Raw genomic sequence first — 72,089 nt, forward strand, 5'->3', positions numbered from 1 at the left:
GTGACCAAAGTCTCTAGGATCTTCAAAAGCAAGTCACTGAGAACCAGGCTATCCACCAACACAAGATATTAGAAAAATGAAGAAAAAATCAGCAAAAAAGGGGGGGCCCATGGAGAAATACTTAGAAGCACCAGATTATGACCCAGAGAGATCTAGCACTTCTGAGGAAAGTATGAATTGGTCTCCATCCCAGAAAACTGCTTTGAAGAAGTCAGGAAGGAGTTTAAAAATCAATGGGAAAAGAAACTCAAAAAAAAATTAACACATTGCTAGAGAGAATAAACATCTTGGGCAGCTCAGTGGTGCAGTGGATAAAGCACCAGCCTTGGAGTCAGGAGTACCTGGGTTCAAATCCAGTCTCAGACACTTAATAATTACCTAGCTGTGTGGCCTTGGGCAAGCCACTTAACCCCATTTTCCTTACAAAAATCTAAAAATATTTAAGAAAATAAATCTCTCACAACAAGTAAACAAAACATTGGAAAATACAATTGAACAAATGCAAAAAGAAAATAATTCTCTCAAAACTTCCCTTGGGCAAATGGAAAATTTCTTCAAAAATAGAACTGACCAATTGGAAAAGGAGTTGCAAAAGGTAAATGAAGAAAATTCTTCTCTAAAAAAAGAATGGAATCTGTGGAAACTAATGATTTCATGAGACAACAAGATTCTGTTAAACAAAGCCAAAAGATTGAAAAAAATAGAAGAAAATGTGAAATACCTCATCAGCAAAACTACTGACCTTGAGAACTGATCAAGAAGGGGCAACCTGAGAATTATAGAACTTCATGAAAACATTGAAGAGGAAAAAAAGCCTGAACTTAATATTACAGAATTTAGTAATTGAAAACTTCCCTGATATCATGGAACCAGAGGGCAAAAAAGTTATTGAAAGACTACATCAATCCCCTCTGGAAAGAGATCCTAAAATGAAAATACCAAGGAATGTTGTCTCCAAATTCCAGAACTATCAGATAGAAGAGAAAATCCTGCAAGCAGCAAGAAATAAATGATTTAAAAACCAAATAAGTTTTATGTAGGACCTGGCTTCATCAACATTAAGGAATCAAAGGGTCTGGAAGAGCAAGGGAGCTTGGAATGCATCCAAGAATACACTATCCAGCAAAGCTGACACTTCCCTTCCAGGGGAAAAGATGGATATTTAATGAAATGGGAGACATCCAATATTTCCTGATGAAAAGACCAGAGCTAAATAGAAAATTTGGACATCAAAGAGGAGGCTCAAGAGACACATGAAAAGGTTAAAAAAGGGGTGAGGTTAAAGGAAAAAAACTGCTATCCAATAAGATGAAACTGGTTATATCCCCACTTGGGAGAAAGAGTCTCTTAACTCTTGAGAATTGTAAGTCTATTAGAGAGATGTTAAGCCAGAAGTGATGGACACTCATAACTTTTCTGTGACTAAGATAGAATTATTTAGAAACAATACCTCCTTAAAAAGGGGGACAGTAAGGAGACAGGAGGATGGAGGAGACTGAATGGGGTAAGTCACATTACAATGAGAGGTACAAAAGACCTATTGCAATAGAGGGGAAGAAAGGAGGTGGCTAGAACCATCTGATCTTTTTCTCATCAAACGTGGCTTAAAATTAACTTACAAACACTCAGTTAAGAAACTTATCTTTCAAATATTAAAAGGGGAAAAGGGGAGGGAGGATGGGAAGAGGGAGTAAAAGGGGAACTAAAAGAAGGAGGAAGGGGGGAAAAAGGGAAAGAAAGGAGAGGGAGGTTGATTAAAGAGGGCAAACACACTGAAGGTGGCAGTATTCAGAAACAAAAACACTGAGGAATATGGATAAAGGGAAGAAATACAGAGGGAAGATAGAATGGAGAACAATAAAGAGTAATTATAAATTTGAATGTGAATGGGATGAACTCTCCCTTAAAATCAAGTGAATACCAGAGTGAATTAAAAACCAGAATCCTACAATATGCTGCTTACAAGAAACTCATTTGAAGTAGGGAGATACACAGAGAACAAAAATAAAAGTTTGGAGTAAAATATATTTTGCTTCAGTTGAAGTGAAAAAAAGCAGGGGTAGAAATCTTTTTCTCAGACAAAGCAATTGCAAAAATAGATGTTGTTAAAAGACATATGGAAGGAAACTTTATCCTCCTAAAAGGTAAGATAGACAATAAAGCAATTTCAGTACTAAATATGTATGCACCCAATGGTATAGCATCCATATTCTTAGAGGAGAATATGAGAGAGCTACAGGAAGACATAGATTGCAAAACTCTAATAATGGGAGACCTCAAATTCCCACTTTCAGATGTAGATAAATCTAATCATAAAATAAATAAGAAGGAATTTAAGGAAGTAAATAGATTCTTAGACAATCTAGATATGATAGACTTATGGAGGAAATTGAATGGGGGATAGAAAAGTATATCCTTTTTTTTCCCTGTAGTACATGGCACTTACACAAAAATTGATCATGACTAGGGCATAAACCCTAATGATCAATTGCAGAAAGGCAGAAATAGTGAATACATCTTTCTCAGATCATAATGCAATAAAAATCATATGCAATATTGGGCCAGGGAGATATAGACCCAGAACTAATTGGAGGAAAGTAAGGAGATGGGAGGATGGAGGAATAACCTAATTTTAAAGAATGAGTGCATCAAACAACAAATTATTATAGAAAGAATTTCATCCTAGAAAATAACAATAATGAAATAACATACTAAAACCAATGGGATACATTCAAAGAGGTTGTCAGGGGATATATTATAGCTTTAAATGCTTACATGAATAAATTAGAGAAAGAGGAAATCAATGAACTAAATATACAACTAAAAGAGTTAGAGAAAGAACAAAATGAAAACCCCTAATTAAATACCAAATTATAAATTCTAAAAATTAAAGGAGAATTTAATAAAATTAAAAACAAGAAAACTATTGAACTTCTATATAAAACCAAGAGTTGGTTTAATGAAAAAAAAACCAAATAAAATTGATAAACCTCTGGTCAATTTGATTTTAAAAAAAAAGAAAGAAGAAAATCCAAATTGCTAGCATCATAAATGAAAAAAGGTGAACTCACCAGCAAAGAGGAAGAAAATAAAGTAACAATTTGGAATTATTTTGGCCAACTCTATGTCAATAAATTTGACAATCTAAGTGAAATGGCCAAATATTTACAAAAATATCAGTTGCCCAGATTAAATGAAGAGGAAATTAAATACCTAAACAACCCAATCTCAGAAAAAAAGAAATTCAACAAGCCATTATTGAACTCCCTAAGAAAAAATCTCCAGGGCCAGAGGGATTCACAAGTGCATTCTATTAAACACAAAAAAATTGGATCCAATTCTATGTAAACTCTTTGGAAAAATACGTGAAGAGAGAACTCTGCCAAACTCTTTTTATGACACTGATATGGTACTGATACCTAAACCAAGAAGAGTTAAAACAGAGAAAGAAAATGATATGCCTATTTCCCTGATGAATATAGATTCAAAACTCATTTTTAAAAACATTTTATTTATTTTGAGTTTCACAATTTTTCCCCTTATCTTACTTCCCTTCCCCCACCCCCCCACAGAAGGCAATTTGCCAGTCTTTACATTGTTTCCATGGCATACATTGATCCAAATTGAATGTGATGAGAGAGAAATCATATCCTTAAGGAAGAAGCACAAAGTATAAGAGATCACACAATAAGATCCTAGTTTTTTTTCCCCCTAAATTAAAGGTAATAGCCCTTGGTCTTAGTTTAAACTCTACAATTCTTTCTCTGGATACCGACGGTATTCTCCATCACGAACAGTCCCAAATTGTCCCTGCTTGTTCTAATGAAATGAGCAAGTTCATCAAGGTTGATCATCACCCCTATGTTGCTGTGAGGGTATACAGTGTTTTTCTGGTTCTGTTCATCTCACTCATAGATGCAAAAATCTTAAATAAAATTTTAGCAAAACAAATACAACAAGTTATCACTAGGATAATACAATATGATCAAGTAGGATTTATCCCAGTAATGCAGGGTTGGCTTAATATTAGGAAAACTGTTAGTATAACTAATTATATCATTAACAAACCTATCAGAAATCATATGATCATATCAATAGATGCTGAAAAGGCTTTTGACAAAATACAGCAAACATTCCTAATAAAAACACTAGAGAGTGAAGGAATAAATGGATGATCCTAAGAATAATAAGCAATATCTATCTGAAACCCTCAACAAGCATTATGTGCAACAGATATAGGCTAGAGGCATTCCCAATAAGATCAGGGGTGAAACAAGGATGTCCATTATCACCACTATTATTCAAAATTGTATTAGACATGCTAGCTTCAGCAATAAGAGAAGCAAAAGAAATTGAAGGAATTAGAATTGGGAAGGAAGAGACAAAACTTTCACTCTTTGCAGATGATATGATGTTATACCTAGAGAATCCCCAAAAATCATCTAAACAAACTACTAGAAATAATTAGAAACTTCAGTAAAGTCACAGGATATAAAATCAACTCTCATAAATCATCAACATTTCTATATATGACTAGCAAGAAAGAGCAGAAAGAGCTAGAAAGAGAAATCCCATTTAAAGTTACCTCAGAAAAATAAAATACCTGGGAGTCTATCTGCCAAGGTAGATGCAAAAACTTTTTGAAAACAATTACAAAATACTTCTCACACAAATAAAATCAGATTTAAATAACTGGACAAACATCAACTGCTCGTGGATAGGTCAAGCTAATATAAAAAATGACAATTCTACCAAAACTAAACTACCTATTTAGTGTCCTACCAATCAAAATTCCAAAAAAAAAACATTCCTTTAATGAGTAGGAAAAAGTTGTAAATAAATTCATATGGGGAACTAAAAAGTAAAGAATTTCCAGGGATTCAATTAAAAAAAAGTACAAAAGAAGGTAGATTAGCCTTACCAGATCTAAAATTATGTTATAAAGCATTAGTCATCAAAACTGGTAATGGCTAAGAAATATACTGGTAGATCTGTGGAATAGACTAGGTGCAATAGTAGGAAATGATTATAGTAATCTGCTGTTTGATAAATCTAAAGAGTCCAGCTATTGGGATAAAAACTCTCTCTTCGATAAAAACTGTTGGGAAAATTGGAAGTTAGTATGAACGAAATTCATATTAGACCAACACCTCACACCCTATACCAAGATAAGATCAAAATGGATACAGGATTTAGATATAAAATACAATATCAAAAGAAAACTAGAAGGTCAAGGAGTAGTTTATCTGTCAGATCTATGGAAAGAGAAGCAGTTTATGACCAAGGAAGAGATGGAGAACATCATTAAAAACAAAATAGATAATTTTGATTACATTAAATTAAAAAGGTTTTGCACAGACAAAACCACTGTAACCCAGATCAAAAGAAATGTAATAAATTGGGATACAATTTTTACAACTAGTATTTATGATAAAGGACTCATGTCTAAAATATACAGAGAATTGAGTCAAATTTTCAAAAAAAATTCATTCCCAATTGGCAAATTGTCTAAGGATATGCAAAGGCAATTTACAGCTGAGGAAATTGAAGTAATACATAGTCATATGAAAAATTGCTCTAAATCATTACTTATGAGAGAAATGCAAATTAAAGCATCTCTGAGGTACCACCTCACACTTCCCAGACTAGCCAATATGATCAGAAAGGACATGATCAATGTTGAAAGGAATATGAGAAATCTGAGAGAGAGAGAGAGAGAGAGAGAGAGAGAGAAGAAATACATAGACATACACATAAAATCTTTCTTCTCTACCAAAAATAAAGGTGGACCAAGTTGATATAGTCTGTGCAATCTAGGGACCATGCTCCATGGTGCAAACATCCCAGTGTTTTTTGTTACAAACAGCATTAAAGGGCAGAATATCAAGTGACAAAGTATAAATGGAAAATTTTATACAAGATTTTTGACCTGAAACTTAACCCTCTCATTGAATCTTTAAAACTTCTACACAGAAAGTCATAAAGTGAAAGGATCTAAGGTAAACCAATAATGACAGCAACAAGAACAGTAGCAACCAGCAAGAGTAATAATGATAATTAGTTTTTTTCTGAACATTAATGAGTACAAATAAGCAGTTACCATTGAATAGGGTACATAAAAATGAAGCTTTTAACAGTAGCTATTTTTTATGACTACATTTATTACTTTTAACTACTATTTTCTTCCATTTTTTATTTTATAATATACAATTTGTTCACATTTTTTTAAATTTTGAATTCCAAATTCTCCCTCTTTTTGGTCCCTATTACATTCCATGAGAAGGTAAGCAATTATTATAATTTATGAATTTGATGCCTATAGGAAATTCTTTAATACTCTCCCCCTTAATTTCTCAGGCATTCTCCATAATTTTTAACTCTCTGTTTTCATTTTCTCTGAATCTAATGATTTGGATCAATATTTTTCCTACTTTTAATAGCCTGAAAATTTTTTGAGAATGTTCATATCACTTGGCCACTTATTAGGGAGAGGTTTTTGGTGTTGTTTCTTTATTATTAGTTTTCTATATAACTTGAAAATGAGACACTTGTAAGAAATGCTTGATGAAAACTTATTTTCCCAATCATTTTATCTTAGTTTCATTGATTTTATTTATGTAAAAGTATTTTTAAAATATTTCAGAAAGTCAAAAAAACCCTATTTCATCATTCTTATCCCCTCTAGCTCTTGATAAACAAGAAACTCAATAGGAAAACCATGACTAAGAATATTATTTAGAAATTATAAAATGAAATGAAATTTTAAAAATTTCAAATAAAAATGAAAGAGCTAGTAGTTCTCAGAACACATGAATCACCTTTTAATAATCTGTTTTCTGTAGTTATAAGTAGTAAGCAAATAAAACCCTGGAGTGATAGTAAATCATATTGTAGAATCCATATGCAAAGAAATTTTGCAAGACTTCCATAAAGAAAGTTAGGATGTATTCATATTTATGAACTTGAATTTTTATGTAAACTGCAAAAGGAGATAACTTTATATGCACTCTAGAAAATTTTTATAAACACTAAGGCATAAAAATTGGAATTCACACTTGCTTGAATCAAAGCATTTCTATTTTAAATTAGCATGGCTCCTATGGAACTCATTAGACGCTGAGAGAGAATTTTCCCTGAGAGAATTAGATAACTAACTGAAAAATAAATCACCTAGAAAATTTAGACTATAACTCATGATAATGGGGAGGTGGATAAGCCCATTCTTCTCTGCCATCCATTACTGCTATTAGTAGCAAAAAAGAAGGGACTATGCAAAGGATTAAAACTCAAGTGTGCCAGATTTGCTAGTAGTTTGTGGTTATTGCTCTATTTTGCAGACCTATGAAATTCTTAAACTGCTTTCTATAGTTTTTCTGCCAGATATGTCCATGGAGGACTACACTTGCAGAAACCTAAATTTTCTGGAATAGTTCCAACAGTTAAAAAAAAAAACCTCTGTAGTTCAAAGGAATTGCAACATAATATCTATTAACCTGCAAATATGAAACTTGAAGGCCACCAAATATGTCCTAAATTCCAAATGCAATGGCCTTTCTTTCATTCATCATCCTTCATGACCTTTCCAAAGCATTTGAAATAGATACATATTCTCTTTTTTGCCTGGAAGTTGTGTGACCGCATGTCTAGAGTGGGGAGAAAATTGAGTCTTTGAGACTAATAAAGGGACTATTGAAATAATTCAGGCAAGAATAATGACAGTTTGAATTAGGGTACAGTCTATGTGGGTGGAGACATAAAGAGATATTGTAAAGGCAGAAACAGCAATGTTTTTCAACTGAATAGATAAATGGGGAGACAGAGTGAAAAATCAAGGTTAACAAATTTGGGGTGGCAAAGTATAGTGATGAATTCAACAGAAATCATCAAGTTTAGAAGAGTAGTGAGTTTTAGGGAAATAATGAATTCTTTGTTGGGCATATTTAGTTTAAGATGTTTGCAGGACTTTTAATTTGAAATATAAAAGAGTTAGGCTGCATATGTAGATCTGGGAGTTACCTAAAAAGAGATCATTGTCTTCAGTTTACAGCATTTCAGCCATGCAACCCACCATCACCTCAAATTTACTACATCTATTAGTTATCAGATAATATCACTATAAGACTGTTAGCTACCTAAGGGTAAGGACCACCACATCTTTTCTAAACTTTGTATCTTAATTATTTAGTTTCCTGGGTTAATCAGATTCTCAATTATTGCTTACAATTGCTTTATTTTTTGCTTATCTTGTTTCACTGATCTACTCTCCTATTTTTTAACTAACTCCAAAGAGTTTGGAAAATGCCATTTTATAATACAATTTGATGAGGAAGCAGAAGACAGTACAGAGGACTGTGCACACTGGCAGTTGAGAAGAGAGTCAGAGGTGGAATTCAGGTAAGGTATTCTGTTAAATTTTTAACAACTGACTCTGGATGGAGGTGGAGTGAGGAACATACAACTATATGAACCACAACTCTTTTAAGCTTAATCTGAATAACTAACATTTTCTTCATCACTTTCTACAGTTTAGACTCCAGTCTAGATCATCAATCAAATAATATAGTCTGAGATTGAGTAATATTATGGTTTCTCTATGCTTCCTGCTTTTATTATTTCCTTGGAAATTCTAGCTATTTCATTCCTCTAAATTATTTTTTTAAATTATCTTAATAAAACACTTTCCATGGCAGTCAAGTGATTTTAGTTTTAGTGCTCTACCTAAAAACAAGAAAACCTGAGATCAAATTCAGCCTCAGAAACTGACTGTGTGGGATCCTGAGCAAGTCACTTTACTTCTGTCTGCCTCAGCTTCCTCAGGGATGATGATAGCATTTACTTCACACAATTGATAGGAGCATTAATTGAGATAATATCAATATATTGTTTAATAATTGTTTCCTCCCCCTTTTCCATATTTCAGGCTAACTTTTCATGTCTTCTGCCCTTATCCTACTATTCTGAAGCACAATTCAAATTCCTTTAGAATTACAAATACCTAACTTCAAGTTATAGGTCTAAAGTTTCTTCCTCATTTGTTAGTGAAGGAAGATCTCCACTGAATACAAATCTCTCTTATATTCTTATATTCTTCTCTCTTTCTTGTAACCTTCATCCTGATTAAGGTCCCCATCATTTCTCACCTGGATTATTGAAACAACCTCTCAATTGATTTCCTTTACCTACAGTTTCCTTTGAAGTCCAACCTCTATGCAGCTGCCAGATTGCTATTCCTACTGTCACTTCATGACATTTCCATTTATATATTTTCTTCATTTATCAATGCCTTTTTCACTTATGCAGTGCCTTGCAAGAAAAGTAGACCTCAAATTATTTTAAATGGCAATTGACCTTAGAATAGAGATTCTTAAGATCTTTGAATCATGTGTATAGGCAGACCAGCAAAATCCATTGTCCTTTTGTCAAAATATTTTTAAATGAATAGAATCAGATACACAAGATTTTGAAGAAAATCAATTATAATGAAATATGGTTATACTAGCTAATACATGATAGTATGCATTAATATAGAACTTTAAAGTTTCCATATATATAATATGCATATTACAATTGCTTTATTTTTTGCTTATCTTGTTTCACTGATCTTGTATATATATATATATAAAACTCCAGTTTTTTCTCATACCAACTGCATTGTATAGATGAGGAAGAAAAAAAGGTTGCACAGATAGATGTGCAAATAAAATAATATCAATAGGTATATTTGCCCATGAAAAAATATCCTCTGAACATTGAATTTCTAGGGAAATATTAAGATTTAGAATATGTTGGGGAGAAGGGGAAAAAGAGACATATGGAGCATGACTACGCATATATTGAAAAAAGCCAGAGGAGAGTTTTAATTGCTATTCTCAAAAACACCGAATACTGACCAAGCATTCTCCACTTCCCTCTGATGGATGAATTGAAAAAAAAAACAGCAACAAAGGTATGAAGAAAACATAAAGATGATCTTCCTAACATATGAGGGATGGAACACTGATTTGGGTGATTAGGAATAATTTCATAGATTCTTATTTTAATAACCTATAAAAATAAATATTACTGAGAACCATCTGCTCTGGATGCCCCTGCTTCTTCCACAGTATATGACACATTTATATTCTTATATTCTCTCTTTCTTGTAACCTTCATCCTGATTAAGGTCCTCATCATTTCTCACCTGGATTATTGAAACAACCTCTCAATTGATTTCCTTTACCTACAATTTCCTTTGCAGTCCAACCTCTAGGCAGCTGCCAGATTGCTATTCCTAAAGCATAGAACTGACAATGATTCCCCTTTTCCAGAAACTCTAGTGACTTCATTTTTGCCTCTACTTGGGAGTTTGGTTTTTAAAATCCTTTACAATCTGGCTTTAGCCTTCTTCTCCAGACACTACACATTCAATGGTCTTCTTGTATTCTTTGTAGTTGCCAAACTGTCTTGCTTGTTCCTGTATGCCTCAAAGACACTCTCTTCTTACCTTATCATGGGAACCTGATTTTCTTCAAGACATAACTCCATAGGAAACCTATTTTAATTACTCCTGTCCTACCCAGGATTTCCTCCCCCCCAAATTACTTTGTATGTACTTTGCTTTTATTTTGCACTTCATATTTAATATAGAAATACTTGCCTTCCAATAGAATATAAACTTATAGAGAATAGGGACTTTTTTTCTTTGTTTTACCTAGAACTGGGCACAGTATAGCATAGATAATAAGTACTTGGTGATGATCAAATGAAAAAATAAATACTAAGCACCTATGACCAAAATATACAAAACACATGTGCTCTTTGTTTATTATTATCCTGTGTAGCTTATGTTCATTCATGTATCAATCAATTTGGATTTGCTTATTGCATATTTGTTATTTCTTGAGATCAAAAATTGCCCAACTTAGTAGGCAACTTACAAAAATAAGTTGTTGAATGACTTGCTGGAAAAGAGTTTAGAGATCACTCTGTGTAAAACTCTCATTTAATAGATTTTTGCTGTTATTGTTGTTCAGTCATTTCAGTTACATGCAACTGTTCATATCCCCATTTGGGATTTTCATGTAAGATACCGGTTTGTCATTTACTTCTCCAATGCATTTTACTGATGAAAAAAACTGAGGCAAACACTTAAATGATTTATTCAGGGTTACACAGCTAATAAATATCTGAGGACAGACTTGAATTCAGAACATGAGTCTTACTGACTCTAATTCCAATACTCTTTGCATGTATAGTAGCCCAATTTAATAGCATTACTGTCACTTCATGACATTTCCATTGATATCCATTATCTCTCTTTTCACCAAAGACCCAGGTTAATTTTTTTAAGTTTAATCATTCAACTCCCTAATAAATATTTATTAAGCACTTAATGTATACCAGGTCTTTTTCTAGGCATTGGAACACAAATGTAAAGAAAAAAATCACTAATCTCAAGGAAATTATATTCTATTGGAAGAGAAAAAATACATATACTAAAAATTTAGGGAATAAAATCTTAAAAACAATATAGGAAGTTAAGGTATTAGCATTGGGGAATCTGAAAAGGTTTTGTATAAAAGGTGGTACTGAGATTTGTCTTAAAGGAAGAAAGAAATTTAGTGAGTTAGAGAAGATACTGCATTATAAGAACAAGGAGTGGTGGGTAGGGAAGGTTTGATAATGAATGACCAGTAAACAAGTACAGAGATAAGAACAAAGATAATTTTAAAATTCAATATTTTATCATTTTATTTTATTGTAGAGGCAATAGGAAGCCATTGAAATTTATTGAATTAGGAATGACATAATTATATCTGAGTTTAAAGAAAATCATTTTGGTAGCCATGTGAATGATGAAATGATGAGACATAAGGTAGAGAGACTGATTCTTCGACCAGCATAATAGTAGAGCCAAATTATATTGAAGATATTTCTGCATGCTTCACTTGAGCCTTGCCCTCATATCCCATTTAAAATATACTTGGGTGAGTTATTTATAGCAGTTTTACTTGCAGTCTTACAGATCTGCAAAGATAACTCTCCCCAAAAGACAACATTTAATATTATGATATTTTAAATAATATATGCAAGAGAAGTGACACTAAATGGAAAAGATGAGATGATCAATCCACAAGTGTATGTTGATTTTTTTTCTTCTCCATGAAATAGTAGTTTAAACTTTGAGGGATATAAAAATGAATTAATATTATAAGCCTTTCCCACCAGGAGCTTATAGTCTAATTAAAGATATAAGATAAATAATAACCAACAGTAAAAGTCTATAATTAAATGCCAAAGGAGAGATAAAGTGACTGCCATAGAAATTCAAAGGAGGGAGAGCTTATGCTCAGCAGGGTGGATCAGGGAAAGTTTCAAGGAAGGAGGTATGTGTCAGGTCCTGGGAACCAGAAGGCACTGGGAGGGGGTTGGCAGCCACATAGCCCCACTAATGAAAAGGCTGTTTGACCAAAGAGCTCTGTCATTGGGCTATTCCCACCCTCAACCCCCTTTCTTTACCCTGGCCACCTGTCTCTTTGCTCAATTTTTGCCTTGGCTTTTCCTCAGGCGCCTGCTTTCTGGAAAGTGCTTCCCATTCACTCCCCCTTGGCTTTGTTGACTTGGTGTTCAGCCTGCTTTCCTGGACTCTTGAATTCTCTCCTGGCTTGTCCAAGATTACACTCCTACTTGCCCTCCTGCTTTGATGATTCTCCCTTCCTCTTCAGCCCCTCTCCCCAATAACTTGACTTTCCCAGGAGGATGGGTGTTTTTGTTATATGGACACCTCCCACTACTTCTGGCATTGCCCAGTTGGAAAAGTAAACTTCCCAGCAGCTCAGCCAGTCCTGTCACTGTCCTCTGATGACCCTGACTAGAGCCAGAGCCAGAGTTAACTCTGTGTGTCCTAGTCCCTTAGCTCAGATGGAAATAGTAAAATCTGAGCTAACCTTAAAGTATGGGAGGAATTCAGTTAATTGGAGATGGGATGGGAATACTTTGATGAAGGAACAAATGCATGGAAGAAGGAAAAGCTCTTCGTGTACAAGGTCCAGTAGGGGACCAGTTTGGATGGAATGGAGGAGCCACATAATAGGGAAACAGAAAATAAAATATAAAGATAAACTGACTATCGTGGGTATCTAAGATATCTCAGATACTCCAAGACCATGGAAATCATATTATACAATATTTACATGGGTCATATGAGCTATCTGTGGTATATTCTTTCCCCTGTTCAGTTTTAGGGGGGGGAAAGTAATATTAATTAGCAAGCTTAGGATATTGGAGAGATATCTTCTTAATCTCTTCTCTCTTAATCTCTTAGCATCTATTCACACTGATTCTTTACCCTTATCATGAATTTGGAACTTCTGCTGCACACACACACACACACACACACACACACATATATATATTATATATATATATATATATTTCTTTTTTTCTTTTGTAAGGCAAATGGAGTTAAGTGGCTTGCCCAAGGCCACACAGCTAGGCAATTATTAAGTGTCTGAGGCCAGATTTGAACTCAGGTACTCCTGACTCCAGGGCCAGTGCTCTATCCATTAAGTTTGAAACATTTGAAAGAAGTCTGGCCTCAAAGAATCTCCAAGATGTACTGTTTGTTATTAAGTTTTTGTTCCATTCCCTTATTGCCCAACCACATGGAACTGGCCATATTGCTTTTCAGCATAAAATGTGTTACTACATCACAATTAGAAGCATATGATTACATTTAAAATATTTTTATTCTCCAAAATCAGTTTTAAAAATACCCTTTGTCAGTAGACAGATTCCAAAGCAGGTTTTGTACTGTTTTAACCATGAGACATGATTTTGCTATTTAAATTTGTTTTAAGCCTGGCTTTACATAGGAAGTTTGAAAATTATATTTTATGTCCCATGATACTAATGGCAGTGATTTAGTAACTGAATAAAAAATGATATTTCAGATTTGGGTCCAAGACTAGTGACTCAGTTATGCAACTTCCCAGTAAGAATGTTTTTAATGAGGGAAAAAATAACATTCTTCTCTATGTGCATTCATCTTCATTGAATAGAATGGAATTAAAATTCAATAATTATTTATGAAATAATGAAAAAGTCCATGTCTTTGTCATTAAAACCTCTTTTTGTGGGTATAGTAGGAGACTATTATAAATGAGTTCATAATTACAGAGATTTCATTTTTTAATGAAAGATTTCATTCGTTAACCAATTTTAAAAAAGCCAAACAAAACAGAAAAATTAGATAATAACTCTTACTTTCCATTTTTATTCATTATTCTCCTTTGAGTTTTGTGGTGATGGTTGTAGTAGTTAGTTGTTAATTAAAATGTATATTGTTATTGCTTTGTCTACTTCTACAATTTTCTCCATAGTAGTATTTTGATCCTTTTGTCAATATCGCTTTAATCTAGCACTAAAATCTATGAATAATTTATTCACATTCAATTTAGTAATTTATTATATTTACATAGTCCAGTCACTGACTCCTAAATTCACTTTTTATTTCTTTGAGAAATATTTTATAATTGTGCCTACATTAATCTTGACAGTGTCTTGATGGAACAATTCGTAGATGTTTTATATGTTATGTGTCTCCCTCATTAGAATTTAGACCCTTAAAGCAGAACAGCACCTCCAGAATTCAGAAGAGTACAGACTACATTAATCAATGCTTTTTTCTTCATGGGCTATACTCATGGTGTAATATTTCCCTGAGATCCTTGCCTCTACTCTCCCTCCTAGCATGAATAATAGGGAAAGTCTTAAGAACTTTTATTCAGAGTTTTAATATAGGGTAAAAATACTGATTTCTCTTCTTTGCAAAGTAAGAGAATGTGGATTAGACAAAGGATTTCCTTCCCAATACAGATTGGCACATTCTGAGCAACTGATAATCTTAAAATGTTGTTTTAAATGCTGGGAGTTTATCCACAAAAGATATCAGAGGTGGGACTTATAAGGCTCTACAAGTTATTTTTGTAACTCCTGGGTCAATTTTCTATTAATTATGTAATAGTGCCTATCATTGAAAAGTTAGGAAATTTAAAATAATATTTTTTCACAATTTTTGTTTCTTAAATTATTTAGGAACATTCTATTGTGGTTAAATGCCTTCTTTGGAATGCATAGCAATCTCTATACTTCATCAAAATATTGCTTCATTTTCCTTTGTTTTGAAATATTTGGTCATCTAAGACTGTATTCCATTAGGTTATCTGAAAGCAATATCCCCTTCAGTTGATGTTATCTTTTTTGGTTGATTGACTATACTGCCATCCCAGTTCCTTAGTTATCTTGCTAAGTATTCTTATAGCACAGAGAGCTACCATGCCACAGATCCAGCAAGAGCTAGCTTCTGGTCACTTTTTTGGTATTCCATAGTGAAGAATTGAATGAGACAGAGTTGAGTACTCTTGCAAATGGATGGAGAGAAAATTTGCCAGAGTTTGATAGCTGATTGACAAGGGATTGGTGAGTCAGCAAATTTGAAAATAGGAATTATTTTCCTTATTATTTCATTGGATATTTATCCTATTAGTGTTCTAGGCATCTTAGACTATGGAGACCACTGACATTGCTTTATCTCTTGTATAGAAATATATTTTCAGAGGAGACTGACAAAATACAAAAGGAATAAAGTAGCTAATTCTCAAGTTTGATGATCACATGTCCTAAAAGTGTATAATGCATATAATTAATAAAATTCTAAAATTCTTGAGTCCCCAAGCAAGAGTTTTTATTCAATGATCATCAGTTTTCCCATATATATATATATATGCATATATATATATATATATAATTCAATAAGGAAAAGAAACTAACTTTTCACTAGAGTCATCATGAAAATAACCAATAAGCATAATTTAAAATAATAGACAAACAACCTGTTGTATGTAATAATAAAAGAGAAAAGAGAAACAGAGCAGAAGAAACCCACCATCATTCTACTGTTTTTCTCCAAGTAAGCATACTTTAGTAACTCTCTGGTTGTAAGTTGGGTGGCAAGTCAGTGAAAGGAAAAAAATTATTGCCTCTACAAATATTAGCCTGTCTTTTAAAAAACATCTTCCACTGGCAGTTATTATTTATTGCTACTGCTGTTGCAATGGTTACTCTTCTCTTTCCATCTCAACTCATTCTTTTAGGCTCACTTGGTGTCTTTTTCCAAAGAAATTTAAAAATTGGCACTGTTGCAAAAAAACTCTGCCCTCCAGTTTGTCTGGCTATAACTTCTTCCTTAGTTCACAAGGTCAGCTCTTAGGGTCTTCAGAACCTTGGACCCCCAGCAGAACAGCAAATCTAAACCTTCTGTGATTGATGGTTACATGTGCATATGTCTATATATCAATTCAATGTAGATAGCCAGGAATATAAGAAAACATAAGAATGAGTGCATATCATTACAAGTATACAGTTCCATAGCCTAGAAATACTAACTGAATACTGAAGTGAATGTCTTAATCATAGTGAGGTGGGGTTTATTCTGGTTAACTTCAAATGAATTGAAAACAAAGTTCAGAAGGGGAACAGGAACATGGTCTGGCAAAAAAGAAAGAAAAAGCATCTTTGGCACATAACAGAAAAAGGCATCTTTTTAGAAAGATTCATAATGAGGGGGAAAATAATGAAATCTCTCTGCTTTTAAATCTTCTCTCCAGAATTTATTTCAAAAATATTTAATTTCTCAAAATGATTTTCCCTGAGTCTAACAAAAGTATCCAGTCATTGCTAGACTATTTGGAAGTAAAATGAGAGTGACTGACATTTTCCTTGCTCATATGTTGTAAGGATTCCACAAATTAAAACTTCTTCCACTCTGGCTATCATAAAACATATTTTGGTGGCTGACACACTTTCAAATTTATGAGGAACAAATGTAGGCAGCTAACTACATGTCTGTGTGCTTGCGTGTGTGTGTGTGTGTGTGTGTGTGTGTGTGTGTGTGTGTGTGTGTGAATCTTTTTAACACTTGGAACTCACAGCCTGGTTCAGAGCTGTATTAATTAGTAGCCTTTCCCACTATTTCAAGTTGGCCTAAAACAATGCCATAATTCATGAGTACCCAGATGTCCACCCAGGCTGTCTTGTCATCTACCTTATTGTTGCATACATACCTCAAATTTTTTACCTTCTTTTCTGGGACTATGAAATCAACAATGCCATTGCTTTTGGAAAGGCAATGTCAATCTGCTATGCCACTATTAATGATCAACTCATCTTCATAGTAACTATTTAAACAAAAGCTTTACCTTTGACTGTACCACTCCTCCATATGGATTATTTCCCTTAATTGGAATAAAATCACTCTTTAAGTGTAAGAACTTCCTTATTTTTATATTTAAATTTCAATCACTTAGCACAGATCTGGAACTTGGTAAGAATTTGATAAATATTTATTCATTCACCATTCATTCAATGTTTTGATGCAGAGTTATGATTTCATCAATAAAGAGAATTTCCTATTTAAAAACTCCTTCCACTTATGTAACTAGTAGTGAGAGGTTTGGTAACTTACTCATAGTTGCATAGCCGTATGTATCAGAAATGAGACATGAAACAAGAACTTCCTGATTCTAATGCCAATTCCCTATGCACTCTGATTGATACTCTGTAAAAGAATTCTATTCCTTAAAATTGATCATCAGATCTCACTAACTTTTCTTTACCACCATTCAATTTCTAGGTAGGATTACATGTTCATAGAACAGTTCAATAACTTTGATCATTTATTTGAAACCTATCATTCAAAAAAGTTTTGTGATAAAATAAAAAAAAACTAATTGTGTCCTTCAAACTCAATTTCAAACCCTTTATTCTCCCACATGGAAGTTCTAGATTCACTATGTGAATAGTAAATAGTGCTGTGTCTCCTTTTGAATCCAATCATTAAAGCATCTTATAGATGTGCTTGAATTATTTCAGGTAGCGATGAGATTCTTGTTATGACGCAATAGTACTCTTTTAGCCAGTTCCTCTGGTGGCAATAGTCACGTGAAAATATGTAACTAGTTTGAATATTCACATTTCCATTGTCATAATTGTCACTGTTTTTTCTTAACCATAGCCACTGGTTTCTAGCACAATATAAACTCCTGCATTTGGAGAGATTTTTAAATGGTAATGTTTTTGTCCTTAATTTTTGAAGACTATGACATCAGGGAGGTGAAGCCATGACAAGCACATAAATTGAGTTTGAGTGAGCTGTGCCAAGTCACCAGCCTCATTTTCCCCTTCAGAGCCATCTGCGTCCAGTGGCAAGATGTGAATCAGGATGACTGGAGATGATCCTGGATGTGTGAGGCAATCAGGGTTAAGTGGCTTGCCCAAGGTCACACAGCTAGAAAGTGTCAAGTGTCTGAGGTAGGATTCAAACTCCCATCCTCCTGACTCCAAGGTCACTGTGTCACCAATGTTACATGCCTGATTACAATCTTAATAAGATCCATATTATTCAGTTCATACTGTTCAGATAAGTTGGGCCGGGCTTGAATCTGAAAAGTCATCATCATTCCTCTAATTCTGGTGCATTCTGTCAAGAGTAGCAACTAGAGGAGGGCAGCTCAGACTTTTTTCACAGTAATCGAATTTAGAGGGTATTAATAGCTCTTTCAATTTAGTGATGATAAACAAAACAAAACAAAATTGAACTCTATTTAACTATAGTTATATCCAGCTATTGAGCATGAGTGAGCTTCTACCCCTGGTAACTATCTTTACCCCATGTATATGATGAACTGTACCCTTACCCTTATCACCTGACAGGGTTTTTTTTAACTTTTACTATGGGAAAGGTTCCTAGTTATGAATCTGCTTACTAGATTTGGACTCTGGAGCAAGGAACCTCTCAAACTAGTAGTTGTACAGTCATAAATACCACCATATAACACAATGATAATATCAATACAGGCATAAGCATCTCCGTTCACCATATGGATGCTAGAATGAAGTTCCTACTATCACTTGTTCTTTTTCATATACATTCCATTCACTCCTACCACATTCTCTTTTACAACTACTGAAGTACCAGCCTTATCAGTGTTATACTTGCCCTCTCTCTCCATTAAATATCTCTTTTAATAAACCCTGTCAGAAATGTCACTGTAATAAATCTGTATCTATATAATGGAAATGACAAAAATGTAAATTCAAATGTAAATTGAAATCCAAACTTGCTATATATTATGTGACTATGGACAAATCACTTAACATTTATAGACCTCAGTTTCCTTTTCTGTGATATGTCTAGCATGGTCTAAAAGAATTTTGAGGTGGCATCATTATTTAAAATGTACAACTTAATCACTCAGTTGACCTCTCTCATTGAAGGTGTTTAAGTTGAAATTGAAAGACCAGTTTAGGGGAATATTTTAGAATTATTCATTTTCAGTCATAGCTTAAAATAGATTCTGAAATCTATTTAACTTCTAAGATTATCTAAATTTTTCTGATTTAACCTAATCAAAGGCAATAACTACTATAAACAAGGACCACACTATTTTTTCCTTTCTTTCTTTTTTATTTTATGTGCTAATTATTTTCCAATTATGTGTAAAATATTTTAAAAACAATTTTTCATAATTGTGAACTTCCAGCTGCCTCTCTCACTCTTCAGAAAGCAAATAATTTGATTAAAATTATACATGAAAATTAATAAAAAAATATTTTGTATTAGTCAAGTTGCAAAAGAAAACACATAAAAAAGGAAAGGAAAGGAAAAAGAAGCATGCTCAGATTTCATCTGTACTCTATAAATGGGGTTAGCATTTTTCATCTGGGTCCTTAGTTGCTGCTATTGTGAATTGTGTTGAGTCAATGTCTTGATCAAAGTAGTTAAGTCTTTCACAGTTGATCATTCTCATGATATTGATGTTCTTCTGTACATTTCATTTTTCAAAAGTTGTATAATAAGTCTTCTCAGATTTTTCTGAAACTCACTGGACAATAGTATACCATCACAATCTTATACTACAACTTGTTCCACCTAAATATTGGGTCATTCCTAAATATTGGTTATTCCCTCAGTTTCCAGTTTTTTGCCACCAAAAAAGGATCTATATTTATGTACAAATAGGTCTTTCCCCCTAATTTTTTTGTCTCTTTGATATATAAACCTAATAGTGGTATTGCTGAGTCAAATGTTATACATAGTTTAATCCCTTACATTCTTGACTTTTTGTTCTTTGAAATGAATTTTATCATAATTTTATCTAGTTCTATAAAATTATTTTGGTAGCTTGATTGCTATGGCATAGAATAAGTTAATTAATTTTAGCAGTCATTTTTATTGTATTGACTTGGCCTATCCATGAGCAATTAATATTTTCCTAATTCTTTAGACTTGTCTTCATTTGTATAAAAAGTGATTTATAATTATATTCATATAATCCCTGGGTTTGTCTTGACAGGCAAACTTCCAAGTATTTTATATTGTCTGCCATTATTTAATTTTATTTTAAAATCTTTTTTTGAGCATTACTATGTCATGTTGTACAAGTAATCATAACCCCCCCATACACACACACACACACACACACACACACACACACACACACACACACACGAGAAACTTCAAGAAAAATAAAGTGGAAAAAAAAAGTGTGTTTCCATCTGTATTCAAACAAAATCAATTTGGTCTTTGGAACGAATAGCATTCTTTATAATAAATCATTCAAAGTTCTCTTGGATCATAGCTTTGCTGAAAAAAGGTAAGTCATTTGGCTGATCATCTTGCAATATTGCTATTACTTTACGTAAGTACATTTCCCATTCCATCTGCTCATGTAAATTTTTTTTTTTTACTTAGAGCATCCTATTCATCATTTCCCATAACAGAACAGCATTTCATCTCAATTACATAGTGCAATTTGTTCAGTTATTTTTCAACCTCTGGGGATTCCCTCAATTTTCATCTTCCTGCCACCAGAGGAGAGCTGCTATAAATATCCCTATGCATATAGATTCTTTTCTTCCCATATTTCAGCACTTCTGGAATATAGACCTAGCAGTGTCACTACTATGTCAAAGGGTAGACATGGTTTTATAGCCCTTTGGGCATAGTTCCCAATTATTCTACAGAATTGTTTAATCATTTCACAATTTCTCAATTTCCCCATATCCCTTCCAACATTTGTCATTTTCTCCTTCTATCCTATTAGATAGTCCAATAGATATAAGGTAGCATGTCAGAATTGTTCCAACCCACATTACTCCTAACAATAATGAAGTAGGACATTAAGAAATTATTTAACTAGATTACATTAATCTGAAAACTATTCATATCTCTTGATCATTTATCAATTGGAAAATGGCTCCTATATTTTATAAATTTGACTTAATTCTCTCCGTTTGAGAATTGAGATCTTTATCGGAGAAACTTACTTCAATATATGTTACCACTATTTCCATTGCTAACTGTATTTCCCCTCCATCCTATTTCCCCCAACCCCATTTATTCTATTCTCTCTCTCTCTCCCCCTTTTCACTCTATTACTCCTTAAAAGTATGTTTCATCTGATTACTCTCACATGATCTTATCTTCCTTCTATAACCTACACCCCCTCTTCCCATCCTGTCTCCTTCCTCCCATTCCTTTCCTCTCTTATTTTCCTCTAGAGTAAGATAGATTTCTATACTCAGCTGAGTGTGTATGTTATTCCCTCTCTGAACCAATTCTGATGAGAATAAATCTCACTCACTCCTGCTCACTTTCTTCCTCCTGTTACACTCCACTGCAAAAGCTTTTTCCTGCCTCTTTCATGAAAAATAATTTACTCCATTATACCTCTCCTTGCACTTTATCCCTCATTAACTTCATCTATATTATACCTTCAAACTCAGCTCCCTCCTATGCTTTGTCTATATTTGTAACTTTTAACTTCCCAAATTAATGAGAGGGTTTATTTAAGTTACCAGTATCATCATTCTCTGCAGGAATACAAGTAGTTCATTAAGTCCCTCATGATTTGCCCTTCCCATTCAAGCTCTCTATGCTTCACTGAGTCCTAAAGTTGAAATCAAATGTTATGTTCAGCTCTGGTTGTTTCAATAGGAAAGTTTGAAATGCCCCTGTTTAATTGAAAGTCCATCATCTCCTCTGAAAGAGCATATTCAGCTTTTCTGGGTAATTGATTCTTAGTTTCAATGCAAGCTCTTTTGCCTTCCAGAATATTATATTCCAAATCCTGTGATCTCTTGATGAAGAAGCAGCTAAAGCTTGTACTATCCTGACTTAAATTCTATGATATTTGAATTCTTGCTTTCTGGCTGCTTGCTATGTTTTCCCCTTGATTTGGGAGTTCTGAAATTTGGTTATGATATTCTTGGTAGTTTTCACTTTGGGATCTCTTTCAGGAGGTGATTTGTGGATTCTTTCAGTTTCTAATTTTCCCTCTGTTTCTATGATATCGGGGCAGTTTTCCTGTCTTAATATTTTGAAAAATGATACTTAGGCTTTTATTTCAGTTCTGACTTTCAGATAGTAATTTTTAAATTATCTTTCTTGAAACTGTTTTCCAGATCAGTTATTTTTCCAATGAGATATTTCATAATAGATTTTTGTTCTTTTGGTTTTGTTTTATTGTTTCTTTATTTCTCACAAAGTCATAAGCTTTCCTTTCTACATTTTAAGGAATTATTTTCTTCAGAGAGCTTTTGTATCTCCTTTTTCATTTGATTAATTCTGCTTTTTAAGGAATTCTTCTCTTCATCAGTCTATTGGACTGTTTTTTTCATTTGACCCAAACTGGTTCATTTTTGTTCTTGTTTTTAAGGTTTATGCAAGGCAATGGGGTTAAATGACTTGCCCAAGTTCCCACAGCTATGTAATAATAAAGTGTCTGAGGCTAGATTTGAACTCAGGTCCTTCTGACTCCATGGTCAGTGCTCTATTCACTGCACCACCAGCTGCCCCTCAAAACTTGTTCTGTATCTCCTTCACCAAGCTACTCACTTGGTTTTCATGATTTTCCCTCATCACTCTTATTTCTCTTTCCAAGTTTTCCTCTACCTCCCTTACTTGATTTTTCAAAATATTTTTGAGCTCTTCCATAGCCAGAGACCAATTCATGTTTTTTGTTAGAGGTTTCACATACAGAAGTTTTGACTTTGTTATCTTCTGAGTGTGTATTTTGATACTCTATAGGAAAAAGAAATTGTGTATGGACAGATTTTTTTTTCTTCTGTTGTTTACCTATGACTTGATTTTTAACTCTTTGTTGAGTGGGTCTCTGCTTCCAGGGTAGAACTCACACTCCCAAGCTTTTGAGGGTTTTTGCAGCTATTTTCAAGGATACCCTCCAGGGACCTGCAAATTCTCAATTCCTCCACAGTATGAGCAAAGGCTATGACTACTCTCATGGGCTGTGCTCTAGTCTGTGGATGACCACATGGACTCCTTTATGCCCTAGAACTGTGAAGAGGGTCCCTGCTCTGCTGCAGGCAGAGAGATCTGTTGGGCTTCTGCTCCTTTTCCTAAAGCTGGAGTTTCAGATTGAGATCTGTATCTGAGTATGGGTGAAACAACAGTTCTTACCTCAGGAATAGCAAAAAGACTACTGTAGCCTCGCTTCTGACCCCCTTATTATCTGTGCACTGAGCACTCTGGAAGCAACTGCCTAGTGGCTCTCAGGTCTGCTCCTGGTACCCTGGGGTGGGGGTCTGTGTTGAGTCCTATGCTGGGCTAGGTTCTGCTCTCTCTCTCTCTCTCTCTCTCTCTCTCTCTCTCTCTCTCTCTCTTGGCAGAGTTGCCCTGATGACCTTATAAGTTGTCATTAGCAATCCCTAGACTGAGAGATCTGGAAATTGCCACTACTCCCATAGACCCAGACACCCCTGGTCTGGTCCTGGATGACTGGAAACTTTTCACTCTAGCATGGCCAAGACTGTGCTGCAGGTCTTTCTAAATCCAGTACAATAGATCCTTCCAGTGGATTTTCTAATTTATCTTGGACTGGAAAATTGTTTCACTCAGTCTTTTTGTGGGTTCTGCCACTCATTATTAATCATTATTTAATACATTTTTCTCTGCAGTGCATGGCAAGTTATACCAAAATTGACCCTGTGCTATGGCATAAAAACTTTATAATCTAATGCAGAAAGGCAGAATTAATAAATGCATACTTTTCAGATCATGATGCAATAAAGGGTCATAGAAAGATAAATCAGAAATTGATAGGAAACTAAATAAGTTGATCATAAAACAAACAATAGAAATAATAATAACACCCAAGAAAATGATAATAATGTGATATCATGTCAAAATCTATGGAATGCTTCCAAGGCAGTTTTTTAGCGGAAATTTTCTATCTCTAAATGTTTATGTGAATAAAATAGAGAAAGAGGAGATCAATGAATTGCACAACTAAAAAAAGGTTGAAAAAGAAGATACTGAATTAAATACCAAATTAGAAATTCTGAAAATTAAGGAAAAAATTAATAAAATTGAAAGCAAGAAAAAACATTGAACTAACAAAACTAAAAGTGAGTTTTATGGAAAAAAACAATAAAATAGATAAATCTTTGGTTAATCTGATTTTAAAAAAATAAGATAATTAATTTACCAGCATCAAATATGAAAAGAGTGGACTAACTACTAATGAGGAGGATATATTGCAGTATCATATGCCAATACATTTGCTAACTGTAGTGAAACAGATAAATATTTACAAAAATAGAAACTGCACAGATTGACAGAAAAGGAAATAAAATAATCCCATTTTAGAAAAAGAAATTGAAGAAACCATCCATAAGCTCCCTAAGAAAAAGTCTCCAGATCCAGATGAATTTACAAGTTAATACTTCCAAACATTTAAGGAACAATGAATTCTTATTCTACATAACCTATTTAAAAAACAAGTAAAAGAGTTCCGTTAAATTTCTTTTATGACACCAATATGGTACTAATAAGTAAACCAGGAAGAACCAAAATAGACAAAGAAAATTATAGTTCAATCTCCCTAATGAACATTGATGCAAAAATCTTAAATAAAATTTCAGCAAAAAGATTATAGCAAGTTATTAACAGGATAACAAACCACAATCAGGTGGGCAGGGATGTTTCAATATTAGGAAAACACTCAACATAATTGAACATACCACTAGCAAAAATCAACAGAAATCCTATGATTATTGTGATAGATACTGAAAAAGGTTTTGATAAAATACAGCATCTATTCTTATTAAAAACACTAGAAAATATAGGAATAAGTGAAGTTTTCCTTAAAATCAATGAACGTATCTAAAAACCATAAATTATATATATATACTGGGTATAAACTGGGGACATTTCCAATAATATTACGGATGAGACAAGGATGTCCATTATCACCATTACTATTCAATATAATGTTTGAAATTTTAGCTTTAGTAAAGAGAGAAGAAAAAGAAATTGAAGGAATCAGAATTGGCAATGAGGAAGCAAAGCCTTCACACTTTGCAAATGATATGCTTAAAAAACCTGAGAAAATCAACTAATAAACTACTTGAAACAAATAACAAGTTCAGCAAAATAGTAGGATATAAAATACATAAATCATTTCTATATATGAACAACAAAGTCCAAGAGCAAGAAATAAAAAAGAAAAATTCCATTTAAAGGAACTACAAGCAACATTAAATAGTTGAGAATCTACTTTCCAAGACAAGCCTAGAAACTGTATGAAGACATTTATTTACAAAGCACTTCTCACACACATAAAGTCATATCTAAATAACTGGAAAAATTACAATTGCACATGGTTAGGTCAAACTAATATAATAAAAATGACAATTCTACTAAAATTAAATTACTTATTCAGTACTATACCAATAAACTACCAAATAACTGTTTTGCTGAGCTAGAAAATATAGTAACAAAATTCATCTAGAGTAACAAAAGGTCAAGAATAACAAGAGAACTGATGGAAAAAATTGTAAAGGAAGGTGGCTTTGCTCTACCAGATCTAAAAGTATACTATATAGCAGTAGTCATCAAAACTGTCTGGTATTAGTTAAGAAATAGAGTAATGGATCAATGGGTAAGATAGGTTCAAAAGAAACAGTAGGAAATGAATACAGTAACTTACTGTTTGACAAACCCAAAGACATTAATTTCTGGGATAAGAACTCACTATTTAACAAAAATGTTGGAAAAACTGGAAAATAGTATCTCACACCCTATAGTAAAATAAGATCAAAATGGATAGAGGATTTAAACATAAAGTGCGACACCATAGACCAATTAGCAGACCAAGAAATATTCTGTCAGATCTATGGAAATGGGAGAAATCTATAACCAAGCAAGAAATAAAGTACATCATAAATTACAAATTGGATGATTTTTTGTATATTTAATTAAAAAGAGTTTGCATTAATAAAACCAATGCTGCCAAAATTAAAAGGAAAACAGAAAGCTGGGAAACTTATTTTCACAGGGAGTCTGATAATGGTCTCATTTCTAAAATAGAGAATTGCATCAAATTATAACATTACAAATCATTCCCTAATTGATAAATATTCCAAGGATACGAAGAGACAGTTTTCAAATGAAATCAAAGCTATATATAATCATATGAAAAAGTGCTCCAAATCATTACTCATTAGAGAAATGCAAATTAAAACAACTGTAAGATTCCACCTCACACCTATCAGATTGGCTAAGATAACAAAAAGGTAAAACAATGCTGAAGTTGTAGGAGGATTGGGACATTAATGCATTGTTGGTGGAGTTGCAAACTAATCCAACCATTCTATAGAGCAATATGGAACTATGCTGAAAGAGCAATAAAACTGATCATACTCTTTGACCCAGCAATACCAGTACTATGCCTATATCCTAAAGAAATTATAAAAATGGGAAAAGTCCTACATGTTCCAAAATATTCATAGCCCTTTTTGTAGTCACAAATTAGAAATTGAGGGCATACTGATCAGTTGGGGAATGGCTAAAAGTTATGGTATAAGAATGATATGGGGTAATATTGTTCTATGAGAAACCATGAATGGTGGGACTCTAGAAAAGCATGGAATGAATTACAGGAATTAATTCTGAGTGAAGGGAGCAGAACCAAAAGAACATTGTATATGTTAACAACATTTTGAGTTACTCAGTCCCTGATGGATGCAGCTCCTCTTAGCAGTTCAAAGAGCTAGAGCAACCCTAGGAGACTGGCTATGGGCAATTCTATCTCCATCCAGAGGGAAAAAAACAAAATGAAACAGAACCCTACACAATCTGAGTGCATACTGCATTTACTTTTAAAAAAATTCTCTTATGTATTTCTTTACTGTCTCATGATTTTCTTTCTTTTTCCCTTAATCCTAATTCTTCATACCAAAAATTATTGATCTGTACACATTAGACACAATTGTTTATGTATGATATTTACTTGACTATTCACCACTGAGGGGAGGGGGCTGGGAAGGGAGTGTGGAAGAAAACTTTGTAATTTAAAGTTGAATGTTGAAAAACTTCAAAACATTTAATTGAAAAAATAAAATATCATTGATTAAATGTATTTGAAGTGGTTTAGGGGAGAACTCACAGGAGTCCTTGCCTTTACTCTGCCATCTTGACTTTGCCCTCTCTTTACTCCTCCATCTTGGCTCTGCTCCCATCTGCCATGATTTTAACTGCAATTTCTCTTTCTGTCTCTTGCTGCTGGATTTTGTTGGTAATTCATAACCATGCTGATGATTTGTGTGAGTTTATTTTATTTTCTGTGATTTTGTTAATTGCTTCAACTACTCTTTTTAGTTGATTTTCTAGGATTCTCTTTAAGTATACTATCATATTATTAGCAGAGTGAGATTTTCATTCTCATAGCCTATATTTATTCCTTCAATTTTTCTTGTCTAACAGCTATAGCTAACATTTTTAGTACAATATTGAAGAATAGTGGTGATCATGACCTTCTTTGCTTCACTTCCAATCTTACTGGGAAGATTTTAAATTTATCTCCATTACAAATAATACTTAGTGGTACAGTGGATAGAGTGTCAGGCTTGGAAAAATCAGAAAGAATCATCTTCTTTAATTCAAATCTGGCCTCAGATGTTTTTGTCAAGAAAATCCAAAATGGGGTTGGGAAGAATAGGATATGACTGAATATGTATATAAAATGGGAATGTGTATAAAATTGTTGTTTAGGTAGAATCAATAAGACTTAGATATCATTTTAAGAAAGGGTTCATTTGGGCGGCTAGGTGGTGCAGTGGATAGAGCACTGGCCTTGGAGTCAGGAGTACCTGAGTTCAAATCTGACCTCAGACACTTAATAATTACCTAGCTGTTTGGCCTTGAGTAAGCCACTTAACCCCATTGCCTTGCAAAAACTAAAAAAAAAGGCTCCATTGATTACTATGCTTTCTAGTGCTTTTTCAATAGGAATGGGTTTGTATTTGCTAATGTTTTTGCTACATCTATTAAAAAAATATAACTTTTATTATTTTGGATATTGATATGGTCAATGTGGGGAGATGTGCCACTCTTATTGAATGAAACTTTTTAACTTGAAGAGAAAATATCTATGATTTGTCCAATACTCTGCACCACAAATCACCTTCATCAATGTCACATTGTCTCTTTTCTACTTACAATGACAATGTATTAAATGCCGATGTTTGCTGCAAGGGTGCATACATGAACTGTTAATGTGTTTGGATAAATGGAAGCCAGTGTTTGTGATGGGGGGGATCATGAGATGCACTAGTCTTCAGTTGTAGCAGTTAATGCTTTTGCTGTTTGTGATTCCATTCCTTCCAAGTACCCAAGTACCCCTAAGACATGTCTGAGTGTTCTAGATCGAGTAACTAACTTGAGAACCTGAGTTTAAATCCCCAGAACTTGGCACTAGCTGCATGACCCTGTATAAGTCACTTGACCCTGATTGACTCACTTTCAGGGGTCATCTTCAGTCATCTTGATTCATGTCTGACCACTGAACCCAGATGGCTCTGTAAGAGAAAGCATAATAGCTTCTCCCCACCACCACTTAAATCCAATTCACTTGTTTGTCATGGTATCACCTCTCTGATGTCATGGTCTTCTAGGAGAACAAAGGACAAATATCATCATTCACCATCAACCCTGGTATTTAAGTCACACAGTATTATAAGTATGTCCTCTTTTGGCACATTCATTTCTTTTCTTTAATCAAAATTTTTCATGGTGGGAGCATAGGCAAGGTGTTGTGGGACTTTCCTACAAAGGGGGATATCACATTATCATGAGTCAATCTTTCATTGCTTTTGGTAGACATACAAGCTTATTGCCAAAATTAGTTTTGAATGAAAACTTACATTAGCTTCATGGTACTCCCTAGTACTACAACCCCTCCAGAAAATTGTGTATCCAGTGCTGACTTGAGTAAACTGTCCTTCAGTTGCCAGTCTTGTTTCACTCGGGGTTGTTATTTGCTTGTGAAACCTCCTGTGTTCTTTCCCAACAAGAAGTATTTGTCTTTCAGTTCTACTGGATTTCATGTTGTCCACAAGCATGAACACATTCCGTGTAATTATGACATGTGGATTCCTATTCACATACTGCATTTACTTTAAAAAAATTTCTCTTATATACTTCTTTCTTGTCTCATGATTTTCTACTGGATGTCATGTTGTCTTATTCACAGGAGATTTTATACTTTTTTGGTTCTTGATAGCAGGGTAGAATCCCCACCACACTCCATCCCCAGGGTGGGATCATCAAATCAAGAAGGCTAGCATTGGGTAAAGTAGATAATTTTTTTAGGCACCCTTCCCCATATTAGAAGGTAAGCTGTGTGATCCTTTAACAAAAAGGCTGCTCAGACCCAGGGTCTGATTAATCCAAAAAGCTGCTTCAGTCCAATGAGAAGATGACCCTATGTTTTGGTCCATCTGTGTGCATAGTTGTGATTACACCTCTGGTATGTCCACATCAGCTCCTTTTTCTCTTGCATGTTGCTAAAAAATTTGAGAGTGATTTTTTTTAAATGGTATGGAAGATGTCTTTTCATACATGTATAAATTGGATTTAAGTGAGGCAAAATTGCACAAGGTCATTGACCTCACTTTCTCTTCCAGAGTCATTGAAATCCAGTGGCAAATCAGGAAGATTAGTGTAGGAAATAAGATGATCTTGGTGTCTTTGATGTCTAACAAAAAAGCTCTATGTGATCCCACAGAACCTGCTTCTGTTTTCTTCATGGCCACTAGAACATATTATTCTCATCTTCCCATTCTGCCAAGGAAAGTCTTCACACACTTGGGAAAGACACTCTCCCCATCCCAACTCACTTATTGGTTTGAGATTCCTAGTTTACCTGCTGTCTTAATTTAGCCCTTCTGCCAAAATGTAACCATTACACATGCTTCAGCTTCTTGGAGCCACAGGTTAAAGTTAGGTGGATCAGATAAATACCAAAGGTGTAAAGCAACCCTGAAAAAGACTTGAAAGCCCTCATATTTGAAATATTACTCTTCCCTGAATACCCCACACACTTCTTTCTATGTAGATTCTTTATAACTGCCCTAATAATGACAAAGTTCTTAGAAGATAGATATATCATCTTCCCATATAGAAAGAAAAACAATTTAACTTTATTGAATGCCTTGTCTTTCATGCTTACTTTTTTGCTTTTCTTGATTCTCTTGAAATCAAAGTTTCTATTCAGCTCTCATCTAGTCATTGAGATTGCTTAAAAGTCCTCTGTTTCATTAAATATCTTTTTTTCCCTTACGGGATTAAGTTCAGTTTTGCTGGATAGGTTAGTCTTGACTATAATTCCATTTCTTCTGCCTTCTAGAGTATTATTTCCTAAAGGCTCTCCTCTTTTAATGTGGTATCTGCGAAATCTTATGATCCTGACTATGGTTCTGTGGTATTGCTTTCTGACTGCTTGAAATATTTTCTGTTTGGTTTTGGAGCTCTGGAATTTGGCTATTATCTTCCAGGGAGTTTTCATTTTGGGATTTTTTTCAGGGATTATTAGTGGATCCTTTCCATTTCTGTTTTACTCTGTACAACTAGGATATTGAATCAGTTCCCAATTTATTAAAATATGATATCTAGGCTCTTTTATCATGAATTTCAGGTGAACCAATTTTTAAATTATCTCGCTGTGATCTATTATCCTGGGCATTTGCATTTCCATTGATGTATTTTACCTTTCTGTTTTGATTTTATTGTCTGAATTTGTTTCTTAGTCTTCCTTGCCACCACAGAACTTTTTATGATCAAGTTCTTTTTTGTTGTTGCTTTCTCATTTTACCCCCATTTCTTAATTTTGACTTTGACTTAAATTTGACTTCTTAATGTTAGACTTTGTTCCCACTGTTGGATTTGGGGTGTCTCTGTCTTCCTGAAAATTCAGGCTCTTTCTTTCTGTTATTTTCAGAGATAGTTCTGTTAGGTTGAAAACTTTTGGTGCTTCCAAGGTAATGTGACCTAGAAAGAGGTATGCTCCCTGTTTGGTTTGCAATCTGAGCCTTCAGGGAAAGGACCACTGAACCCTTGGGACTGAAATTAATAATGCTTCTCAATATTCCTCCTATCTTAGGATTGGAACCAGTACTGTTCCTCACCCTCTTGACCAAAAGAGCTATAGTCTACCCTTGAGCTATGACCCAGAAATAGGTATAGCAGTAGATTTGTCAAATATTGTCTGGTTCTGCATTCAATGTTAGCACATGGGTATCTTGTAATTTCTTTCTGACAAGTTGCCAGATCCATTTACCACCTATGGCTTGAAAATTCCTGAAACTGGTCTGCTTTGTCACCACCACCTGATCTCATCACTGTTGTTTCATCTACATGTGTTCTGGCCAATTTCCTCCCCCCACATCTCCATGTCACAGATGACTTTTATTGACCTCCTTTATTGACCTTCAGTCCTGGACTGAAAGAATGACTCCTCTGACCTTTTGTTGACTACAGAATTTGATTTTTGGGAACTATGTTAAAGCTGTTTGGAAGGGAATATTAGGAGAATTCTGTCATCTGGGCCCTGCCTCTGGAAGTGACAAATAATTTTTATTTTCCCCCCAAAAGTGTCATTGCTATGAAAATGCCTCTGTGTTGCTGGTTGCTTAAAGTGCTCTACATTTTTCTAGCTAGTAATAGTAAAACCAAATAGAAATGGGATCCTTTCAGGCTTCATATTGACTTAGAAAATTATAAATTAACATGATTGATACTGTATTATTTTTTACTTATTTTGTTAAATACTTCTCAATTACATTTTAATCAATGTTCAGATACCACTCAGGAGTTAGCCAAATTCATGAGTTTGACACTTCTGCTCTACAATACAGTTTAAGTCTTTCCAAGGACAAATTACAATCTTTTGAAAGAATTGTCAAAGTGGCTTGCCCAAAAATATCTTTTCTCCACAGAGCAAAATGGAATATGCAAGCTCATTAAGGTTTTGAAAGTTAAATTCTTTTGAAACGTATTTAAGTTCATTGGAATTTAACTGCTTTGGCTAACCAGAGCAATGAGTTCAACAGCAACACTCCAGGGCCCTGATGTAATGGGAAAAATCTTGGAGATAGATGTTACCTTTCCATGACCTTACTTGACCTCCTTTGTGTACTTTAAACTAGGTTTTTCTTCAAGTAGCTAATCATAATCTTCATTGTTTAACTACCACTCTTCTGTTGCAATGTTCTTCTCCAAAGTTCCTATTCATTTGAGTACCTCACTGAACTGTGGGAATGAAGTGGGCACTCATAAGGACCTCTTTGGTAAAATGAATGCGATCAGCAAGCAATGATAATTTCTCTGCTCAGAGGCAATTTGTACCTTTAAATTGACCCTCTGCTCCTGAAGAAAAATCAAGACTTTGGAATGAAAACCCTAACACTGAAACTCTAGTATTTTGACTTACTTTAGATAAAGTTTGTTTGAATAAACTAATATTTACTTGCTGTCCAACAAAGGGGAAATACCATATACTTTTATATTCCTTTAGAAGAAAATATTGCTATTAAAATTTTCAGGAAAACATTCTTTTTCTGTATTATGTTTCAGGGTTGGGGAAGAATTATTGTGTATTAATAGAATTATTTTGAAATCACAAATAGTCTTAAGTATGTTTGTGTGAGTATTTTTTTAAAGGAATGCTTCTTTTGGAAAGATCAGATTAGTAACCTTCTTAAAATGCCAGAATGCTACAGATGCTTTTTGCTGGTCTCCAAGCTGATTAGGTTTTTCTTTTTTAAGTGCTTCCTGAAAAGAAAACAAAAGTGAGCACATTTTCTCAAGTGGAACATTTGGACATTTGTTCACCCGTGATACTTTCATGGTCTTCCCTGTTTTAAGCCTTAAGTGATTGAAAAATAGCTATTTGTGTTGCTTTTTAGACATCTCAAGTGATTTTGGCATAAGAATCAAACACATCTGAATGGAAGCCAGGCATGTAGGTAAGATTCATCCTTGACCAATTGATTCACACATGTTCTTTCTCTGACAAGACAAGATAAGCCATACGGCATCCAACAGCATTCCTTCCTTTCCCTTTTGTTCTTTGCCAGTTGATTTTTATTCACTGGAAATGCCAATTTTCCACACGCTATTCAATGTGGAATATTTAACCAAAAAAAAATGGGGGGGGAGGTAAGAAGAGAATTAAAAGATGCTGAGGATTTAACACTTTCCTACCCAAATCTTTTTTTTTTACTACCTCTCCTTGTTTATTTCAGGTTTAGAGTCAAGAAATCTACCAGAAAAAGGAAATGAAATGTTTGAGTCAGATCTCTCCTGGTAGTCACTGAGGAAAAATGCTGTGTAAAGTGATTTGGCTTTTCTTTCCCTGCTTCTTTTCTTTTTTTTTTTCTGTTCCCCAACCCCCACCATCACCATAGGAGACCCACCCCCATTGAAGTTGTTTGGTTTTGTTTTTATTTTTGTCATTGCTTATCCTTCAAAGCTGAAGTTTTAAGAGGATGAGAAATTATTTTGGCTCAAAGCTTATACTCAGCTCATCATGGCACTTTTCATCTTCAAAGAACTCTTTAAAGGAATTCATCTTTGCCACACACCTGAAAGTCTTTTTTCCAATGCCATCTTTCTCTCTTCCCCCCACCCCCCCCACCAAGAAAAAAAAGGTGGGGAAACCAAGGAAGATAAGTTAAGCAACTTGCTCATAGGTACTGGAAAATCATGTTAAAAACAGAATCACAAACCTGACATCTTCTGGAAGAAAAAATGATGAACAAGATATATTTAGCTGTTCTAAAAAATTCCTATATGAAAAAGCAATGTGGGCACTACCTTTCCTCTCTACTCAGTAACTTAGTTCACACTGAAAAGATACCGTCAGAGTTCAAGAAGGAGGGGAATCATGTACACAAACACTGTATTATATACACGCTTAAGTGAGCAGTCTCAAAAATAAAAAAAGGAGAATAGAAACTAACAAATGAACAAAAATAACTATTCTATCCCAATTAAAGGATTTCTGTGGATTTAGGATTTTTAATTGGAATTGATGCTAAAGATTTGTTCCATAGTCTACTAATTCAGAGACAATGTTGGAAACTGGTAAGCCTAGATCACTGTTATAAATCAATGAAAAATAATAGTAATAGCATTCATTAATATACTATAAAAGGTGCCCCCCAAAACCTTAGTGTAATTGTAAGGTTTACCCATAGCTTAACTAGTCCTTTATGCATTTAGCTACAAAGGAAATAAATGAAACAGTCTTTGTCTTTAAGAATTTCATGTTTTTGTTAAGAAGTTAATATAACAGAGGTAGGACTTAATTCTAAATTGACTCTGAAGCCAGGCCTGTGTGCACACTATACACTGTTGCTCCTCAATTCTAAAGAATGTCCCAAAAGTCTTAATGCAGTTCTAAGCTATACTATGCAAAAGAAAAAATGATAGAGTAATAGAAAGCAGCACAGTCTAACTCCTTTCCATAACAAATCCTACAAAAAGCACCAGACAAGTAATGATTGGAAAGGCCAAGGAAAACACAATGAGTCATTTTTCCAAGTCATGATCATGAATTCACCTCTAATATGTTTAAAAGGAAAATTTTATGTTTGGGATTTCACTCTGATTAGAGGCAAAACTCAGGAAGAAAAAGTTAAAGACAGGAGCAACCCATCCATCATAAAAGGACAAAGGTATTTTGATTGGATATGTAATCACAAAGAGACAATATTAATGCTGCCTTAACTCCTCCCTAAGTATTTTGATTACCCAGGTTCAAATGGGAAGGTGGGATATATTGCTAAAGAGAGGGAATTAGAGTGATTAGACCAAAATGCAATTTCACTTTCCTATAGACTAATTATACTTAGCCAAAGTTAAACAAATTTAAAACTTAGGATCACTTCAGAATTACTCTATATTTGTAACTCATTTGGCACAGTTAGGTGGTATAGTAGAGAGAATCAGGTAGTATAATAGAGTCAGGAAGACTTGTCTTCCTGAATTCAAATTTGGATACAGATAATTTACTAGCTGTGGGAAAGTCACTTAATCTTGTTTACCTCAGTTTCCTCATTAATAAAATGAGCTGGAGAAGAAAGTAGCAAAACTCTGAAGTATTTTTGCAAAGAAAATCTCAAATGGTTCTGAAGAGCAGTCCTGGAGGGGCTTCATAAATCCTGCTAACAGAGCCCAGGCCACACAATTGATTAGCTCAGGGATTATGAACCAGAAGCAAAACTGTATTTTTTGTAAGAAGAAGACACAGAAGATTCTAGCTAGTTGAAAAAGAACTGGATACAGCAAGAGTTCAAGTTCCACTGACTGTAAGCATATAATTGTATTTTTCAAATACAAATCAGGATGCAGAGACTCGAAAGCTCAGACCAGAAGGATTCTGATGTTATGATTAAAGCTTGCAACTACTCACTCTGGGCTTTTTGAAGATTTTTGAAGAACCCAGTACTTAGTTATAGAGACTACACTGTGACAGGACCACAGTGGAACATAAAAGACCCTAATGTTCCCTCCAAAAGTTCATAGACCCTGAAAGTAAGATTGGAAAAAATAACAAATAACACCAACCACAAAGAGCTATTCTCAGGTAGGCTGTGACACTAACTGGAAGGAAAAAAATCCAAAATATGTATTAGAAGCCCCTCAAAGAAAAATGCAGCTTATTCAAGGTAAACTAAAATTACTGGGGGAAAAAAAACTGAGTAAGAGATTTTAAGATATGACAGATAGCTAATGATTACTGAATGGGAATAGGAGTGTATTTATATATGGATGTACCTATATATATTTCCTCAGACATAACAAATATGCAAGAGATAAAGGCAATTTTAACCAGCAGATTTTTAAAGCATTTAAGATTAAAATGAAGTTCTGAAAAAGTCCCAGATAAAATGAACAAAACCAAAAAATTAAACTGGATTCTCATTCTCAATTTCATAGTTTGAGTAATTTACATGAATCATGGTGTTCGCAAAAAAAATCTAATTTGCTGGTGCATAAAAGCCTCTAAATTCATATGAAAAAGAAGAAATATTAAATATTTACTGACTACAATGATAACCATTAAAGGATCATGAAAAATATTAAAATAAATAGCAGTTATAAGCAAATTATAATTTGGATCAAATTCTGAATAAATCAGAAAAATTAAATATCCTTTCCATTTTCATTGAAGAAAATAAGAAAACACTAAAATTTTTAGAATACAGCTAAATCCTTTCATCAATAAAGAGAAAAAACTTAATAAATTATCATGCAACAGTTTATTTTTTTTTTAGGTCTTTTTTTCTTTGGCAAGGCAATGGGGTTACATGTCTTGCCCAAGGCTACACAGCTAGGTACTTATTAAGTGTCTGAGACTGGATTTGAACTCAGGTACTACTGACTCCAGGGTCAGTGCTCTATCCACTGCACCACCTAGCTGCCCCAACATGCAACAGTTTAAAAGAAAATCTTGAAAACCAGTAAATTTCAAAATACTAATTAAAGATCAAAATAAAATTCTGAAAAATCAAAGAAGAAATTAATAAAATCCAAAAGCAAAAATAAATAACTGGATTGTGGTTGATTTTTAATAATTTTCTAGTTCTCTTGAGCTTAATTTACATGTTTATTCTTAGCTATAATGCTGATAAGTTTTTAGATAAGCAAAGCAATAGGAATAAGAGAGGGCACTAAAACACCAGGTCCAAGTGAGTGATGATTGGTGATTGAGTCTACTGATATGAGCTAATTTTATTAGCTCATTGTTGTGAGAGTGTATCTATGTTTCTTTGTGTGTGTGTGTGTGTGTGTGTGTGTGTGTGTGTGTGTTTGTGTGTGTTTGTGAGTGCTATTCACAAAAGGCATAGACAAGCAGGACATTCAGGTGTGAAAAAAACCCATGATTCACTCTACATTAGACTGTAGAAACTGGTGCACATGAAGTCTCTTAAACATTCCCTGTGCCCATGAAATCAAGTGGCATTATCATCTAAAATAACAGCTCAGCCTTCTTTGAAGCTTAGCAATTGAAATTCATCAAAACAAACTTGTCATGCTCTCTACTACAACAATTTCCATTTTCTCATGGAGTCATTCTTCATCCTGGCCTGGGAGCATGATGTGGTTAGAACATTAATTAGAAACACATTCTATTAGCTACCTCCCAAGGTGAAAAGGCTTAATTAAAGCCTTGAAGCCTTCTGGGCAAAATAACCAACAGGTGGCATCATATTTTCCTCACTTTCTTTAATGTTGTCTCCCTCTTATTTGAGAATATAATTAATTCAATCATTTTTCAAACATTTCACTGTTCCCACTATTCCCACTGCTTGGATTTTTGTAGTCTCAGAGTAGAAGACTGACTCAGTATTAAGAATAACTTTATAATAGTGAGACCTGGCTAAACATGAATTGACTTGCCTTAGGAAGTCATGAGTTCTCCATTGAAGGAGGAGGCATTCATCGTTTCATTGATTGAGAAGAGAATTCAGAATTCAACTTGACAGGTGAAGAGGTTAAGACCCAGAAGATAAAAATGACCTGCCAAAGTCACACAAAGTAATTCACAAAATTGGAATTTGAACAATGTACTCTGTTTTCATTTCAATGGTCTATTTTCATTACTGACAATAATGAACCCATCATAATTATATTCTTTCATCTTAGATTCATTTCATCTTTCATTCTAATATACTGTGATTATTAGTGGTTCTTGAGAATATGATGTTAAGAAGAGATTTTGAACCTGACAAAATAGATACCTTGTAACTAACATGAGTTAGCTATCAATTTTTAAAATTTCTCAAAAAATAATAAGAGATGCCCTGAAAGAGGAAGAAAATTAAATTGTATTTATCTCTCCCTAAAATGTTCCCCCAAATATTAACAATTACAGACCAATGTGTCTGCTTATTTTTATCTATAAAATCGTTTTGAGAAGAGTATGTGCATTTTATAAAGGTCATTCCTTAATAAACATAAGGAAGAAATAAGATTTCACAAATGATTGGAGCAGCTGTTTATATTTACAAAACTACTTAAGCGTTATAGTGAATATAAGCCTATTTTAATAAAATACTTGATTTATTGCAACACAATGAATTACTTCCCAGAGAAGTGTTCATAACAAGCAATCTAAGTATGTTACTTGGATGTGGTATTGTTTCAAGTCATTGATTATTCTTTCAAAATCTACTTGGCTCAATTGTCCACTCATTCTAAGACCAACTCCAGTTACTCTTCAACAAGATTTTAGGTATAACTTGCAAATTCCCTTAGCTTGAACCATAAAAATCCAGAAGCCTCAGCTAGTATCTTGTTTTGGGCATCACAAAACTCCTCCAAACTTGGAAATTTGGGCATGCTGTGTTCCTTTGAGACCAGTATTGATCAATAGAGTTACCAGAAGGCTATCTCAGAAGGGAGATACTTCCTGTAAGAGAGAGGGAGTCTTATGAGCACTGGTAAGTCATTTACTATAGGAATCAAGTCAGTGTTTGGTTTCTAGAGGAGCTGATGTTTGTATTGTCGAACAGTGGATAAAATTTGAATGAATGATGAGTCTTTGGTATTTAGGATTGAACAGAATAATCTTTTCATCTTGTTGTGACTCATTTTTTTTTTTTGCAAGGCAATGGGGTTAAGTGGCTTGCCCAAGGCCACACAGCTAGGTAATTATTAAGTGTCTGAGGCAAGATTTGAACTCAGGTACTCCTGACTCCAGGGCTGTTGCTCTATCCACTGCACCACCTAGCCACCCATTTTCTTTATTTGTTAAATGAGGTTACTAATTCTTGATCTAATGTTCTCCTAGGATCAAATAAAATATTTCATGAAATCACTTTATAATACTAGAAGAATATTAGTTGATAAGAAAGATATGTTTGGATCTGATCTCAAAAGATTATTTTTTTTTAGATTTTTGTAAGGCAAATGGAGTTAAGTGGCTTGCCCAAGGCCACACAACTAGGTAATTAAGTGTCTGAGACCAGATTTGAACCCAGGCACTCCTGACTCCAGGGCCTGTGCTTTATCCACTTCCACCACCAAAAGATTATTGTTTTTAAAGAATCCTGGATTAAGATTCAACTAATTTTCATGATAAAATCATTTCTCTTTTACTATGTGAGCAATCTTCATCAAGTCATTTAATTCTTTGGTCCTCATTTTCCTTATTTTTGAGATATAGGTCTTAGACTTGATAATCTTTATAGTGCCTTTTAATTCATAAATTTTATAATTCTTTGGAAAAAAATTGTCCTAACTTTATGAATGGAATAAGACACCAGATGATTGGGAATTTTGATTAGTTATAAAGCAAGTCAGTCCATTACCACTAATAACATAATTAGGACAATTATTGAATTTGAATTAATGAGAAATAAAACTGGTAGCTACAAATGATTTTTTTAAAAGTAGGTCTCATTTCAGAGTTGTTTAAATGTAACATTACTTTCTTTTTTTTAAAAAAGGTTTTTGCAAGGCAAACTGGGTTAAGTGGCTTGCCCAAGGCCACACAGCTAGGTAATTATTAAGTGTCTGAACCCCGGTACTCCTGACTCCCTGGCTGGTGCTTTATCCACTGTGCCACCTAGCCACCCCCTGTAATATTACTTTCACAAGATTGCAGATCAAGAATGAATTGTAGAAGTCATAGTAGCAAAACTCTTCATTTCTAGATGAGGAAAGCAAGCATGAAAGTAGTGACTTGCCCAAGGTTAAACAGGTAATGAGTAGCAGAAGCTGGATTTGAACTGAGTTCAAATCCAGTGCTTTCTCTGTCTTCCTACATCCTCCAAAGAATGGTGTTCACAGAGGTTTGTTGTTGTCCTAATCAGTCGGTGTACAAATAAAATGTGTGTATAATTTGTGGTAAATTTTAAATTCTTATAGAAGTGTTAGTAAGGAAGAAAATTATGAGCCCTCGACTCCTCCATTCCATGCTCATTATGAGTACAATATGCCATGCTTTACAGTACAATGAAAAGTTGACTGGGTTTGGATTTAGAAAACCTGCATTTCACTTTGCCATCTCCCTAGTTCCATGACCTTTGACAATGATGTAAGACATATATGACTTATTTTCCTGTTTTGGAAAATGACAGAGATGGTTTAAATTATTTTTAGTCTCTTCTAGCTCACAGTCTTCCTAGGGCGATTTCCAGGACTAGTGGAATAAAAAGTTTTAAAAAAATCATATTTTAAATACATATTCTTATATTTAAATACATATCAACTTTTTACTCACAATAAAAGACATAAGCTTAATGCAATGTCATTATTGTTGTTTTTCAGTAGAGTCTGACTTTTTATGACCCATGGATTATTCGTGGGATCATCTTAGAAAACATTGGAGAAGTTTGCTATTTTCTTCTCTAGTGTGTTCCCATTTTATGGATGAGACTATTAGAATTTAAGTGATTTGTCTGGACTTATGCAGCTAGTATCTATGGCCAGAATGGTACTCTGATTGTCTTGACTACAGATGTGATGCCATGCTCACTGTAATAGCTAGGGGAAAACAGCCTTTACAATTATGAAACAAAGCTAAGAGTCACAACAATTAGATCCAAGTTACACTGGTGTTTAAGGAATCATTACATGATGCTCATACAGTTTGAAGACCATAAAATTTCATTTCTATTTTTTATTTATTTATTTTTTTGGTTTTGAACCTTTAATGAGGAAAAAGAATAATAACAGCAATCCTACCATTCCCCAGGGTTCTGTGAGGTCTGGGGACCAGAGCTGGATGGGAAACCTGGATGAATGATGGTCAAAATGAAATGGGAGGTGGGGGGCAAAGTTGAGGCCTAGGAGGTGGCCTTCATCACTCAGCAGCAGGTTCAGGGCATTGAGGAGTGCCTTCCACCACCTCCACACTCATGGCCACTTCCACCAGTGCCATTCACTCCATCGTGAGGATCATGCATGTCATGAAGGATGGGTTGAAGTCTGTGGAGCTCATGTGGATCTCAGTAGTCTGTATACACAGTGTTCTCTGCTCTCTTTTTATATGATATATGTCCTGAGCAGTATGCTCTCTTTGTACAACACACACACATACACACACACACATATATATATGCTAATAAGGGTTCTCCATTCAACTGCAAAACATAATTTGGGGGCAGCTCTGTGGCGCAGTGGATAAAGCACTGGCCCTGGAGTTAGGAGTACCTGAGTTCAAATCCAACCTCAGACACTTAGTAATTACCTAGTTGTGTGGCCTTGGGCAAGCCACTTAACCCCATTGCCTTACAAAAAAACCTAAAAAAAACCCCAAAACAACAACCATCATTGGAATGATTATGTTTCATATAATTAGAAAAAATCTAGGATTAATTATATAACTAGAAATATATGTGTGTGTGTGTGTGTGTGTGTGTGTGTGTGTGTGTGTGTGTGTAATAGAATGTGCTTAGTTGTAAGGAAACAATCAGGACATTTAATACTTATGTTATTTTCTGGCAATTTGGGGGGACTATTTACCCAATATAATAAGTAATAAAAATATATTTTATGAGGAAACAAGTAGTAGATGCAGCTCAGTCAAACCTGCTTCTAGCACATCAGTGCTCATGCTAAATTTTTCAAGTTATAAATAAATTACTGAAATAGCTATATGTTTCTAAACTTATTTGCACTCAAGTTGTTTCTTCAGTGATGAACCTTAGAAAATGAATTTGAATACCACATGGAAATGCATTGTTTACTCCCTGGGTGTGTCATGCTTATCTTTTGATATACCAGAGGAATTTATTAGCACAAAAAGAATTTATGTTAGGGTGACTTCCACTCTAACATCCTAAAGGACAGTTAAACTATTTCAACATTTTTTTTTGCTATAATTCATACCAATAACATTGAGAAACAAATGTTAGATTTGGAGGTGCTACAAGCACCCTTTAAAATTTTTTATTAATATCTTTTTCATTTTTACATCACTTTTCTCCTATATATTTTTGCTCTACCTTCTCTTTCCAAAAATACATTCCTTATATTAAAGGGAAAAAAGGTAGAAAAATAAACATAACTAGAAATTATATAAATATATATATATTATATATAGAATATGCTTAGTTGTAAGGAAACAATCTGGACATTTAATAGTTGTGTTATTTTATGTTGATTATTTTGGGAATATTTACCCAATATAATAAGTAATAAAATATATTTTATGAGGCAATAAGTAGAACAAGTCCAACATTTTATGCTCTATTCCATTTCCATAGTCTACTATCTTTGTAAAGAAAGTAGGATGGATATACTCCCACATCTCTTCCTTGGAGCCTATCTTGGTTATTAGAGTTTTAAAGGTTTCATTTGATTTTTATTTACAGTACTGTTATCTTTGTATATATTGCTTTATATTCCATACTTCACTTTGCATCATTTCATATATCTTCCCATCATTCTCTACTGTCTTCACATACATATAGCACAGTTTAGCAATTACCCAATAAATGGATAACAACTTTTTTATAACTCTCACCTACTATAAAAATGTATTTTGAAATATTAAGGACCTTTCTTTCTGTCATAGATTACCTGTGAATATAGAGATAGGAGTAATAACTTTCATTGAAAGAGTATGAACATTCTAACAACTTTCTTAACATAATTCCCAATAACTTCCCAGGATTTTTAGCCAATTAACAGTTTCTTAATATGATATGTGTATTTCTACAATGCTTATAATATTTTCACTTTTCTCATCACTGCCAATTTATTGGGTGTGAAATAAAACCATATAGTTGTTTTTATTTGAATTCTGTTTATTAGTGATTTGGAGCAATATTTTTTATGGTTGTTAATAATTTACAATTCTTCCTTTGAAAATTTGTCATATTCTTTGACCACTTATCTAAAGGAAGAGGATGTTGGTTTTATATATTTGTGTTAGCTTTCTATTTATCTTCTAGATTATATTATTATCAATACTAGATGTAAATATTTCCCTTCCCAATCTACTACTTTTTTGTTGAATTTGTACGTATATGAGCTTTTGAACTTCATGTAATCAATATTATTATTTTTAGATCATCTTTATACCTTGCTTGATTATGCCACATTTCACTAACTATATATGGAAAAGTTACCAGATCTGGTTCTCCTCTATTCTTTTTATGGTTCAATATTTTGGTCATATATCCATTTTGAGCATATTGTTGATCAAAACATTGCTGCTATTAAACTCCTTTTCAATTTTCTTAGCAATTCTGAACATTTAGATAATGATTTCTGAAGTTTTATGCATAAATATACATACATGTATATATATATATATATATATATTCAGGTTTATCAAGATGAGATTATTGAGTTCAGTTCTTTTTTATTCTTCCTTATCAAATTTGTCCCTCTGATCTATACTCCTATTTTTAAGAGAGTATCAATACTTATCTCATAAACATTTTTCTGACTTTATTGATATACTTGTGAGATTATAGATGTTTTTGTTTCTAACGTAATTATTAATGCAAACTATTTTTCTAATGATGAACTATTTTCATATCTCTATATTGTACAATATAAAATCTGTAAAGTTTATTCCCTCTTCATTCCTATTTTTTCATTGTCTTTCTTGAGAATCTTGATTGTTTTTGTCCAAATATATTTTATAATCATTCTGTATAGTTTGGTTTAACACTAAGTCTGTAAAATAATTTTGCTAGTTATCATCAGTTATATTATGTTTCCTTGGATCAGGCACAAGCACTGTGTGTCCTAAAACTGCTTAATTAATACTTGGATAATTTTTTATGATGTTTAGTAGGATCTTGAGAGTGTCTTAGTAGTTTAATTCCCTGATATTTTATAAATTTGTAATTATTTTAAATAAGAATTTCCTTTACATTTTTTCTTGCTAGATTTTGTTTCTATATCAGATTTGTTTCTGTCGGGGGGGGGGGATGGGGGGAGGGAGAAAAATTGTAAAACTCAAAACCTTACCAAAAACAAGATCAGCAAAAACTAATATTGTACATACTTGGAAAAACAAATAAAATATTAAAAAAATAAATGCTATTCTTGTTGATTTGGTTTATTTCATGTGTTAAGCTCATTTAGTGATAGTTTTGTCTGCTTTTAGAATAATTGTATGTCTTAATTTCTTTCTCTTATTAAATTTCTACTCATAGTTTATCTTGGAAAAATGTTAGACACTATTTGGGAAATAGATTATCTGCAGAAGAAGCAATATTCTTCCAAGCAAGTTTGACTTTTTCCTCCCTTAAAAGTATCCTTTAAATATAATCATTTCTTTTCTTTATTAATATTTTATTTTTCCAAATACATTTTATGACAATTTTTCAATATTCATCCATATGCTTATTTATATTTTTACGTTACAAAATTTGCTTCCACCCTCCCTTCCCACCCCTTCCTCTCAGCTGCGAACAGTCAAATTAATATTGTTCATACATATTTGTGTTAAACATGTTTACAGATTAGTCATTTTGGGGATGAGGAATTAGGATTGGGGAAAGAAATATTTAAGAGACATTTTTTTAATGTGAATGTAGTGTTCATCGAATTCTAAAGAATTTTTTGTTTTGTTTTCCTTTGTTTTGTTTTGTTTTTCTTCCTCTGGATAGGTTTAGCATTGTTTATAGCCCAATAGGGTTGTCCTAGCTCTCTGAACTGCTGAGAGCAGCTGCATCATCAAGACTTGAGATCTAATCATTTCAGTGGACTAAGGTACAGGCTGAGAGGTCTTAGGCTTCTGACCAGAGACTAGATGCACAATCAGTGCTAGCTAGGAAACCTGTGTTCAGCTGAATCCAAGTTGTGTCCATAAAGAATCTTCCCTTATTCCGTATCCCCTTCCTTTAACCATGTCTAAGCAAACTAGTTTTAGCTAACTATGTGAAGCTGGGGTACTGCCCCAGTATAAAGTCCACCTTACCTTAGAGTAGTCTTTCTTTATTCCTTCATGAATTTTTTCCCATCACATATAATACTAGCTTTTTGCTTTAGATATATACATTTCTATCCTATTAAAATGGATATTTCTTAGTCTTATGCTTTTGAATGATTCTAACATGTTACTTTCTCAAAAATGTTTTTTCTAAATTTATTGATATATTCATGAGATTATTGTTTCTACTGTAATTATTAATGTAAATTATTTTTGAATGATGAACTATTTTCATATCTCTATTATAAAACTTATTTCATCAAAATAAATATTTTAAACATAATGTTATCTTTTTGAAAAGATTTTATTTAAAATGTTTGATTTTATATTTATTAATAATGATGGATTTATAGAGTCTTTTTCCTTTTTATCTTCGTATTTGGTTAGGACTATTTGTTTCATAAACAAAGTGTGGTAGAGCATTTTTTCTCAGTTTTAAAGAACTTGTAGTTTACATCATAATTATATAAAATTAATATTTCTTGAAGACCATCTGGAACAAATGTTCCCTCTTTGATAGTTCCTTTATAGCTAGTTCAATTTTTTTTCTGTCATCAGTGGATTCTTTAAAACCTTTATTTGGTACTCTTTTGATTAAGTGATATAGCTTTGTCTATAATTCTCTGTTTCTTACCAATTCTGTTTTTCTGATGCATATGTAGGTAGGGTAGTTTGCATAGAAGACTATACACTCCTTTGGTGCCTGAATTTTTATGCAATTACTCTTGGACATGAATATAGTATAATATCAAATTAAAATATTGTTTCTAGTAAAATAATACATTAATTCAGAACAAGAAATTTCTCTGAAATTATCCATGTGTTTACTAGCCAAATGATTCTCTAAGTTCTAGCCAAATGATTCTCTATGTTCACACAAAGATCATCTAATCTAACCCTATAATTTAACAGATGAAACTGAGACCCACAATAGTAGAATGATATATTCATGATCTGGCTCTTTTTGATGACCCTCACCTTGTTGTCTCTCATTCATTTTAGCTAAATAAAAAAATATAAAACACACATAGTATTATCTAGTGTTGAGTAATTGTGGCCAGCAAAATATTTGTAAATCTTTTCACTTTTATATTATTTAACATAGAAAGAAAATGGGATCTCAGGATGCATTCTGGCAGTGGAAGTAGATGTAAGCAGAAAAATATATATATATATATATATATATATATATTCAATTCTTGGATCTGGATATGACCAAAAAATACACTTAATAATTGATAAAATAAAAACAAAAAGACACTCATAAAGCCCCATTTTAAAAATTGTCTTCACATTATTGCATTGTTATCATATCAGAACAAAATTAGTTCTAAATACAACTGAGGAATGTTTTCTAATGAACACACATGGATATCATGGAACACATTTTAGTTTTGGGTCTCCAAGTAAGATTTGCAGAAAGGGTCTCCTTTACTTTTGTAAATTGCCAGATGAAAATCTACGAAATAATGAAAGACCCAACGGGGGCTATGAGGACAGGATTTTCGATTTTCATTTAACTTGACTGATTCTTCAATCTTTGAGTCTTTTTATTCAATGCAATACTATTATGAACTTACTCAGAACAGACTCTGTGCTAGACACTAACACAAAACTCTAGATATCTGAACAAAATTAATAATCTTCCCTTTCAAATCGTAAATATTGTGCTGGGTTGGGTAATAGTCTGTAAATAAAAGATAAATGATTGTGTGGGGAGAGAGAGGATGAACTAGAAAGATCTAGAAAAGGCTTACTGGGGCAGCTAGGTGGTGCACTGGATATGCATCCACCCTAGAGTCAGGAGGACCTGAGTTCAAATTTGACCTCAGACACTTAACAAATATCTAGCTTTGTTACCTTGGGCAAGTCACTTCACCCCATTGCCTTAAATAAACAAAAATTTTAAAAAAGTTCTCCCCCAGTTCTGCTTTGTTTTCCTTCCCCAATTTCACATGCCTTTTAGAATAGAGCAACTTGGTATGACATTTCTAAAAGCTTGCTGACCCTGATAATCAAGTCAGTAAGTGAGGAAGTGAGGAAAAAGATTTTTTTTTAATTTTTTGTGTTCTCTCTCTCTCTCTGACTCTGTCTCTGTCTCTCTGATTCTATCTCTGTCTCTCTTTCTCCTTTCCTCTTTCCTCTTCTTAAGTTTTATTTTGCACAGGTCATAGAATTATAGTTGTAGATGTGGAAGGGAATTCAGAGATCATCTATTCCCATTCTCTCATTTTGCATATAAAGAAACAGAGGCATTGGGTCTTGCCCAAAGACACAAAGGTAATAAGTATCAGAACAACATTTGAAATCAGCTCTTTTCCATTGAAATTGCTAATAATCTATGTTCCTCTCCACACTACAAGCAGAAGGAAAATAACAAAAAACAATTAGCATTTATATCTAGGATTTTAAGGTTTAAAAGTATTTTACATGTTTTATCTCAATTATTGCTCACAATGACCACATGTAGGCATAATTATTATTCCCATATTTTAGATGAGGCAAACAGGGTGAAGTGACTTGACCAGAGTAACACAACTATTAAGTATCTAAGCCCAGATTTGAACTTAGGAAGTTCAGTCTTCCTGACTCCAGATCTTACACTCTATCCACTGAGCCTTAGAGTCAGAAAAACAGGAGTTCAAATCTAGCCTCAGACCTAGCTGTGTGACCTTGGGCAGATCACTTAATTCTGATTGCCTTACATCCAGATCTATCTCTAGTCATCTTGACTCATATCTGGTCACTGGGCCCAGATGCTTCTGGAGGAGAAAGTGAGGCTGGTGACTTAGCCAGCACCCCCTCACTCAAATCCAATTCATATGCTTATCATGGCATCACCTCCCTGATGTCATGGTCTTCCTTGAGAATAAAGGACAAACCTCACAGATAGAAGAAACAGAGGTTTCTTATCCAAGATCACACAACCAGTAACTGTCCAGGGAGAGAGTTGAATCCAGGTCTTTTTGACTATATAGCCATTCATCCACTTCTCTTAGTTGTTTCCTAGACATCTTAATTATCACACTGTATTTAATTGATTGTCATTAATTAATTTCCATTTGCCAAACATGCCTTGAGCTTTTCTAGTTTTGTAACATTTCTCACTTTTGTCTTGTATTTCCTCTACTCCTTTCTCTAGTTACTCTTTTTTTAATCTTTCAAGCTCTATGTCAAATACTTTCTTCTCCACACATACCCAGATCATGCCTTATGCCACCCACAATCAGACCTAGTGACCATTCCCTTTTTATAAACTCCTAGAGTACTTTATTATATACCATCCTGGACTCTCTTCCTGACTGGGTATTGCTATATGCCTGCTGAATATTTCTACAATATCATTCCAGAAACATCTAAAATTCCCTATGACCAGAACAGAACTCAACACCTTTCTTCCTAAATCCAGCCCTCCTCTAGTTTGCCTTGTTTCTATTGTTCTAGCAACTACTCTGTAGTCATTCTTGCTTCTTCCCTTTCCTTCTTTCTTCACATCCAAATCTCATTCTTATAAAACATATTGTTGTTTCAGTCATTTCAGTAATGTCCAACTCTTCCTGACCTCATTTGGAGAATTCTTCTTGTCAAAGATACTAAAGTGATTTGCCCTTTCTTTCCTTGTTTTACAGATGAGGAAACTGAAATGAACAGGGTTCAGTGAATGAAGGTTACATACCTAGTAAGTATCTGTAGTCAGATTTGAACTTTGTAAGATAGTCTTCCTGACTCAGGTTCAGGATTCGATCCACTGTGACATCTAACTGCCCCATCAACACCACCGTAATTCAGACCCCCATCACCTCTTATTTGGTTGATTATGATAGACAGCTAATTGGTCTTCTTATATTGGTTTTATAATTTTAAAATGCCTATCGTTTTCATTCCACCTTCCTCCCAGATCCTGAAATAAACATCAGAACATGCTAGTTATCTGACTGCTCTTTTCAAAAAACTTCAGTGGTTCTCTATTTCCTGTGAAATAAAATATAAACCCTTCAGTCAAGAATCTAAATCACTCTACAATTTTTATTTTCCCTTAAGGCCATTGATTTTGAGTGAAAAGGTCTTAAAAGTTCTTCAAATCTATTACCTTCATTTTATAGTCCAGGAAACTGAGGTCTAGAAAAACTGGTCTTAATTTTCCAAAGGGAGTAAGTGAATTTGAACCTAATTCCTCTTTCTTCAAAATCAGTGCTCTTACTATGGCAGTGCTATAGCACCATACTGCCTGACTTGGTTTTTATTAATTTCCTCTATATTCTCTCCTTTGACCAGATTCAACACTCCATCTCTTGTTTCTGTACCATTGTGTTATATACTCCCTTCTCTACTCAGCTTCTTAGAATCCACATCTTCCTTTAAAGTCCAGCTGAGGTCATATATCATGAATGAAACCTTCCCTGATTTCAGTTGCTCATTCTTTCAACTTCCTCAGATTACCTTGCAGTTAGTTACTTACCTGTATAAAAGTATGAGAGAAGCAGGTGGCATAAAGGTTGTTATGTGGATGGCACAGTGGACAGAGCACTTAACTTGGAGTCAGAAGGACAGTAGTTTGAATTTAACCTCAACCCTTGACTCTTAACTAACTGTGTGACCTTGGGTAAGTCACTTAACCTGTACTCCCTCACATCCAAGGTCATCTCCAGTCTTCTTAATTCATATCTAGCCATCAGATCCAGGTGACTTTTAAGGAGAAAGTGAGACTGGTGGCCCCTCACTCAAATCCAATTTTTGGGCATCACTTCCCTGATGTTGGGGTCTTCTTAGAGAAAGAAGTGCAAACACCAGCAGCAGCAGCAGCAGCAGCAGCAGCAGCAGCAGCAGCAGCAGCAGTGGCATCAACAAGCACTAGGTTCAAATACAACCTCTCATGTCTGCTAACTGTATATGCCTCAAGAACTCCTTGAGACTATAAATTATAAGAATGTTGCCCAGGAAGTCATAATCTCTTGATACTTTAAACCCTTCCCATAGTCTGTAAATTGCTTAAGTATAGAGATTGCTTTGATTTTTCATTTGACCTTAGGACTTATAATACAACAATTTAAATGTCACATAAATGATGTTGTTTGTTGAATATATTTCTTATCTTTCCTATTAACTTTTAAGGTTTTGAATGGTTGGGACCCTGTCTCATATATCTCCTTATTGCCCAAACTATCCCCTCCATACTTTATTCAATGTTACATACATAGCAAGTAGTCAAGAAGAATTTGTTGAATATTGGAAAAATTTATGGCAACACACAAGCACACACACATACACAAACATGTAAGCCTCAAATAGAAGGAGGAATAATTTGAAAGTAGTAAGAAGTAGCAAAATAAATGAACAACTCATTCAAAAATGGGTGTCTATTCCAAAAACATCAAAAATTTTCTCTAGCAGGAAAATGTTTCATTGGACAGAAGAATTTTGTATACTATGATCCAGTATAAAAGAAATATGACCTTAGTCTAGTTCTACAAACAGTTTTCAATAGGAACTTAGAAATGATGCTTATTGATTCCTATAAGAGAAAAAGAAGAAAATCAACTCTTCATTATCTTTGCAACCATAGGGGTACATTGACTCAGGAAACATTCTGCTTTTGTTTGCTTTGAGGAGAGTTGAAGGGATAGAAGGGGATAGCTACAGAAACCTCTGACTCTTAGTAAGGGACTTTCTTGCCAAAGATAACTAAAGTGGCTTTCCTTTTTCTTCTCTATCTCATTTTAAACTTGAGTTACATGACTAATAAATGTCTGTGACCAGATTTGAACTCAGGAATTCAATTTTCCTGACTCTAGCCACTGTGTCCTCTTAGCTTCCCTTAGAGCACAAAGTACAGTTTGAGTGATTTATTATTTCAAATGTCTACAGGAGAATGTTTGTGGAAACTCTATGTCCCTATTAAGGAAGGACTGAATGAAAGAGGAGTATGGCCATCATGAAACTCATGAATTATGGATATTCTAAAGAATAGGACAACCAAATGGGTCATCAGAAAAATGATGTTTGTTTTTCAGGAAGAAGAGCATGACATCAGAGATGATGCCATGAGAAGTACATGAATTGGAACTGAGTGAGGGGGTGCTGTGCTAAGTCACCAACCTCTTTCTCCTCCAGAGTCATCTGGGTCCAGTGGCCAGATATGAATCAGGATGCCTGGAGGTGGCTCTAGATGTGAGGCAGTCTGCATTAAGTGACTTGCCCAAGGTCACAAATTAGTGTCAAATATCTAAGATCAGAGGTGAACTCAGGTCCTTCTGACTCCAGAACCAGTAATCTATCCCCCTAATTGAACATAATAAGTATAAGGATCCATTTTGCTTTGGAGGGATATACATTCTCTGATTGGATAGATAAACAGATAGGATATGAGCCTGAGTTTCCAATGCCCTTCAATATAGGCATGACTAGAAGAATGTGCCAGGTGTGATTTCACATTCTGATGACACATTTGGCACATATTTCTGGGCATAAACTCTGCCTGTCACATATTTCCAATTGTCAAACAATGAAAAACAGCACAGACCAGATTTAAATGTGTACTAGTTTTTATCTCCTATAATCTCTATAAAAGAAAAAAAAGAGTTGGAAAGGATAAGGTAAAGAAGGAACTAGGATCTCAGAGCTCAGGGTGTGAATTTGAGAGCAACTAGAAGCTGGGTGGGTCTGAGCTCTAAGAGTCTGGGTGGGTCTCTGTCAAGGGAGAGGTCTTTGAGTAGCCAGAGGGCACTGGGGTGTGTTGGGTGGAGTTATATATAGGTATCTCTGGGAAGAGAAAGAAGGTGGTAAAAAAAATTGGGAATAAGATTGCAGACTAACAAAATACTGAACAAATATTGCTGATTTTGATGGAAAACAAGCTTTATATTCATTTATTGGATAAGAATTCATTAAACATATATACATATATATATGTATATATATATATATATATATATATATATATATATATATATATATATATATATATATATATATATGAAGCACTGCTTTAGGTATAAACTGTATGTCCACTGTTAGGTGTTTCCTTGCTATATTGGTACTATGGTACAACTGGGACAAAATCATAAGAGTATTCTCATTTTAATTCTAATGAATCCTTTATATTGGTATAGCACCTAGTTTCCAGAAAGTTTTCCAACACTTCATTTCATTGAATCTTCACAATGTCCTGTGAAATAGGTAGGACATATTTTAGTATTCTTTTCTGAAAGTTGAGGGGGAAAAAAATGGTTAAGTGACTTTCCCAAGGTAACTCATTTATCAGGTAGCAAAGTTGGGTATTAAAAGAAATCACAGAATCTCATGAAATTGGTTGGTACTTTTGAGATCCTTGATCTAACCTAAACCTTGGGATAAATGTCCCTATAGCAGCTCTAACAAGTATTCATCCAACTTCTGCTTGAAAAACTCCACTGTGGGAAACATGAATATCTAACACAAATACATTTTTGCATAGTTCAAATAGTTCATTTTCTCTGATAGAGACCCATTAGAAATACTCCCATAAGAAGCTTTAATTTTCTTTGATTCAAGGATATATTCAGAGATATTAACTTCTAGAATTTTAATGCTCACTACCATGCTTCCCATTCAACCAGTAGACATAGTTAACTCTAAACAAAGGGATGTATTAATTAAAATAATATAAAAATAATAGCTTCAAATAATTACCCCAGTAAATCTGGGGCGAGCCCTCCCACAAATACATCCATTATTTGTGTAAATTCTAAGTATAAACTTAAAACAAATGCAAGTGAGGTCATATAGGTAATACCTAAGACTCCAGGAAGCTCAGAACTCCAAGACTGGACTTTGATGTCCTTCATTTCCTCTGCAGCCTATAACTCACTTGACAGGGTTAGCTTTCCCTTAAGCCCATAACTGACTTTTTTCTCTCTTGCCTAAATTCACAGTCCTGAAAGTTGCCTTTCTGAATCTATTTGTGTTTAGAGGACTTGTTTTAGCTCCTTCAGTGTGCTTTGAACTCTTTCAAAATGATTGTCCAACTACTTACAGTGTGGGGTACTAACTGAATGAATAGTTCCACTTTCAGACTTCATGGCTAGTAGGGGAATAAGAGAAAAAAATTCTCTCCTCCCCACCAAGAGGTGAGAAGTAAAGATCAGGGTTCTTCTCTGACTCAACTGCCTGTCTTGTTATCTGTTTCTCTGTTTACCTCTTCAGTCTCCCTCATTTTTCTTTTTCTTCTACTGTTGTTTTTTGCAAGGCAATGGGGTTAAAGTGACTTGTCCAGGGTCACACAGCTAGGTAATAAGTGTCTGAGGTCAAATTTGAACTCAGATCCTCCTGACTCTGGGGCCACCTAAGTGCCCCCTTCCCTCATTATTCAGCTAAATCTTTCACATAGCCCCTCCTGAAACAATCTGACAGCTATCCACTCTTCTTAAAGGGATTACTGGATGCTAATACCATATTACCACAACAACATCAACTGATCTGAAAAGAAAAGGAAATCAAATCTTCTCCTACAATTACATTAAATTTGAATTTGCTTCTTGGTCACATCCACCTTTCATAAAGTTGAACTAATCCTTTCTAAGTTTTAACTTCTCTAGTCTGCAAAATTCAGTTCCTTCAACCTGTCCTTTTTTAACATAGTTTTTAGTCTCTCTCATCAACTAGATCACTCTTCCTCTAAAACCACTCAAACTTGTTAATGATTTTATGAAAACCATAACCAAACACAATACTCTCCATGGAGAGTACTCCTTGCTATGAATTCTATGCTTCAAGTCAAGTCATTGAACCTCCCTGAAACTCTCCTTATCTTTAACATTAAAGTGATATTTGTACTACTTTCCTCTCAGGGTTGTTGTGAGAAAAGTACTTGTAAATCTCAAAATTCTACATAAATGTGAATTGTAATGCAGGTAAAAACTGCATTTGCTTTTTATTTTTTCCTGTAATATTATCTTGTAAATTCATTGAGTCTGAGATTCCCTAAATTTCTCTGTTCTTTTTCATGAAAACATTGCCTAGTAACATTTCCTTTATGCTCCTGTGATAATAATTTTGCTTTTAACAGAAGTATAGGAATTTCAATTTACTGCTATTAAAATTTGAAACTATACACACTTATTCTTTTTAATTTTAAATCTTTTCCCAATTAGATGCAAAGATAGTTTTCAACATTAAATCTTTTGCAAGTTTTTGAGTTCCACATATTTCTACCACCAGTCCTTCCCTCCCCCTCCTCTCCATGGCAGCAAGCAATCTGATATAGGTTGTATATGTATGATTGTGTTTAACATATTTCCATATTAGTCAGGTTGTGAAAGAGCAATTAAAACTAAGGGGGGGGGGGGAGCATTATGAGAATGAAAAAATAATGAAGTTTTAAAAAAGTGAACACAATATGTTTTGTTCTGCATTCAGACTCCATAGGTTTTCCTCTGGATGTGAATGGCATTTTCTCTAATAGTTATTTCAGGATTATCCTTTATCACTGAACTGCTAAGAGGATCTGTGACCATCATGCTTGATCATCTAACAATGTTGCCATTAATGTATATTTCTGGTTTTGCTCTCTTCACTCAACATCAGTTCATGCATGTCTTCATAGGCATTTCTGAAGTTCTCTGTCATATATTCATATACCATAATATGTTTAGATCTTCCCCAAATGCTGGACATCCCTCAATTTCCAGTTCTTTACCACTACAAAAAGAACTATTATAAATATTTTTCTACTTGTAAGTCTTTTTTCATTTTTTATGATCTCTTGGAATAGATATGGTAGTGATATTACTGGATCAAAGAGTATAGACAATTTTATTGCCTTTTGGACATATTTCCAAATTGCTCTTCAGAATGATTGATTCAGTTCATAACTCCACCAGCAATGCATTATTATCCTAGTTTTCCCAAATTCTCACCAACATTGGTCCTTTTCCTTTTTTTGGTTATTTCAGTCAAACTAATAGGTTGCTTTTTTTTAGAAAGATTTTATTTATTTGAGTTTTATAATTTTTCCTCTAATCTTGCTTCCCACCTCCCACCCCCCACAGAAGGTAGTCTGTCAGTCTTTACATTGTTTACAGAGTATACATTGATCTGAGTTAAATGTGATGAGAGAGATCACATGCTTAAGAAAAAAAAATAAAATATAAGAGATAGCAAAATTACATAATAAGATAATAGTTCCCCTCCCCCCCCCAAATTAAAGGTAATAGTCTTTGTTCTTTGTTCTTTGTTCAAACTCCACAATTCTTTCTCTGGATACAGATGGTATTCTCCATCACAGCCTCAAATTGATCCTGAATATTGCACTGATGGAATGAGCAAGTCCATCAAAGTTGATCACCACCCCCCTTGTTGCTGTTAGAGTGTACAATGTTCTTCTGTTTCTGCTCATCCTGCTCAGCATCAGTTCATGAAAATTCTTCTAGACTTCCCTAAATTCCTGTCCCTCCTGGTTTCTAATAGAACAATAGTGTTCCATGACATACATATACCACAGCTTGTTAAGCCATTCCCCAAATGAAGGACATTGACCTAATTTCCAATTCTTTGACACCACAAGCAGGGCTCCTATGAATATTTTTGTACAAGTGATATTTTTACCCTTTTTCATCATCTCTTCAGGGTATAGACCCAGTAGTGGTATTGCTGGATCAAAGGGTATGCACATTTTTGCTACCCTTTGGGCAGAATTCCAAATTGCTCTCCAGAAATGTTGGATGAGTTCACAGCTCCACCAATAATGTATTATTGTTACAGATTTCCCACATCCCTTCCAACATTGATCATTGTCCTTTCTGGTTGTACTTTCCAATCTGAGAAGTGTGAGGTGGTACCTTAGAGATGTTTTAATTTGAATTTCTCTAATAAGTAATGATTTAGAGCAATTTTTGATATGACTATGGATCACTTTCATTTCCTCATCTGTAAATTGCCTTTGCATATCCTTTGACCTTTTGTCAATTGGGGAATGGCTTGTTTTTGTGAAAATTTGACTCAGATCTCTGTATATTTTAGAAATGAGTCCTTTGTCAGTTGTAAAAATTATTTCCCAATTTACTACATTTCTTTTGATCTTGGTTACAGTGCTTTTGTCTTGCAAAAGCTTCTTAATTTAATGTAATCAAAATTATCTAGTTTGTTTTTAATGATGTTCTCATCTCTTCCTTGGTCATAAACTGCTTCCCTTTTCATAGATCTGACAGGTAAACTACTTGCTTATAATATTTTTTTTTATGTCTAAATCCTGTATCCATTTTGATCTTATCTTGGTATAGGGTGTGAGGTGTTGGTCTAATCTAAGTTTCTTCCATACTAACTTCCAATTTTCCCAACAGTTTTTATCAGAGAGAGAATTTTTATCCCAATAGCTGAACTCTTTCGGTTTATCAAACAGCAGATTAATATAACCATTTCCTGCTGTTGCACCTAGTCTTTTCCACTGATCCAACACTCTATTTCTTAGCCAACGCCAGACAGTTTTGATGACATGATTTTAGATCTGGTAGTTTTTGAACTTTTTTCCCATTGAATCCCTGGAAATTATTGGCTTTTTATTTCTCCATATGAATTTACTTACAATTTTTTCTAACTCACTAATTTTTTGGAATTTTGATTGGTAGGTCACTAAATAGGTAGTTTAGTTTTGGTAGAATTGTCATTTTTATTATATCAGCTTGACCTATCTATGAGCAGTTGATGTTTGGCCAGTTATTTAAATCTGATTTTATTTGTGTGAGAAGTATTTTGTAATTGTTTTCAAAAAGTTTTTGAGTCTTGCTTGGCAGATAAACTCCCAGGTATTTTATACTGTCTGAGGTTACTTTGAATGGAATTTCTCTTTCTAGCTCTTTCTGCTGTACCTTGCTGCACTACTCATATATAGAAATGTTGAGGATTTATGAAGGTTTATTTTATATCCTGTGATTTTGCTGAAGTTGCTAATTATTTCTAGTAGTTTCTTAGATGAGTTTTTGGGATTCTCTTGGTATATCATCTGTCATCTGCAAAGAATGAGAGTTTCTGTCTCTTCCTTCCCAATTCTAATTCCTTCAATTTCTTTTTCTTCTCTTATTGCTGAAGCTAACAATTCTGATGCAATATTGAATAGTAGTGGTGATAATGGGCACCCTTGGTTCACCCCTGATCTTATTGGGAATGCATTTTAAACTCTTCCTGATTTCTTCAAGAAAGTCTTTCTCTGTTGGAGACCAGATTGTATTCTCCTCAGAGGTTCTTGGTCTCTCTCTGAGTTAGGGTCTTTTTCTTCCAAGAATTTTTCTATGGTTCCACCTTTATACTGACCTTTCTTCATTTTGCTAAGACCCTTGAGTTGGGGAGGGACTGGTTCACAGACCTTTGGTGTTGGGAACTCTAAAGGCTTTACTCACTGAGTGCAATTTCTCCGGCTGGCTAGTAGGAGGTGGTGGTTGCTTTCTCTAGAGTGTCTGTGACATTGATTGAGGCTTTCTCCCTTGGCCTGGAGGGAGCAATTGAAGCTGTTAAATACTTTTGTCTTCAATCAGTGGTAGGCTCTACCCTGGGGTGAGGTCATCCCTCTTCCTATTGTCAGCTGGGCTAGTTCTTCTGTTCACAGAAGTAGTCTGTAATTGTGTTTGTTCTGGGAAGAGGCCCAAGACCTAGTGGTCCACCAGGATCTAGACCCACTCATCAAGCAGGTCTAGCTCTTGGGCCCTCAGGCTCCAGGGGCTCCAACCCCACCACTAATCAGGCTGATCTGCAGCTGATCACCCTCTGTGCCCAGACTCAGCCAAGGCTGTGGAAGACAAATCCTGAGGCAGATGTTCTTTTTCCTGGCTTTTCTTTCTGGTTTGTGGATCGGATTTCTGTTAAGAGGTTTGTTTCATATCATAGATGGGGAAAGATCAGGAGACTTTAGAACTGTGCCTGTCTTCTCTCTGCTATCTTGGCCAGAAGACAAAAATGGATAATTTTGACTGCATTAAATTAAAAAACAAATTGCAGAAATAAAGCAAATGCAATCAAGATTAGAAAGAATCCAGAAAGATAGGAAACAGTTTTCACCACTGATGTTTCTGATAAAGGATTCATTTTTAAAACAGAGAACCGAGTCAAATCTACGAGAATAGAAATCATTCTACAATTGATAAAAAGTCAAAGGATATATACAAGGCAATTTTCAGATGAAGAAATTAAAGCTATCTATAGTCATATGAAAAAAAATGCTCCAAATCATTAATGGTTAGAGAAATGCAGATTAAAACAACCTATCACAATCTAAATGAAATGGATGAATATTTACAAAAATATAAGTTGCCCAGGTTAAATGAAGAGGAAATTAAATACCTAAACAACCCTATCTCAGAAAAAGAAATTCAACAAGCCATTATTGAACATCCTAAGAAAAAATCTCCAGGGCCAGAGTGATTCACAAGTGAATTTTATCAAACATTTAAGGAACAATTGGTTCCAATTCCATATAAACTCTTTGGAAAAATAGGTGAAGATGGAACTCTTCGTAACTCTTTCTATTAACACCAGTATGATGCTGATGAGGAAGAGTTAAACAGAGAAAAAAAATTATAGACCTATTTCCCTGATGAATATAGATGTAAAAAATCTTAAATAAAATCTTAGCAAAATGAATACAAGTTATCCCTAGGATAAAACACTATGACCAAGTAGGATTTATCCCTGGAATGCAGAATTGGTTCAATATTAGGAAAACTGTTAGTATAATTAATTATATCAATATCAAACCTATCAAAAATCATTTGATTGTATCAATAGATACTGAAAAAGCTTTTGACAAAATGCAGTTCCCATCCCTACTAAAAATACTAGAGAGTATAGGAATAAATGGACTGTTCCTTAGAATAATAAGCAGTATCTATCTGAAACCATTAACAAGCATTATATTCAAACTGCCCTGATATCATGGAATCAGAGGGCAAAGTAGTTATTGAAAGAGTACATAGATCCCCACCAGAAAAAGATCCTAAAATGAAAACACCAAGGAATGTTGTGGCTAAATTCCAGAAGTATCAGATAAAAGAGAAAATCCTGCAAGCAGCAAGATAGAAACAATTTAAATACCAAGGAGCCACATTAAGGATTATGCAGGACCTGGCTGTATCAACATTAAGGGACCAAAGGACCTGGAAGGAGATATTCTGAAGAGCAAAGGAGCTTGAAATGCAGCCATGAATCCACTATCCCCCAAATCTTAGCCTTCTTTTTTAGGGGAAAAGATGGACATTTAACAAAATGGAAGAATTCCAAAAATTCCTGATGAAAAGACCAGATAAAAATAGAAAATTTGGACATCAAGCAGAAGGTTCAAGAGACACTTGAAAAGGTTAAAGAAGGGGGGGGGGGGCGTTTAAAGAAAAAAACTGCTATCCAATAAGTTGAAACTGGCTATATCCCAGTATGGGAAAAAAAGATTCTCATAACTCTTGAGAATTGTAACACTAATAGAGAGAATATACCTAGCCAGAAGTGATGGACACTTATGACTTATCCATGAGACTGCTATCCAATGGGATGAAACTATTACCCTACTTAAGAGAAAGAATCTAATAACTCTCAAGAATTGTAATTCTATTAGATAGAATGTACTTAGCTAGAAGTGATGGATATTCAGAATTTTCTATGACTCAGATCAAATGTATTTAAAAACACTGCTTCTTTTAAAAGGGGGACAGGAAGAAAACAGGAAGAGGGAGGAGATTGAATGGGGTAAATCTCATTACACTAAGAGGTACAAAAGACCTATAGTAATAGAGGGGAAGAAGGGAGGAGATGAGAAACACCTGAATCTTCTTCTCATCAGACTTGGCTTAAAGTCAACTTATGCATATATTGAGTTAACTTAAAAAACATCTAACCTCTCAAGTATTAAAAGGGGAAAAGGGGAGGGGGGACAGAGACAGGGAGGGGGAGAATAAATGGGAACTAACAAAAGGAAGGGAAGGGAAAAGAGAAAAAGAGAAAGGGAAAAGGAAGGGGAGAAGGTCGATATAGGAGAGCAAACACACTGAAGGGAGTGGTATTCAGAAACAAAACACCAAGGAGGGGAGGCTAGGTGTCAAAGTGGATAAAAGCACAGGCCCTGGAGTCAGGAGTACCTGGGTTCAAATACAGTCCCAGACACTTAATAATTACCTAGCTGTGTGGCCTTGGGCAAGCCACTTAACCCCATTTGCCTTGCCAAAGAAACCACTGGGGAATATGGATAAGGGGGGATAAAGAGGAAAAATACAAATAAAGGGAAGATAGTATTGGAGGGCAATAAAGAATTAGTAATTATAACTTTGAATGTGAATGGGATATAATGTACAATAAGGAAACAGTGTAAAAACTGACAAATTGCTTTCTGTGGGGGTGGGGGGAGGGAAGTAATATTGGGGGGGAAATTGTAAAACTCAATAAACAAAATCCTTAATTAAAAAAAATTATCCATTTTGCAATTTATAATTTTCTTTTCTAGTCAGAAGTTTCTTACCTCTCCATAGATCTGACAAGATTAATTGTTCTCCTAATTACCTTATGTAATTTACTTATGTAATGTATTCATTTAGAACTTTTGCTGGCATAGGTTGGAAGATCTTGGTTTATTGTCTATTTTTGCCATGTTATTTTCTAGTTTTCCCAGCAGTTTTTGTCAAATATTGAGTTCTTATCACAGAAACCAGATGATTACTATAGTCATTTACTACTGCTTCTTTTGTACCTAATCATTTTTTCTAATTCATTTCCTCTGTATCTTAGTAAATAGCAAAGAGTTTTGATGATTGCTACCTTATAATATAGTTCACCAAAGTTTTAGATCTAGCATTTTTTGTTAATCTTTTGTTATTTCATTATTTTTTTGGTTAATTTTGTTAATTCTTTTTGCTAATTCTCTTTGTTAATTCTCAAATATATAATTTATTAATTATGTATGAATGTTGCCACTATTTTTTCTAGTCATAAAAGAATTTTTTGGTAGTTTGACTGGTATGGGACTGAATAAATAATTTAGTTTATGTATAATTGCCATTATTATTATATTAGCTTGACCTAACCTTGAGCAATTGACATTTTTTCCAATTGTGTACATCTAACTTTATTTGTGTAAAAAATAGTAATTATGTTCATTTTGTATCTGGGTTTGTCTTGGAAGGTAGGTTCCCAAGTATTTTATGTTGTCTACAGTTATTTTAAATGGAATTTCTCTCTTTTACTGTTGTTCTTTATTGGTAATATCTAATTTATGTGGGTTTATTTTTATATCCCTGCTATTTTGCTAAGTTGCTAATTATATCAAGTAGTTTTTAACTGATTTTCTAGAATTCTCTATGGATAATATCATATCATATCATCTGCAGAGTGAGAGTTTTATTTCATCATTGCAATATTTTTCTTCTCTTGTTGCTGATTAGCATTTCTAATATAATATTGAATAATAGTGATGATGATAAAGGACATTTTGTTTCATCTTTAATCTTCTTGGGAATGCTTCCAGTTTACCCTATTACATATAATACTTGCTGATTGTTTTAGATAGATACTACTTATTATTTTAAGGAAAACTCCATTTATTCCTTTGTCCTCTATTCTTTTTATTAGGACTGAGTACTGTATTTTATTAAAAGATTTTTTCAGCATGTATTGAGATGATCAATATAATTTCTGTTAGTTTGCCATTTATATGGTCAATTATGCTGATTGTTTTCCTAATAGTGAACCATCCTTGCGTACTTGGTATAAATCCTATCTGATCATAATGTATTATCTTAGTGATAACTTATTGTAATTTCTTTTCTAATATTTTGTCTAAATTTTTTGCATTAATACTCATTGGGGAGATTGGTCTATAATTTTCTTTTTCCATTTTGACTTTTCCTGGTTTAGTTATCAGAACCATGTTGGTGTCATGAAAGGAATTTGGCAGAACCCTTACTTTTTCAGTTAGTTTAAATAGAAATGGAATTAATTATTCTTTAAATATTTGGTAGATATATTTATTTCTAATATTTTGTACCTATTCTGAAACTATAATATGAAAATGAAAGTAGAAAAATGTGTGGTAATAGATAAAAAGCTGCTCTCAAATTCAGCGAAATGTGGGTTTAAGTCCTGCCTCAGGGATAGCAAAGAGACCTCTACCATCTCCCCCAACTCTCTTACTATTCATGGGCTGAGTCCTCTGGAAGCAGTTGCTGGGGGTAAGGGTGGGGGAGGCTTGCACTGACCTGGGCTCTGCTTTCACTCTGGTGTAGCAGAGTTTTCCAACTGACCTTCCAAATTGTCCTTGGTGGTCCCTGGGCTGAGAGGTCTGGAACCTGCTCCCACTGCCATGCCAGGGACATCATGAACTTCTTGTCTCTCTGGGTCTTATTTTCTCCATTTGTCAACTATATATAGTAATTAACTCAAAGGGGTAATATTGGGCTCACATGAGATTATCCTTTCAAAGAATTTAGGGAACTTTGAAATAATGTATCTGTAAATTGTTATAAGATGAATGTCTATTGTATGATAGAATATTGATTCAGATAGAATCTGAATAAGCATGTCCAGATTGTCTATGTTAATGGGAATATAGATGATATTTGTACCTACTACATTTGCCAAATGATATTCAGATTCAAGGAAAGGTTTTTTTTTCTTTGTTTCTTTTTATATTTTTAGTACTTGCTATTTATTTGATAATCAAAGTGAATTTAGTAGGGTTAATATAAAACTTAGGTGGAGGGGATAAAATTGGAATGATTGATCCTTCCCCAAATCTTGCAATAACATCTCCTATAAAGTTTGACTTTTGGAGGAAAAGAAGAAAAAGGAATTGGTCAAGAAGTGAAGGGAAAAGTAATAAATGCTGGGATTCTGTAACCACTTTCATGATTAGATTATGAAGTTTCATCCTTTCATGCCCCCCCCACCCCAGCAATGGGAGCCTGTGGATTTCTTTCCCAGTACATTCCTCCTACTTTCAAGCATCCAGGTAATATGTATTACTACTAACCATGGTTCCTCTCTTTCTCCCACTGCCACTTTTCACTTATTTCTGGTCATTGAAATGGTTCTGGAAATTTCAGTTTTCAGGAAACAGTTTGTGTAACAGATAAAAAATTTTTGGTGCCCCAGACTCCTTCAAATGTCTTTCAGAACAGCAACAATAGCATTCTATTACAGGAACAAATGCACTTTTTAAAAAAATTGAATAAGCTAAGAGATAGAGAGTAAGCACACATGGTTTGTGGTTCAACATGCATGAATCACTCTTTCCAGTGAAATTCTGCATGCATCTTCATCATGTTTTAAATGTTAGTGCTCCATTTATAGAGTACAATATATCTGCTTTTGATAGTCCTTCTGATCATGGTACTATGAGAAAGAAAATGTGGAATTTATATTTTAAAAGGACAGAAAGAAAATCAGGGAGCAGGGGAAAGAAAAGCCATCTCTCTTCTCTTGGAAAAGCTTGCATATTCTAAAAAATATGCTGCATATAAGCTTGTACAAGATGTTTGGTACTTATTCTTACTCCTCTTGCTCTGAGAAACTAAATGGAAAAATGATGAGCCAGTTTTTAATACAGGAAATCAGAAAGTCTCTTTTCTGTAGAGTCACTTCTTTATTAGATCTATAAGTAATGTGACATAAATTCAGCAACATCCCTTAATCTTTCCCAGTCTTTGCAAGAGTGATGATTCTAATTTAGCATAGACCATCCTGTCTTTGCAGGAAATCTCCACCCAGAGATTTTTAGAATAAGGTACAAATGTTATCCCATCAGGGAACAGATAAAAATTTGTTTTTATGAGAATGCCTGAAACTCAGTTTATAGTTGAGCTAAAACCATTGCATTGGATCTTGCTAATGACTTTCCATAATGTCATTTTCAAAATATTTTGGCTCTATGTACAGTACTTATATTTACCACATAGATTTTTTTAAGCCTTCTACTTCTTGGAAGGGAGAATCATTGTGAATGCAAACCCCATCCCTAGTAGACCTGTGTTGACTAAACTGAGGTGACATACTTCAATCAAGAACAAAAGCTGAACAGTTAATAGCAGTTAAAAATTTTTTTTAAAGAGTTCCAATTTCCCAGTCTGAAGTCCCAGAATAAAATTGATTCTCATTTGTACCAGGTGGAAAAGAACACCAGGAACTTATTGAAGAAATTGCTTTCACTTCTGTTCAACCAAGGTAATAGCAGATTCTTAAAATCAAGTCTTTTAAATAATACCAGGGTAATCAATAATAATAAAGACTGACCTTTCTCCAGTTCTTTCCCTAATTCTACCAAGGCTGTTCAAGAAAAATGGGTGAAAAAAAGACAGAAATGTAAGTCTGGAAAGTAAATCATTAAGTGAGTTTTTCTTTTTTCCATCACCCAAATCATCCTTTTTTCCCCCCAAGATCAATCCTATATTACTCTCCTATTTTTCAGAGGAAGTATTCAGAATATTAGGACAATAGCAATCACTGATAGATCATTAGATAAATTAAAATGTCTTTCAAAACAACAACAATAGCATTCTATTGACAGAAATCTGGGGACCATGAACATTTTTTAAACTATATTATAACTATTTCATTATTAGTGCTCTTTTCTATAGCTTAGGGTCTAAAAGAGGTTCCTGGAAGATTGAGAGCCTAAGTAATTTCTCCAGGGTGATACAGCAAGTATGTATCAAAGGAAGGACTTGGACCCAGTGCTCTCTGTTTAAAATTATTGTTGCTCAGTTGTTAAGTTGGGTCTAATGTGACCCTGTGGAACATACTGACCATGAGATTTTTTCTTGGCGAAGATACTAGAGGGGTTTGTGATTTCTTTCTCCAGTTCTCCTATATCAGCTATCTATCCACTGAATCAAGCTGCTGTAGTTTAATCTCTTTTCTTATGCTTCCATAATCTTCTCAAAATCCTCATCACATGCTAATATGGATTTCAAGCTAAGTGCCAAGTAAAATTATGATTCATATGACCTTTAACTCATTTTAAGGTCAAATGTTATGGAAACTACTGACAAACACATGGTTCTAATCAGAAAACATAATGTAGGCTGGTTCAGCTAGAAGGTAAGACTTGGGCTAACAAATAGTTTGCAAACAAATGCGATTATTGTTTATTTTTTAAAATCAGGCAAAGTAACACCTGTTTCTTAAATTATGATTTCAATTTATTTATGAGACTTGTTCTAACTTCTTATAAAGTTAAAAAAACAACTACAAAAGAAAATGAAATTAAACAAAGCAAAGTATTAAGTGAAATGCTAAATGACTGTTTAACAAATGCAATTATCTAAATTGAATGAGAGGACCTGAATTATCCTTGTTTGCGAAATTAAGAAACCTAAAAGGGTAGATCAACATAATGAAAAAGAAATGTCTAGCATGAAAAATAATCAGATGATCCTGAATATTGCAATTAGAGTATTAAGTTTGTCATGGAATCAGTTTTCCTCCCTTGAACTTGAAGCTGTCAGTGGAAAATTTTGATAAAAATCACAGATTCGATCAAAATTCATGAGTAATCCTGATTTTATTTTTAGCCTGGTTTCCTATGGAAAGAAAGCTTATAAAATTACTCAGACATAAAGTCTGTCTGCCTTTAACTCATTTTGATCATACATAGGTTACTCTCAACCAAATATTTCAGGCATAGGTCTTAACTCTCAAAAAGAAATATCTTTATGCCCTCAATTTTTTCAGACAATAAGATTATATAGAGAAGAGATGCTTTGAAAAAAGATATCATCTGACTATTATTTAACTGATTTCCTTTCAGGAATTTTTTTTTTATTTGAAAGGTATCGTAGAGAGTCATGAGAGAGCCAAAGTATTTGAGACTTAGAATTTAAACATTTAGAACTTTACATTATTCTGGCTCCTCTTCCTTCTCCAACATTTCCTTTTCTTCCCCCTCTTTCCTCTTCCTACCATTGTTTCTTCTTCCTCTCAAACTGACAGTTTTCTGAGGATCTGATTTAGTTCTTTTCTTTCCTTGAAATGAGTTCTCTCCATCAAAACTCACATTTCATTAGCTAATGTGTCAAGAAGACCTGGTTTTCTACATATGCCAGGACATTTACAAGGTGTTTGAATTTAGATAAGTCACCATTCAGTTTCTTCATCTATCATGTATATTAGATCATTGCAAAAGTTGACTTCAATTCCACCCATTCTGTCATAAGTTTGTGCCTATCCAAGGCTTACATTTTAGTATTAAATTTCCCACTGCCTACAGGCTATCACTTTTAGAATTTTTCACCATTACTGAAACAGGCACAAATCATCTTTTCCCCAAAACTGACTGGGTTTTCCTATCTTTCAACTTTCTTCTTGGTACCTATCACTGGCAATGCCATTATCTGGCAGGTAATTGGTATAGTGGGTTTGTCACTGGACTTGGAGTCAGAAAGGCCTGTGTTTAAATGCTGCTTCAGAAAGTTAGCAATTGTATGTTCCTACCAAGTCATTTACTTTCTCTGAATCATTTTTCGCGCATACAAAATGAAAATACTAATAGCACTTACTTCACAGGGTTGTTGTTGGAATTAAATGAAATGATAATAAAAATGATGATGATGATGTTGATGATGATGACCATAATGATAATGATGATAATGATGATGGTGATACAACTATCAGTACTGCTGCTGCTGCTACTGCTACTACTACTATCCCACTATTTCTGGCTGGCAACCTATAGATCATCTTTGACTCATTCTTGACTTTGAGTATAAGTATGGTCCATCACCAAGTCTTGTCATTTCTTGTTTTGACCTATTTCCCAGTTTTACATTTCCCCTCCATTCTTAATGCCATTACCTGAATTCACAATCTCATCACTGTATTCTTGCATTTCTATGACATAATCTTCCAGTAGTCTCTCTACTCCCTGATCCATCATATATAATTTAACCATTATTTCTTAAATCCTGTTCTTGTCACCTCTCTGCTAAACAAAATCTTTCAATGGTCTGCCTATTTCTATCAAGATAAGTAAAAACTCTTTTTGCCTGAGTTTTAAAATTATAACAACATGTTGTGCTAGTTAGTCCCCACATAGTTTCCCATAAGTATTTCAGTCAGAGGTTAGTTAATCTTCCCCTATTTAATCTTTCCCTACTTTCTTTTCCAAAGACCACCTTTCTAAGACTATATATTTTTGGGGGGACAGCACCTTCCAATCAATTTCCTGAGGGAGAGCAGTACAGATATAAAAACTACCTTGATAATATAGTATATGGAATTCTAAGATGAAAACTGTAATCTGCTAGCATATTGCAGTTCAAACTTGTTTCCCATAAACTAAATATACATTTTAATATTATTATATGATTTAGGATTTAAGTAGTCACTTTATTCTTTGATCAGCTTTTTACTGATAACAGATCTTTTGAATTACTTTAAGGTAGTCCTATATCAGAGTGATAGACCCATAATGAAGATCATAATGATTTTGATGTAGAGATTAAAGGGAATGTATGGATAAAAAGAAATGTAACTGAATAGATCACAGAAAAGAAGAAAGTCTGCAAAACCACTTTTAGGATCACTTTTTTGTTACTGTAATAAAAACAACAAACTTAGGTATGTGAAGATAATGAAAATATTACTGTACCATAAGAAATGGAGAATATAAATACAGAGAATATGGAAAGACCCACATGAACTGATGAAAAGTTCTTGAAGAGTCAAGAAAACAGTATAAGCAAAGAGTACAATGTAAATTAAATGAACAATGACAAAAAATTGAGATTGAATATTGCAGAATTAGCAAGAAAAGACCATGACCCTTAAGAAGAAATGAGAGAAGAAACCTCCCTTTTCACCTCTGCTCCTTTGAAGAGATTAGAGGATCTTAGATGAGGGAAATGTTGATATTTTCTGACTTCCTTGATGCTTTCATTAGTTTTGCTTAATTTTTCTTCTCATTTTCTTGAATATTTGTTTTGAGGGATATCTCTCTGGTAAAGGAGAAGTGAGAGATATATGGAAAAATTTAAATGATGTAAAATAAAAATATGTTGATTTTTTTTAACGTAATTATGACTGTTCTTTTTTTTTGCTGACTACTGAATCTGACTGGATCCCACCTGGAAACACCTGAAAAGTATCACATAGATTAAACAATCACAGAAAATTCAAATAATAAATGGTACTGAAGTCAGCTTTGGCAATATTTTAGCACAACCCTTATACAAATGAGGAGCAAATTCCCAAGAAATTTGATGACTTCTCGTAGAGACTTTAAATGTCCTCATGAGTACAAAAATCCAAGTATTTTGATAAGTTAAAAGAGCTTTCCATCATATATCAAGCTTCTAAAAGAACTTTTGTGAAAAAAGCTAATGCACATATATCTTAAAACCAGTCTGTATAAGGCAACATGCTTTCTTGATTCTTAGAGATGCTCTATGAAACAATTAGTTAAATGCAAACAGTTTGAGAGGATTTCAGGGAAAATTAACTTTAAAAATTAAAGTTCCCTTAATTAGGGTGTTACAATAAAAATGGGTTATACTCAGTGGAAAGTTATATAAAAATTAGTTTCAGTATAATTTAGTTGGTTATAAGTTAGGTGAAATCTATACTTTGGAATGAATTGGATAAAATGTACTATATTGTGTTTCCAGAGTCCAAAATTTTGTGATTCCACCACTCTACTCTTTTTTTCCTTTATGCTAAGGATATACTAAAGTGAGTCTCCCTGTAATCTTTTAATATGTTCCCTCCTGAAGACAGATATATAGATTAAATGGTCTTCCAAAAGTCGTTTGTGTTTATCATTAACTAATCCATTTGATCATGTCATTCTTCTTTGATCATTTGATCTCATTTAAAAAGAATTTAATAAATCCTTGTCATATGTTCAGACTTTAGGAAATGTTAACTTTCTGTGTGAATATAATTATATGAAGATAGTTCCTTTTTCCAAGTGATTAATCAACATGTCATCACTGGGAGAATAGATTTAACTATGGTACAATTAGGGATGCTAGTTACTTACAATTTGTCTACTTTATTTAAGTATATGCATTTGAAACTTTGCTTTTGAATTTTATCTGTTACATATCATAAAGGAATTTCACAATAATTATTCAAGGTTGTTGGACAGAAATGGTCTTTAGCTCAGATTAGCTCATTTGATCAAAGTACTCAATTGTCTTACTAACTTGATAAATTAATTCAACAGCTGTAGTGTAATTGGAAGTAATGAGAGATTAGACTCTTTATGGTCACACCACACATTAATGTTAACTTAGGCTTAGGGAATAGGAAATGTAAATTGAAGTTGTGCTTACTCCAACTGCAAATTACTGGGACCACATGATGGTTTGTTTACTCAATATTTCTTTAAGATCTAGGCATATGCTGTATACATTTCTGTACTTTTTCATGATGAAAGAGAATTATATATATATATCTATATATATATATGAATATATATATCATATATATATATATATATGTAGTTTCAGGGGCTATAAATCTTTTTTTTTTAGGTTATTGCAAGGCAAATGGGGTTAAGTGGCTTGCCCAAGGCCACACGGCTAGGTAATTATTAAGTGTCTGAGACAGGATTTGAACCCAGGTGCTTCTGACTCCAAGGCCAGTGCTTTATCCACTACGCCACCTAGCCGCCCCTAAATCAGTCTTTAAATGAGAAATCAAGTTCTAAGGTACACAGGTATATATAACACTCTAAAAATGAAAGGAAGTTGGTTGAACATCTCCATTTATAACATATTGAGTTCTACGTAGATTTGTAAGAACACAAATGAATTCTTAGCCCATATCAGCAACCTGAGAAGCCCCCCTAGATTACTTGGGCAGGGAAATGCTTTCCAATTCTTTTGTTAGTAGAGAAAGATGATGATGATAATGATGATGATGATGATGATGATGTTGATGTTGATGGTGATGATGTTTGTCCTTCATTCTTTTTTTTTAGGTTTTTGCAAGGCAAATGGGGTTAAGTGGCTTGCCCAAGGCCACAGGGCTAGGTAATTATTAAGTGTCTGAGACAGGATTTGAACCCAGGTGCTTCTGACTCCAAGGCCAGTGCTTTATCCACTACGCCACCTAGCTGCCCCTAAATCAGTCTTTAAATGAGAAATCAAGTTCAAGGTACACAGGTATATATAACACTTCTAAAAATGAAAGGAAGTTGGTTGAACATCTCCATTTATAACATATTGAGTTCTACGTAGATTTGTAAGAACACAAATGAATTCTTAGCCCATATCAGCAACCTGAGAAGCCCCCCTAGATTATCTGGGCAGGGAAATGCTTTCCAATTCTTTTGTTAGTAGAGAAAGATGATGATGATAATGATGATGATGATGATGATGATGTTGATGTTGATGGTGATGATGTTTGTCCTTCATTCTTTTTTTTTAGGTTTTTGCAAGGCAAATGGGGTTAAGTGGCTTGCCCAAGGCCACACAGCTAGGTAATTATTAAGTGTCTGAGACCAGACTTGAACCCAGATATTCCTGACTCGAGGACAGGTGTTTTATCCACTGCACCACCTAGCCTCCCCTTGTCCTTCATTCTTGAAGAAGACAGTGACATCAGGGAGGTGATGCCATGACAAGCAAGTGAATTGGATTTGAGTGATGGAGTATTGTACTAAGTCACCAGTCTCACTTTCTTCTCTGGAACCATCTGGATCCAGTGGCCAGATATCTATCAAGACCATTGGAGATGACCTTAGAGACAAGACAATCAAATTTTAGTTAAATACTGTCAAACCACTGTTAACTGAGGCTTGAATGTTTCATGGAAAAGTTTTAAATTATGACAAATTTTCAGGTCTTCACCAACTCACTCACCCTTACAAATTATCCATTTCTGTCTGTCTGTCTGTCTGTCTGTCTGTCTCTCTCTCTCTCTCTCTCTCTCTCTCTCTCTCTCTCTCTCTTAGTTTTTGCAAGGCAATGGGGTTAAGTGGCTTGCCTAAGGCCACACAGCTAGGTAATTATTAAGTGTCTGAGGTCAGATTTGAACTCAGGTACTCCTGACTCCAGGTCCTGTGCTTTATTCACTGTACCACCTAGCTGCCCTCCATTTCTCTTAAAAGGAGGGTCATTTCCCCAATCATGCTACTTCAAAATATCATTTACCTTGGAGCCCTCTTTTTCCTTCAGAGTCTAAATCTAATGTTCAATGTATCCTTTAAATTACCATAATTACCAATCTAGTAAAGCTCATTCCACCATTTTATGCCTAAATTATTAAAATAAACTTCTATCTAAATCTCCAACTAAATTTCCTGTCCTCTTATAGTCATTCTAAACACTTTCACAAAATAATCTCTCCAAAAGATAACATTCCTTGAGCATTTTCCCCCATATTAAAAAAGAAAATAAAAAAAATTTAATTGAGTTTGCCTCTTTATGCCAAATTTCTTTCTGAGTAATCTGAACTTGCTGACTCTATCTATATACATATTTACAAGAATCCCTGGGTTCAGGTATAAAATTTGACACATGGACTTTGATTTGGTAATGGATGCCTAAGGATAATTCGGTTAGACTAGTTTTTTGTTTTTTACTTAAAGGAAAATGATATTCCTAGAACTTATTGAACAAGGTGTGTAAGGCCCAAGTAGTTTCCTTTAGTGCAGCTTCCTGCTGGCCTCTGGTGATATGAAATAATTGAAAAAAGAGGGTTTACTAGCTATAGAGGCATAGGAAGGATATTTAGCAAGCAGCACTTACTTTGGGTAAAACAAAGTACATGAACCACCCCCCTCCCCTCCATTCCTAGCTTCATCTTCCTCTGATCAGCTATTCATTCATCTCTTAAGGATCT

At 34.1% G+C, this 72,089-nt stretch overlaps 1 long non-coding RNA gene across 1 annotated transcript; it reads left to right on the forward strand.

The window, feature by feature from the left end:
- The first annotated feature begins 7,974 nt into the window (after positions 1–7,974).
- Positions 7,975–33,388, forward strand: LOC141489875 (uncharacterized). The gene is made up of 3 exons (XR_012469016.1): positions 7,975–8,138; positions 8,289–8,394; positions 33,304–33,388. It is a non-coding gene; the product is annotated as an uncharacterized LOC141489875 (long non-coding RNA).
- Positions 33,389–72,089: the final 38,701 nt, after the last annotated feature.

This window comes from Macrotis lagotis, chromosome 5, assembly GCF_037893015.1.
Source record: "Macrotis lagotis isolate mMagLag1 chromosome 5, bilby.v1.9.chrom.fasta, whole genome shotgun sequence".
NCBI lineage: Eukaryota > Metazoa > Chordata > Mammalia > Peramelemorphia > Peramelidae > Macrotis > Macrotis lagotis.